Here is a 72,089-nt window from a genome sequence, read left to right on the forward strand (position 1 = left end):
CTAACCCTATATTGATGTTTTGTAAAACAATTTGGAGAATAACCTTGTGCAGCTAGGGTTTTGGACACAAAATCAAGATTTTGGAGAGATTTGATCTGATCTCACAAATGGCTTAGAATTTTTGCACCAAATTTTGTTTGCAAGTTGAAGACAATATTAAGAGATTTCAGTCCAAAATTCAAAATTTTTGGAGCACATTTGCATTTTCCATTATTTTTTTTTATTTTTCATAAAAAAAATTAATTTTGAGAGCAAATTAGCAAATTTTTTAGATTTTCTTATATTTTTGGAAAGATCTTTGATTTATACACATGATTTGTTCTTTGTGATTTTAATTTTGATGCAAAATATTTCCCTAAAAATCGGATCATTAAAAATTAGGGTTTTTCCTTATTTTGATGAGATCTCACAAACGGCTACGAATTTTGGCATCAAATTTTTTTTTCTGGTTAGGAAAATTATCAGAGGTGTTCAATAAAAATTTCAGATTTTTTGGATCAAGGTTTCATTTTATATGATTTTTTTATGATTTTTCATAAAAAAAATAATTTTGAGAGAAAATTAGCGATTTTTTCGGATTTTCTTACATTTTTGGAAATATCTCTGAATTATAGACAGGATCTATTCTTTTTTATTTTAAATTTGATGCAAAATAATTCCTAAAAAATTGGATCTTTGAAAATTAGGGTTTTGCATTATTTTGCTCATATCTCACAAACTGCTTGGAAATTTTGCAGGAAATTTTTTATGCAAGTTTTTAAGGTCATCAAGAGTTTCCAATAAAAATTTCAGATTTTTTGGATCCATTTTGCATTTTATATGAATTTTTTATGATTTTTCGTAAAAAATTAATTTTTGGAGCAAATTAGCAATTTTTTTGGATTTTCTTACATTTCTGGAAATGTCTTGAAATTTTACAGGTGTTCTTTTTTTTGTGATGAATCAAATCTTTGAATGTGTCAAAAAAAACACATTGTTGAAGGCCCCTATTTCACAAAGTCTTTTGGATCTAAAATTTACCTAACTCGTGTGCTTGCAGGAAGGGGTGATCATTTCAAATAATCCAAACTACTAATAGATCTTTGTTGCAGGATCTTGGCAAGGGTTTTTGATCTTTCATTATGTACCTTATTTTCATAGATTAGCAAACACTTCAATTGGTTCACTAAAATTGAACTAGTGTCCTTTGTGACTTGGGCAATAGGCTCTTTTTGTTTCATCTTTAGAGGGTCTATCTCCCTGTGTGGTCATTAGGACTACTAGTGAGGAGAGAACGACCCAAGTGGTAGCGAGGAAAACCCACCTCTTTCGAACCACTATAAACAATTGTATTCATGGTGAAAACTATGGATAACGTGTGATGATTAGTTCATATCGACACTATGTCTCCCCATAAACCCGTTTGATCAAATTTATTTGATCATTTGTAGGGCGTAACCCCTACCGGCTGGGAGCCTTCTGTATTTACAGAGCTGAAAGTGCCACATGTATGGCCACGCAAGCGGATGCCCTTACTAGCATCTTTTTGTTTTAGAAGCCAAAATCCTTCTAGTTGTTGGGGCAGGAGGTAGGATCTCTGCTAGCGGCCCACACACATACGGTTCTTAGTAGAGATACAAAGTTCACAACAGGGAGTTTTCATGGGGACTGATGCTTGGCTGCCCTGAGAAGTGAGTGTCAAGGGTGGAGTTAGTAGGGTCAAACATTTAAGTATCTACTCTGAATAGCGTAGCCTCGGGGGAAACTCCATGTGGGATCAACAACTATTGTCCTGGTCAGCCATAAGAATTGTGCTTGTCTTATTTTGAACAATCAAACATTCAAGACCAAACATTGAAACATTGTTTCTTTTGTGTCTTCAAGTGTATGCAAAACATTTTACATCAAACAACACACTTTTCTTTGAGTCATTTTGAGTCTAAACACTTGCAAACATTGAGTCCTCATCAACATTGTGTCCTCTTGTCACGGAAAAATAGTCAAAAATTTAGATTGGGTCACAACAAACAACTTCACAAATTGGAAAAATTTACAGTCCAACAAACAAGAGCAATCAATTTCAGAATTCTTGAGCTTCCTAAGTTATTTCTCTAGATTTTCATCTAGCATTCAACCTGTCTTTGGGTCTCACAAAGTCCATCATTGCTTTACACCTTACATTACATACACATTTGTCTAAACTTGAGTCAAAAGGTCACTTGCTTGTCCTCATCATACTTTGTCAACACACTACATACAACAACATTTTTCTAAGTGGTCCCTCATCAAGGTCTATCACCTTTGGGTCTCGTTTGGTCTTACTTAGAGTCAAGGTCAACTTACCTCATCAAGAGAAACTATCATCTCTTTGGAAGCCACACCTACTCTACTACATACATACTTGGTCTTACACTTTGGACATTGCAAGTAAACCTCGGATTCATTTACATTCCATCCAACTCTTGGTATTCCATACTCTTTCCATTTTCATCTAGTCTCACACATCTTGGTCAATACCTAGTTCATGGTTGAAACCCGTTCCCAAAAATCTAGGAGAGAAGCTAAAGAGGCTCAAGAGTCCGCAAACATGAGTGCCTATGAGTATGATAATGATGTCTTTTTCAATTCTGATCATACTACATTACCTACCATGGATGCTTATAGAAACATTCCAAATGTTGAGCACATGGACACTACAAACAACAATGATACACACAATGACAATATGGACAACATTTCAGTACATTCAGCAAAAGTGGAAGACTCCATTATGGATCCCCATTTCAATAGATTGGTTGAGGAAATAATGAGGAGAGATAGACAATACTTCTTACAAGTGATGGCACAAAGTGGAGCCAAGATCCCTCGTGATTTTGACATGTCTCAAATAATGGAAAATCGTCCTTTGCAACAACCTCACCTCAACATGGCTCAAAGGAGGCCTAATAGTGGAGGCAATAGAGGACCACATATGGTTCCTGAATCACCATCATCTTTGTTTCAAAAACCTGAGGTCCCACATACACATGGTCAAGCATATGATACTCACCTTTGTAGACCATTATGGAAGTCTTATGCAGAAAAATATACTCAATCACATGTTAATGCTAAAGACCTACCACCAAAGCAATTGGATATCCTAAGGCATGTTCAAAATTTGAACATAAGGAAACCCCGCGTCAAATTTGGGGGCAACACACTAGAACAAACTCATGACATGCCTGTAGAGTATGGTATACATGGACAAAACAGATATTCCATTCCTCATTATGACTCCATACCAGGTGGTCCTTATACGCAACATCATTATAGACCTCCTCCATATGAACATGTGTATGATCAATATCATCCATATATGCAACATGCTCCTCCTCCACCCGATGCTTCAGGCATGGGATATGGTCTAAGAAGTCGATCTCCACCTAAGAACAATTTGGAACAACAAATTAAGGACTTGCAAAAGAAAATGGATAACAACAATATTGAAAGACTAAATGAATTCAACCACAAAACCCTAGCCTAACAACAACAAAGATCCGCCATAACATATGAAGATTACCTAAGACAATGCAAATCAAATGAAATCAAAAAGATTATACCATCACATGTCCAATAGAGTTTGAATCTCCATTCTTCCTATCTCCATTGATCTTGCTTGATATATTTGCTCTCAGATTTTATGTGTGCACAAGAGCTCAACAAAGAACATAAATGTGGTTGCAAGTAGGATCGCATATGAAAGTTCGAATGCTAGGATGCTTGATTAGAATGTATATGTCTAGGGGGTTGATAATGAAGGAAGCATCTCCTTATATAGAAGACACTATAAGAAATGGAGGGATAAGATTGAGAGGTGTAAAAGATAAATGGTTGGCTATGACTAAAAGGTAGGTAGAAAAAATAAGAAAATAATGATAGGGTAGGTAGTGTAGGAATTAAGAGATGAATGACATGTGTCATGGGTAGAAAAAGCTAATGAATAAATTAAATAAATAAAGATTTATTTAATTAATAGAAGAAGTGAGATCAATTAAGTAAATAAGATATTTATTTAATTTAGGAAAAAAGATAATTTAAATAAATAAATGTATTTATTTAAATGAGAAATGAGGCTAGAAGAGGATAAATGAATTAATTAAATAAATAAAGATTTATTTAATTAATAGAAGAATTAGGTTAAAATAATTAAATAAATAAAATATTTATTTAATTAGACTGGACAATTTTAGGTGTCTACATTTTGCCCGTCTTTGAGATAATGCAGCTTGTTGCGTTGTTTCAAAGAAGATAATATGAACTGATACAACGTTGCCCCAAGATGGGAATGATATGCCCCCTTGAGAGATTGGATGAAAATGTCTGAAAAAATCACAGACAATCTCTCGATAAGAAATAAAGGCTAGAATGGACTGACCGGATATGATAGAGTGACAGAGTCACGGGATAATGAAGACTGACTCGGGAGACGAGGGCTAGGGATAGGGATAGGGCAGTCTATAAAATAGACCACGAGGGGAATACATCCTCATTGTCATCCACATATCTAAGAGATCAGAGTGTAGAGAGAGAATAGAGCAACAACAGTCAGCAGCGATGGCATTGGTGCATAGATTCGATCGCGTTCGCCGATTTCAGAGGCCAGCAGATACAGGAGAGCCTGTGAGTACCACAAAACCTCCTTGTACTTTGTTGCAATAAATGTTGTCATTAATGCATGCTAGGTAGTGCAATAAATGCACGTTTTAGAATATGTCAAACAAGGTCAAAAAATGCTAAGGCGCCTCTGCGCTGGTGCTAGGCGTGTCTGTGTTGGCTAGGCGTGTTTGTGTTTGTGTCGGGCACGTCTATGAATGAAAAGGCGTATATGCCAAATGCGAGCATGTTTGTGTTGTTCAGGTGCGTTTATGCAATATGTAAGTGCGTTTATGCAATGAAGGCACGTTTATGTCTTCTGGGTCGAATCAACAGTTCTATGATGAACATACGTTGTCGATTGGATAAGCTGCTGAGAGGATACACTCAAGCAGGTCCTCTAGGGAAGACTAGGATAGATCTAGGCACTTTGTGATGAACAGTGAGTACCAAGACATAGTACTTTGGGATGAACAGGGAGTACTAAAATGAGCAGCACTTTGTGATGAACAGGGAGTGCAAATGTGAGCAGCACTTTGTGATGAACAGTGAGTGTCACTAGGATAGAGCGCCATATGATAGATATAAGCACTAGGATAATAAGAAGCATTTTGTGATGAACAGTGAATGCCACTTTGACTGACAAAGCTAATTTGCTTGACTGCAGAAGTATCTACCTATGCTGGAGTCACGGGAGAGATTCCCATCGATTTAGAGTTTGCGAGCAGAGCTGACAGTTGAGGATAGAGTAGCGGTTGAGGCTATGGGCTTGCGCCACATTCTATGACTGCATTAGCTGAGAGATGGCACTCAGAGACTTGTAGTTTTCATTTGCCGATGGGTGAGATGACAGTCACCTTAGAGGATGTATATAGGATTTTGAGGATATCGATCGATGGGGAGTTAGTTCCTTATGATCGAGACGGAGACAAGGATGCACTGAGACGAGTGTTCTAGGATCTGGGATTGGAGATGAGGGTTGGACACATGGCTTGGGCTACCATGATACAGACAAGATTAGCACTACCAGTAGTACTAGCAGGAGTGATCAGTGGGTTCCTCTGTCAGGATGGGGCGACACGAGGGTTGGCTGTGGGCTAGGGGAGTACATTGGAGACACTGGTGACACAGCATACCAGATATGCCTGGGGACCATGCGTGCTAGCGCATTTGTATTATAAGCTTCATCAGTTTGTATACCATGGATCCGTAGGATTGGGCTGCGGAGTGACATTGTTACAGGTGTGGACTTATGAGCATCTGCCAGTGACACGACTGATTCATTTCAGAGGCAGGGGCCATGGACGCAGTTTTGTTCACTTGTATAATATGATTACATCACAGCCACAGATTGGCAGGTTGGAGTACTAGCGTCGAGTCATCGATGAGATTGACACTATGGTATGGAGGCCATACCGAGAGTGTGAGGAGTGGGAGGATGATGTAGTTGAGTTGCCATACACTTTCAGGAGCAGATATCTTATTGGGTGGACACCCTATGTATTGGAGAGGTAATTGGTAGACAGAGTGGGTAGGCAGTTTGGCAGGATTCAGCGGATGCCACGGGGTTCTGGGATGTATGCTCGGACAGTGAGAGATCAGACACACTTCGGGTCATTGTTATCATATGATTAGGCCATGATGTAGCTGGTAGAGATGATTCCCTTGCCTTGGTATATGTGGCCAAAGATAGAGGATGTAGGGATGGATGCAGAGTATATTGCATATTGGGCTGAGCATCCATTTCCATGGTTGACAGATCCAAGGGAGCTGATAGATGGAGATGGCGGGGGTGATGGGGATGATGATGGAGATGATGGAGGTAGAGGCTGATGGAGGAGGCGGGGTACAATAGGAGAGAGGAGAGTGGCTCCACGGAGAGAGGGTGGAGAGGAGAGAGATCAGGCTATCCAGCGTTATACTGAGGCTAAGACAACACTGAGGGTTGGGAGGCAGGCGACAGAGGACACAGAGGCCGGATACGCCTATGTTCTGCGGGCAAGGGAGGAGATAAGCTACTAGCGAGACCTATACTACGGGGCAGTGCCACCAAATCAGCAGGCTAGGAGCTTCCACAGACCATCGCGAACCACTAGAGGGAGTCAGCAGAGACAAGCGTCTAGTGGTGGGGATATGGGTCATCCACCACCACCAGATAGGGGGGGGCAGTCTTTTAATATTATTGTAACCCCTACCGGCTGGGAGCCTTCTATATTTACAGAGCTGAAAGTGTCGCATGTATGGCCACACGAGCGGATGCCTTTACTAGCACTTTTTTGTTTTAGAAGCCAAAATCCTTCTAGTTGTTGGGGTAGGAGGTCGGACCTCTGGTAGCGGCCCACACACATACAGTTCTTAGTAGAGATACAAAGTTCACCACATGGAGTTTTCGTGGGGACTGATGCTTGGTTGCCCTGAGAAGTGAGTGCCGAGGGTGGAGTCAGTGGGGTCAAGCATCTAAGTATCCGCTCTGAATAGCGTAGCCTCGGGGGAAACTCCATGTGGGATCAACAACTATTGTCCTGGCCAACCATAAGAACTGTGTTTGTCTTATTTTGAACAATCAAACATTCAAGACCAAACAACAAAACATTGTGTCTTTTGTGTCTTCAAGTGTATGCAAAACAATTTTACATCAAACAACACACTTTCTTTTGAGTCATTTTGAGTCTAAACACTTGCAAACATTGAGTCCTCATCAACATTGTGTCCTCTTGTCATGAAAAATAGTCAAAAAATTCAGATTTGGTCACAGCCAACAACTTCACAAATTGGAAAAATTTACAGTCCAACAAACAAGAGCAATTAGTTTCATAATTTTTGAGCTTCCTAAGTTATTTCTCCGGGTTTTCATCTAGCATTCAACCTATTTTTGGGTCTCACAAAGTCCATCATTGCTTTACACCTTACATTACATACACATTTGTCTAAACTTGAGTCAAAAGGTCACTTGCTTGTCTTCATCATACTTTGTCAACATATTACATACAACATTTTGCTAGGTGGTCCCTCATCAAGGTCTATCACCTTTGGGTCTCATTTGGTCTTACTTAGAGTCAAGGTCAACTTACCTCATCAAGAGAAACTATCATCTCTTTGGAAGCCACACCTACTCTACTACATACATACTTGGTCTTACACTTTGGACATTGCAAGTACACTTCAGATTCATTTACATTCCATCCAACTCTTGGTCTTCCATACTCTTTTCCATTTTCATCTAGTCTCAAACATCTTGGTCAATACCTAGTTCATGGTTGAAACCCGTTCCCAAAAATCTAGGAGAGAAGCTAAAGAAATTCAAGAGTCCGCAAACATGAGTTCCTATGAGTATGACAATGATATCTTTTTCAATTATGATCATACTACATTACCTAACATGGATGCTTATAGAAACATTCCAAATATTGAGCACATGGACACTACAAACAATAATGATACACATAATGACAATATGGACAACATTTCAGTACATTCAGCAGAAGTGGAAGACTCCATTATGGATCCCCATTTTAATCGATTGGTTGAGGAAATAATGAGGAGAGATAGACAATATTTCTTACAAGTGATGGCACAAAGTGGAGCCAAGATCCCTCATGATTTTGACATGTCTCAAATAATGAAAATCAACCTTTGCAACAACCTCACCTCAACATCGATCAAAGGAGGCCTAACAGTGGAGGAAATAGAGGACCACATCTTGTGCCTGAATCACCATCATCTTTGTTTCAAAAACCAGAGGTCCCATACACACATGGTCAAGCATATGATACTCACCTTCCCAGACCATTATGGAAGTCTTATGCAGAAAAATATGCTCAATCACATACCAATGCTAAGGACCAACCACCAAAGCACTTGGATATCCAAAGGCATGATCAAAATTTGGACACAAGGAAACCTCGCGTCAAATTTGGGGGCAACACACTAGAACAAACTCATGAAATGCCTATAGAGTATGGTATACATGGACAAAGAAGATATTCCATTCCTCACCATGACTCTATACCAAGTGGTCCTTATATGCATACACAACATCATTATAGACCTCCTCCATATGAACATGTGTATGATCAATATCATCCATATATGCAACATGCTCCTCCTCCACCCGGTGGTTCAGGAATGGGTTATGGTCCAAGAAGTCGATCTCCACCTAAAAACAATTTGGAGCAGCAAATCAAGGACTTACAAAAGAAAATGGAGGACATAAATACATCAAAGCCAACTTACACAATGGGAGATATATGTCCCTATCCATTTGACAAAAGCATTCCAATGCCTCTGTTTCCTAAACACTTTGTGACACCTAAGTTTGATAAGTACAAAGGAAAAGGGGATCCTAAGGCACACATAAGACAGTTTTTCACAGCTTGCATTGAGGTAGCAACAGAAGAGACATATTTGATGAGATTATTCCCACAAAGCTTAGGTGATCAAGCTATGGAATGGTTCTCCCAACTCCCACCTGGAATTAAGTCATGGGGTGACTTAGTAGAGGCATTTATCTAACATTTCTCATACAACATAGAGACAAACATATCAGTAACTACTTTGAGCAACACCAAGCAAAAAGATGGAGAGTCTTTTTCATCATTTTTACAAAGATGGAGGAATCTAGCCAGCAGATGCTCTTGTGAAATTCCACAAAAACAAATGGTAGAAATGTTCACCCAGAATGTTAACAAAGACATTGGTTATGACCTAAGAAAAGCTTGTTTGTCCACCTTCAAGGACGTCATTGAAAAAGGCTTAGCAACAGAGAAGGTCCCAATTGAACAAGGAGTAATTAAGATATTCAAAGAAAATAAAGAGGACTATAAAGGAAAAGATAAGCCAAGATTTTGGAATAAAAACAAGATCATAGTCAATGATGGTGTCGTTGGTGCCAATATAGTACGACCCAAAATCATTTTTTTGGGATCAAGCTCTACAAACAATCAAGTGAATACTCAAACAACTTCCAAATCACGAAGGAAGTACACACCATTGGGAGAACCACTAGAGTCAGTTTTCAAGAAGCTAGTGGCAAACAAAATAATAACAATTCCAGATTTGCCTCCATATGAGCCAAAGCTTAAACCAAATTGGTGGAATGATGATGAATATTGTGAATTTCATAAGACAAAAGGTCATAAAACAAGAAACTATCATCGACTGAAGAACATCATACAAGATCTTATTGATAGAGGTGACATTGAGATTGAAGGACACTCATCCAATCAAGAGCATGAAATGTTTAAGGAACCATTCCCAAAACATGACAAGGGAAAAGTTAAAGCCACAGATGACCAGACCAACTATACCAGAGCATCCTATAACTATGATTCAACTATCAATCACATTTCAATGGACAATTATGTCTCTGCCATTATCATCAAGGATAAAACACCTGAGAATTCTACCCAAAGACCCAAGATTGTCCTAAAAGGCATAAGATCTTCTTCCGAACCTACCTCTGAATGTAATGTCACAACTCATTGAGGTAAATTCACCTTGCAAGCTGCCCCAGCTAAAAACACTGCTTCGTCATCAACTAAACTTAAATATGACCTTGTAGAACAGTTGGGGAAGACACCCGCGCTCATATCCATTCTAGAGCTCTTACGCATATCCCCTGCACATAAAGCCATTCTTGACAAAATCTTAAGAGACACTGCCGTCCCTACTGATCTGAATGTGGACCAGTTTCAAGCCATGGTGGGATACCTTTCTGTTCCACACTCACTTACATTCACAGAAGCCAATGACGCCTCTGTAAGTTAGCCACATAATGCACCTTTACACATTGAAGCCTTCCTACACAAACATCGAATAAAAAGAGTCCTGATAGATGGAGGAGCAGGTTTGAACATTTGTACATTGAGCACTATTAAACAATTGAGATATTCTGACAAAGCTGTAAATTCTACAAACAAAATTACCATCAAGGCATATGATGATGAAGAGCGTTCATCCAAAGGCACAATCACCTTACCTCTCAAAGTTGGACCGGTTACAAAGGATGTGGTTTGTCATGTCCTTGATCTAGAGCTTACATACAACATATTGCTAGGATGTCCATGGATTCATGAGATGAGCACAGTCCCATCTATGTATCACCAATGCATTAAGTTTCCTCACAACGAAGTTGAAATAACAGTTAATGGTGATCCTAATCCATTCATATACTGCAACAAATTGAGACCAAAAACTGAGACAATCACTCCAAGTAATAGAGAAGCTATCCCTTCATCAGCATATGTGGATCCAGAATCATTGAAAGCTTCTACATCCAAACAATCAGAGCTGAAAGAAAAGTTCAAGATTAAAGACATGGGATGTGGTGAGTATATCTTTCATGTTGATCAACTCCCACTATCTCCTAAGGTATTCAGTCAACAGGAACAATCTATAAACAATTTGCAAGGAATTGGGTTTGAACCACCTAGTGTTGTGGCTACTAAGTCTAAATGCAAATCTCCTCTAGTGGTGCAAGCATCTCTTGATATCAATAGTCCTAAGAGTGGTTTCAGTGAAGAATCTATTGAGTGTATCGCCAACCCTCTTGAGAACTCACATAGACTTACTATTTCATCCACTCCTTCCATTTCCACTCCACTTCTAGACTTGGATCAACAATAATTACAAAAGCCCTTACTAATTGGGGATCAAGAATCAAGCTATGAAAAGAAAAATCTAAAAGTCAATAATAAAGAAAAGTTCTTTAGTCCAAATCAAAATCAAAAGCTATTGGACTCTGCAAAAATCAAAGTCAAGGATAAAACTCCTATGAAGCAAAAAGAACAAGAGTTTATCTCCCCTAATATCAAAATAACTGGGGGCAAAAGTTCTAAAATTTCAAGTAAAAAAGCATACTCGTTGATCCTGAGTCTCCATCATGCTATCCTACTTTCACTTCTTTTCACAATCATAAGCCTTCATCACTCATCTACTTATTCCACACATCCTTTCCCTTCTGGCGATACATCATGGACCTTTAATGGAGCTTCCTTGAAGGACTTTGTTGTCAGGGATGCCCAGACTTCTTTAGGTGACACGCATATGGGCAAACGTAGTCCACACATTAGTAATTCTATCTTAGTTCCTTTATCAAGGAAGACAGTCACTCGAGATACACATCATTCAGTCAAGCAACATTGCAGTTACAATCATAAGGTTAAGTCTCGCACATTTGAGGTGGGTGCCTTGGTTCTCAGAGAAAATCCTAAAAAACAGCAAGACAGAGAGAAGAAGGGCAAATTCGAACCAAACTGGCTTGGTCCTTACATCATCACAATAGCATATGGATCTGGTGCATATCAGCTCTCAACCATAGAGGGTGAACCTTTGGAGGATCCTATCAACAACATGCACCTTCATAGATTTTACACATAGCTCTTCTGAGTATCCCAATTCAAAAATACAAAAAAATAAAAAAATACAAAAAAATAAAAATAAAAATTCAAAAATGCAAAAAAATCATAAAAAAAAATACAATTTTTTTTTTGAAAAACAAAAAACATTTCGTCCAACGGTGAAAACCACTTCGACGGTGCCTTAGGCAAGTACTATGGCGAAAACTGGGTTACCAACGCCATGTGTAGAGACATTGCTCCTCCCTCCTTCAGGATTCCATTTCATCCTTTCACTTTGCACACACTCACAGCCTATCCATTCATAATAAACTTACCCATTCCCATCATGGCTTGTTATTGATCTACCCAAGATTGGTTCGTCATTCATAATAAACATTCCTTTTCATCCCTTTCCACCCATAATAAATCAGCTCCTATATGTGGCTAAGGCAAATCCTACGTCTAGTGATGGGTGTGGAACTGAGATCATCACACGTTCGAGGAGTACAATTTCTTCCACTTTTCTTCAGTCTATTCACGCACAATCCGCAATAAAGAAACACTTGCATTGCTAATCCGCAATAAAATTCTGTCTTCTCCACAATAAAGTATCAGTTTCATGGATTCAGTCAGTTTCAGATGACACAACAAGCAACAACAATGGGCTTCAACAAATCAAATCTTTCAACAGACTCAGACAACATTATGGTTCAGTGCTATCTATCCTTTTTGTGAAAGTAAACATTGTGACCACAATCAAATAAGACTTATACAAGTGACAAGAGACACTAAATTTGAGGACTGTAGTGGATGTTGGTGTCGAGTCTTGGTTTTCTTTTGATTTTATCTTTCTGGTGACATGTCTTTTAGCTTTTATGGGATGTCTCTGACTAGAGATTCTATCTCCAGGATGTCTTTGACTAGAAAGGCGAGGATGGGGTATCGTCACCTATTTTTCTTTGCTATCTGTGGATTGTCTCTTAGTAATGCTATGACTTGTCCAAGGATATGAGGACACTGTGATTCTAGTGTGAACTGGGGCATTCCTTGTTTGCGACTGTCTTATCTCCATGCAAATGGGTACAATGACTTTCTGGGTTGAACATATGCCTTGATTGTCATAACCTATTTTGCCATAATAAAGCTCAATGATGATAACGCACAAGAAGCTCTTTCACATCTTCTATCTTTCATCCCTCTTTCTTGATTGACTTCCATCATCCTTCTTGAGTCTATGTAGCCTGCTATCGCATGACTGAGTATAATGACACACCAAAAACATTTGCATTTCATGTAGTTTCACTTGCATTATCACATATTAGTATTTCATACATACGTATAGATATCACAATTGCATCACATCCTGCACACAACACATGTTAGCACATCTTACATTTTTATCATGTAAATAGTTATTTGCATTATCATATTCATCTGCATTTCATACATTCATATTTGCATTGGCATAATATATAAAAACATAAAAGAACAAAAATATTGCATTGCATCATGTACATATTTGCATCCATATCATAAGCATCACATAGAAACATATAGAGGCATCACATAGGTACACATGCATATAGCTGCTGCAAGGATGAATCTCATATATATATCAAACTCATAAGTGTCATGATACAATGATGTCAAAATACATATGGCTACAAAATCACCTAAAGGTGTCAACATCATCGTACAAAAATGGTACAAAACTGATACATAGGGAGCCCTCTAAGACTATGATGAACTCCCTCCCTTGGAGCTGCCTGGCCTCAATGGAGTCTGAGCCTTGGAAGGACCCGCCCCAAGATCATCTCTCTTGGCCCCTGTGTCCGCTGCAGCCAATCCTCGTGTTGCCCTATCCGGACAGAGGAACGCACTGATCACTCTTGCCAATACTGCTGATAGTGCCAATCCTATCGCGGTCATTGTGTCCCATGCCACGTGTCCAGCCCTCATCTTCAGTCCTGGATCCTGAAACACTCATCTCAGTGCATCCCTGTCTCCGTCTCGATCGTAAGGAACTAACTCCCCATCTATCAGTATCCTTAAAATCCTGTATACATCCTCTAAGGTGATTGTCATCTCACCCATCAACAAATGGAAAGTACAAGTCTTTGAGTGCCATCTCTCAGCCAACGCAGTCAGCAACCCCATGTTCGCCCGAAACTCAGGCACATAAAATATGTCGCAGGCCCATAGCTTGAACTGCTGCTCTTTCCTCAACTGTCAGCTCTGCTCGCAAACTCTGAGTCGATGGGAATCTCTCTCGTGACTCCAACATAGGTAAGTCCTCCTGCAGTCAAGCAAATCAACTACACCAATCCTAGTGCTACTCCCTGTTCATCACAAAGTACTGCTCCCTATCCTAGTAGTACTCCCTGTTCATCACAAAGTACTATGTTTTTGCACTCCATGTTCATCACAAAGTGCTGCTCATATTAATACTCCCTGTTCATCACAAAGTACTATGTCTTGGTACTCCCTGTTCATCACAAAGTGCCTCGATCTATCTTATCCTAGGGCCTCTGCTTGAGTGTATCCTCTTGAGTAGTTTCTTCATTGGCAACGTATGTTCTATCACAAAATTGTCAATCCTAGCCCTATCTGCTATTCTAGTCTTCCCTAGAGGACCTGCTTGAGTGTATCCTCTCAGCAGCTTATCCAATCAACAACATATGTTTATCACAGAACTACCGATTCGACCTAGAAGACATAAACGCATATTCATGACGCAGACGCACCTTCCCGTTTTTACCTTGCTTGACATTTTTTCTAGACATACCTAAACACACATTTATTGCTCTGCCTAGCATGCATTAATGACAACATTTATTGCGACAAAGTACAAGGAGGTTTTGTGGCACTCACTGACTCTCCTGTATCTGCTGGCCTCTAAAATCGGCGAACGCAATCAAATCTATGAACCAATGCCATCACTACTGACTACTGCTGCTCTATTCTCTCTCTGCACTCTGATCTCTTGACGGTGTGGATGACAATGAGGATGTATTCCCCTCGTGGTCTATTTTATAGACTGCCCTAGCCCTAGCCCTAGTCCTCGTTTCCTGAGTCAGTCTTCATTATCCCGTGACTCTGTCACTCTATCCTATCCGGTCAGTCCATTCTAGCCTTTTTTTCTTATCGAGAGATTGTCTGTGATCTTTTCAGACATTTTCATCCAATCTCTCGAGGGGGCATATCATTCCCATCTTGGGGCAACTTTGTATCAGTTCATATTATCTTCTTTGAAACAACGTGACAAGCTGCATTGTCTCAAAGAGGGGCAAAATGTAGACACCTAAAATTGTCATGTCTAATTAAATAATTACTTTAGCCTAATTCCTCTATTAATTAAATGAATCTTTATTTATTTAGTTAATTCATTTATCCTCTTCTAGCCTTATTTCTCATTTAAATAAATACCTTTATTTATTTAAATTATCCTTTTCCTAAATTAAATAAATATCTTATTTATTTAATTGATCCCACTTCTTCTATTAATTAAATAAATCTTTATTTATTTAATTAATTCATTAACCTTTTCTACCCATGACACATGTCATTCATCTCTTAATTCCTACACTACCTACCCTTTCATTATTTTATTATTTCTTCTACCTGCCCTCTAATCATAGTCGACCATTTATCTTTTACACCTCTTAATCTTATCCCTCCATTTCTTACAGTGTATTCTATATAAGAAGATGTTTCCTTCATTATCACCCCCTGGACATATACATTCTAATCAAGCATCCTATCATTCGAACTTTCATATGCGATCCTACTTGCAACCATATTTCCATTCTTTGTTGAGCTCTTGTGCACACATAAAATCTGAGAGCAAATATATCAAGCAAGATCAATGGAGATAGGAAGAATGGAGATTCAAACCTTATTGGACATGTGATGGTATAATCTTTGTGATTTCATTTGATTTGCATTGTCTTAGGTAATCTTCATATGTTATGGTGGATCTTTGTTGTTGTTGTGCTAGGGTTTTGTGGTTGAATTCATTTAGTCTTTCAATATTGTTGTTATCCATTTTCACCATAAATATTTTGGCATGCCCCATGGGACATGGATTTTTGCTAGATCTGTGTTTTTTTACTGAACACCTCTGATAATTTTCCTGACTTGCAAAAAAAATTTCATGCCAAAATTCGAAGCCGTTTGTGAGATCCGATCAAAATAAGGAAAAACCCTAATTTTTAAAGATCTGATTTTTATAGAAATATTTTGCATCAAAATTAAAATTACAAAGAACAGATCATGTGTATAAATCAAAGAGCTTTCAAAAAATATAAGAAAATCTGAAAAATTCGCTAATTTGCTCTCAAAATTATTTTTTTTATGAAAAATCATAAAAAAATCATGGAAAATGCAAATATGCTCCAAACATTTTAAAATTTGGACTGAAAGCTCTTAATATTGTCTTCATCCTGCAAAACAAATTTGGTACAAAAATTCTAAGCCGTTTGTGAGATCGGATCAAATCTCTCCAAGATCTTGATTTTGTGTCCAAAACCCTAGCTGCACAAGGTTATTCTCCAAATTGTTTTACAAAACAACAATATAGGGTTAGAAAAACCTGCAAAAAACACAGATCTAACAAAAATCCATGTCCCATGGGGCGTGCCAAAATATTTATGGTGAAAATGGATAATAACAATGTTGAAAGACTAAATGAATTCAACCACAAAACCCTAGCATAACAACAACAAAGATCCACCATAACATATGAAGATTACCTAAGACAATGCAAATCAAATGAAATCACAAAGATTATACCATCACATGTCCAATAGGGTTTGAATTTCCATTCTTCCTATCTCCATTGATCTTGCTTGATACATTTGCTCTCAGATTTTATGTGTGCACAAGAGCTCAACAAAGAACAGAAATGTGGTTGCAAGTAGGATCACATATGAAAGATCGAATGTTAAGATGCTTGATTAGAATGTATATGTCCAGGGGGCTTGACAATGAAGGAAGCATCTCCTTATATAGAAGACACTATAATAAATGGAGGGATAAGATTGAGGGGTGTAAAAGATAAATGGTCGGCTATGATTAAAGGGCAGGTAGAGAAAATAAGAAAATAATGAGAGGGTAGGTAGTGTAGGAATTAAGAGATGAATGACATGTGTCATGGGTAGAAAAGGTTAATGAATTAATTAAATAAATAAAGATTCATTTAATTAATAGAGAAAGTGAGATCAATTAAATAAATAAGATATTTATTTAATTTAGGAAAATGATTATTTAAATAAATAAATAAATTTATTTAAATGAGAAATAAGGCTAGAAGAGGATAAATGAATTAATTAAATAAATAAGGATTTACTCAATTAATAGAAGAATTAGGTTAAAAATAATTAAATAAATAAAGATATTTATTTAATTAGACTGGACAATTTTAGGTGTCTACAGGTGTCACTTGGGCACACTAAGGGCATGCACTAAGTATAGACTGCACAAGGAATCCAATATGAGAGCATTTATCAGTGGACAAGTCATTATGGTATAATTTAAGATTGTTTTTCAATATGTATCAGATCTTGTGGGATAGCTGGGATCACTATTATTTATGGTGGATGGCTCATTTTTTCAAAACTGCAAAATTTCAATTGTCGGCATAAGTAGTCCCGATGAAACAACATTGGCAAGCAAAAGAAGGATTATCGACATGACAATAACCGATAAATCAGAAGTCGGACTCATTGGATCACTTAAATGATATTCAACACGATGCACACTCTTAGGAAAGTTATACCATTGGGATAGCTTGTTTCGATGAGGCAGAAGGAGGGTGTTTTCTATTGACATGTATCAGCTTATCGGGAAAGTGTAAAAATTGTCATACCGATAGTCGATGAGGCTATCAGTGTAACTTGTAACGATGAAAAGGCAGTGCAGATCATGGACTTATAGCATCAGGAGATCAGAAATAATGAAAAAACTCTATCCCGAGACCCGATGACTGAAGGTAACTGAAGGCAGGTCCATTGGAGAAAAAGACCTTATCGGGATAGTGCAGAAATAGTTAGGCCGATCCCCGATGACATGGAGAATCGAAAGGTGGAACCATCGATATTACCTATACCGATAAAGCAGACTTGGAGGTATAAAGCAAAGAAGCATTAATCGTTTGGGGAATTAATCGACAAAACAAAAGTACAAGATTTTTTGAAAAAATCGGGAATTAATTGGGAAAAAATGGAGAAAAAATTGGCTTGAAAAAAAGGTAAAAAATTATAGAAAAAGAGACAAAATACTTTCTTTTTAAATTTAAGGGCATTTCCATAGCACAAAGACGTAGGTAGGTTGCCGAATTGGAATTAGAATTAAGGTAAGTGGGTACAATACATTGGTATGTCAAATTTTTTTGGAGGAACTCGGTACGTTTCGTACATCTATACAAAAAACATATTAACAAATAAATCTATTTTTAAAATTAAATAGAGTATAAATTAAATATATTAAAAATGATATAATATACATTATAAATTAAAAATAAATATTATTATATTTATATTTATTAATGGTCTATAAAGATACGAATTTATAATTTATAATTTACAATTTACAATTTAAAATTTACAATTTTATTAAATTATATAATTATTGTATATAGTTTAATAAATGACACTAATATAATATACAATAATTTTAATTAACAAATTACTTTATATATAATTAATATTAAAAATTAAATAATATACATTATAAATTAAAAATAAATATTATTATATTTACATTTATTAATGGTCTATAAAGATACAAATTATTAATTTATAATTTTAAAATTATTTATAATTCTAATTTATATTTTATTAAATTATATAATTATTCTATATAGTTTAATAAATGACACACTAATATAATATATAATAAATTTAATTTACAATTTATTATTTTTTTGATCAGTGAAGGTTAATATTTCAGCTGCTGTGCAACATTCCACTATCTAAGACTATGGGGTCTAGCCCCTACAATAATAATTGTTTTTTTATGACTGGAGCTATGAACCAGTGGGGTCACAAAGGGGGACCCCATCCCCATGGTGAACATGTCTGAAGCATTAACGCTTCCAATATTTGTCTCCTGCAGCTTATCAATCCGTCACACCATAATTCTCCTTATATCTCCCTTCTCCTTATCTCTCCACAAGACTCCTTATGCCTCCCTGCTTATCTCTCCATTCGCCTTATATCTCTCGCTCCTTATCACTCCACATCCATCTCCTTATCGCTCCACTTTGTCTCCTTATCGCTCCACTGCAACTCCTTATCGCTCCATATCATTGGCCTCCCTTATCACTCCGCTACCCGCAATCTCGTGTGCATGGCGCCTGACATCATTGCCTGTGTGCTCCTGTGTGTCCTTCGTCCGCCAACTTCGCAAATGCCTGCCGAGTGAGTCAAACCTTCAACCTTCCCATTCCGGGGCTCATGACATTACCGCATGTTGCGGGGTGAACCCCAATTTACAAATTATTTTATATATATTAATTATATATTAAAAATTAAATAATAGACATTATAAATTAAAAATAAATATTATTATATTTACATTTATTAATGGTCTATAAAGATACTAATTTATAATTTTTAAATTATTTATATTTCTAATTTACAATTTTATTAAATTATATAATTATTCTATATAATTTAATAAATGACACACTAATATAATATACAATAATTTTAATTTACAAATTATTTTATAATGTTAATTATTAAATTATTTTTAATTATATATTAAACATATAATAAATAATAATAATATAAATGATTGTAAGGATTGTTGCTTATGTCATAGTTTTTATTTTAGAGTTCAGATTTTAATTTAAAGTTCTCGATAATATAAAGTTACAAAAAATAAGGAAACCACGGAAAGCTTATTTCTCGTATTTTTCAAGCTTTATCAGTTGCAGAAACGTTATTTCCGAGTTTTTTATTTATAATTCCCACGTGAAACAACGAGACAAGGTGAGGCTCTTATTCAGAATGCAAACAAAAATATTTGAGGTTTCAATTTTCAGCGATACAGAAAGTCATTAAGGTTTTGTAGAGATCAAAATGTCCGGCAAAAAATCAAGGACAAAAATTTCGAACCCTAACTGATTCCATGCAAACTATACCCAGAATCGGTCTATTTTCACAGGTGATTTTTAGGGTTTATGTCATTTTTTTAGCCGAGCAGATATTTCGCAATTTTTAAACACGATTTAAACACGATTTTGCAGAGTTCTACAAAAACATAGCATAGAATCACAACTTTGTTAAGTTGTCTGTGATAGATAAATAGGTATCCGAAGAAACGGCTCCAAGAACTTAACTTTTTTATCAGTGAGGGTGCAAAGCTATTTTAATGGCAGAGTTAAAGGTATCGGAAAGCAGGGACTTGACACGCATTGAGCGCATAGGTGCGCATTCGCACATAAGAGGACTGGGCTTGGATGACACTCTCGAAGCCCGCAGCGTTTCGCAGGGCATGGTAGGTCAGAAATCCGCTAGAAAAGCCGCAGGGGTCATTCTGGAGATGATCAAGGAAGGGAAAATTGCAGGCCGCGCGGTTCTGCTGGCCGGCCAGCCTGGCACCGGGAAAACTGCTATCGCTATGGGCATGGCTAAAGCCCTAGGCGAAGAAACTCCCTTCGCAATGATGTCCGGTAGTGAGGTATTTTCGCTAGAGATGAACAAGACCGAGGCCTTGACGCAGGCTTTCAGGTTAGGCTATTTCTAAGGCAGTTTATGTCTTTGCAAGTTTAGAAGTCCCAGTGAATCCTTTTTAACATCGAATTCTGAATTTCTAATGGTTGAAGGTTTGAAATTATGGCAAATATTTTTCAATATCTAGTTTTGAATTTCTCATGGTTGAAGTTTTAGAAATACTGGCAAATTTTCTTCAATAATTAATTTTGAAGTTCTTATCGTTGCAGTATATAAATACTGGCAAATCTTTTTTAACATTCAAATTTAAATTTTATATCATTAAATTTTAAAATTCTGACAAATATTTTTTTTTTCGGTAAATAAATAGCTGGGTAAGGCCAGCACCCCTTATATCGATAAAGCAAAAAGTATTACAACCTGTGTTTCTTTTTAGCAGAAAATACCAGAAATAGTATACCAACCCCAACCACTACTAGCCGCCTGATCCATTCAAAAAGTTCTTACTACCAAAACCCTTGCAAAAACGGAGGACTCCTTGTATACCTATCCCATCCACATATATGCCACGCATCCGATATTACTAACTTAAAACAAAAATTACAAAAATGTATCATTTTCAGACCAGAAACACCCTTCCACCAGAGAACCGCATCACCCGCCATCATGGTTCCGCTCCATCATGCTCCTGCTCCGCTGCAGGTCCCTGAAGTTCTGCCCTCTTCCTTACGTTCTGGATGTCCCCAGCCCGCTTGATGAACAGACATTCTTGATTGCAATCGGCATGGGCCTCAGACCTTGCCATCTCCACATCACGCTCATCGTCCACCATCCATTCCTCTCCATGCCCCAGAAATAGCACATCCATTATCTCAATAACATCCTCCTCATCAATTTCTTCTTCTTACATCAGACCCTCTGTAGTAAGGTAGTCCCATTTCCAGTCTGGACTTGTGGGCTTCTTGATTTTTGCTACATAGAGTAGAAAATTGATACTTCGATCAATCTCCCCCCAACAACCCATCAATATATCCAGCTCCAAAGTTCTCACAATTGGGAATTTACGGACCTCAACTCCACCATCCTCGCCCATATAATATTTCTAGGGGAGAGGAATTAGAATATTCCTGTCCACATTATCAATAGCAGCACCGATCTCTCCGAGAAATGCATGCTTGAACACCATCTGAGTCATCTTTTTCGCCCATTCCTTCTAGATGCCCATATATATCAACATAGCCAAGAAAAATGCTGGTATGTCTAAACTAACTCTGTATCTATGGTGCGCTAGTATAAATTCTGGACCCAGCTCCACCTTGATGGCTTGTATGACATATGGGTGATGATTCACCAAAACTGCCCCCAGCCGCTTGTCAGTTATCTCTCCCAGAAACACCATTAGTGGCTTGGTAGCCTCTAGAAGAATAGGCGTGCCCATCTCTTAATCTCCAAATGGCAAAGCAAGCCTTCGAAATTAGTTATATAGCCCTCTTACCGCCTTACTAAATGCATCTGCAAAAATTAAATACATGTCGTCACATTCTCACGCCATCATCCTTATATTCCCTAAAAGCATGTGCAATATATCGTTCTTCACCCTTGAAATTAAATGCTTTGTCCTCCGATGACAACAAATACACCACTCGCTCAGCTCAACACCTAAGCTTTTCATATCTCTTTATATGGACATACCTATCCTTTAACAAATAGCACTACGATCACCTGTGATCTAATCTCAAATTTGATCCACCTATACTACTTCTCTCTCTCCTAAGCATTATTCCATAAGTTCTCATGCTTTGATTATGCGACTTAAATTCTCCCGCCACCCTTCAAATCTCTTTCTCCGTGGTGTGCCAACCTACCTGTCCATTCCATGCTATGCAGTTATATTTTTCCATTGTATTTGCCAAGTCATCCATTGCCATCCTCTTTTGCTGCTTTCTTGGCCAATACATTGGCAACTGCATTCCCTTCTCTGAATATATGGCTAATCTTGAAGTCCTCCAAAGATTCAATTAAATTTCTGATAGGTGAGAGCCGATTATTTAACGTCCAATTTGGTGTGTCATTTTGTCAAATAGCATTAATTGTAATCATCGAGTCTCCTTCTAAGTGAATCTTCTTTGCTCCTATTTCCTTCCCCAACTCTAACCCATCAAAGCAGCTTGAAATTCTGCAATGTTATTTGAAGAAGTGCCTATATATTCCGTATGCTCAGCAATTATCACCACCACCTCATCTCGGATGACATAACCGATTCCACTAGGGCTAGGATTTCCTCTCAAAGTGACATCGAAGTTCACTTTGACCCAGCCATTCTCAGGGGCACACCATCTCACTTCATTTCGTGGACTGATATTCTGCTTTTTATCATTACCTCCCAACATTTTGCGGATCACTAATCCACTGAAAACACTAGCCATTTTGTCATCCCAACACGAAAAGCTATTATTCCTGATAGACTTCATTTTGGCGGTAGAATTCACCAATTCTGTTATTGAACCTTCATTTTTTTTTGATGAGGCAGTCCCTTGGCATTGCTTGCTCCTTGAAGACCCTCCTATTCCATTCTTTCCAGACCTCCCATACCACTGTTGAAGGAATAACCTGCCATAAGCTTGCGAACAGACTTTTCTTGTTTTGTCTGGGCCACATACAAAACCAATCTCTCAAACTCTGTGGTAATGGTCCCTGCAAATCTAACTTATTTAATAAGTATTTCCAGCAGCTTTCTGTGTATGGGCATGTCAATAGGAGATGATCTGCATTTTCATCATGGTTTTTACACAGTGAACATCTACCCGATCCCACAATTCCAATTCTCGTCACTCTATCTTGAGTTAGGATCCTGCTCTGAATTGACAGCCATGAAAAAGTCCCTGCCTTTGGAAGGCAACAATTCCTTCGGCCATTGTTGATCTTCTACGATAGCCTCCTTAATTCTATATCTTAACTTGACCTTATACCCACCATTTGTCGAGGCACACCATCTGATTATATCTTGCTTATTCGACCATACCACACATCTATTTTTCGGTATTTCTCTTAATGCAGCCTTCTGATCTTGGGGCACATTGATGTTATCCAATGGTTTCCACTCCCATCTTATTGAATCATTATTTCTGATCACATTACCATAATTGCATACCTTCTATCCCCATATTCTGATTATCTTCCTTCATTGCATCTAGCCATGGAATAGAATTGAGTGCCAGATGGCCCTCCCAAGAGTCCTCCCAAAAGGAAGCACTCCTACCATCCTTGACTTCCCATGTAATATGCTTGGTAATGACCTCCCTACATTCAAGAATAAAATTTGCACCCATCTCCAATCTCCATTGCAATACATGCTCCAAACTAATTTTGCTCCCATTGCAATGTTCATAATGTTGAGCTGCCTCACTCCTGCTCCTTTAGCTCCTTGTGGTTTAGAAATTTTGTCTCAAGATAGTTATGGTATCTTATGTGTCTCCTCTGGTCCATTCCAAAAGAATCGTCTCATGTGTTGGATGACGATATCTTCCCCTGATTTGGGGATCTTCATACAAGACATCGAGTGCATTGGTATAGCTGTCAAAACGGCATTCAGCATCAAAATCCTTTCGGCTGAGGTCAACCACTTCCCGTTCCACATCTAAATTTTCCTTTTGCAGCTGTTGATTAGATTTTCCTAGTAGCATTTTTTGTTAGCGCCACCAAACAAAGGCGTCCCCTAAAAACCTTCCTTTGAGGCTGGCAATCCTCAATCCCAAAATTCTCGTGATCTCCCTTTCCAGGCTTGGTTGTACATTTAGGAAAAATACTTCAAACTTTTTCCAATTGATACTTTAACCGAAGGCCTTACTGTAGTCATTCAATAAGTTCCTAATGTTTTTGGCTTCCACTCTAGTCGCTTTCCCAAATAAAATAGTGTCATCAGCAAACTGCTGATGAGTTGCTGCATCTATACTAGGCGTAATTTCAATCCCCTTCCACAAACCTTCCTATCTGAGGTGTGAAATACGCCTCCCCAAGGCTTCGGCCATAATAATAAAGAGGAAAGGGCACAGTGGCTCCCCCTGCCGAATGTCTCTGGAAGATCCTAAAAACCCTTGGGCCACTCCATTTACTAATATCGAAAACTTTGGTGTGTTTATGCAGCTCCCAATCCACTCAATCCATTTGCTTTCAAACCCAAATTTACTCAGAACACTTAATAAGAATTGCCTATCCGCAAGATCAAAGGCTTTCTGTATATCCAATTTGACCACCATATTAGGGGTTCTAGTTTTTCTTGCAGTGTGTAGCCTCATGAGCTATAATAATCCCTTCAACAGTTGATCTACAAATAGAGAATCCACTTTTCTCATTTGATATAACCTTCTTTAGTACCTTCTTCAATCGATTCACAATGATCTTGGTTGTAGCTTTATATGTTATGCTATATAGTGCAATGGGCCAAAAATCCCGAAAATTTAGTGCCTCTTTTTTCTTTGGGACTAATGCTATGAAAGTATGATGGAGAAAGCCAAGCATTGCAGTTTTTCTTCTAGATTCCTCAACAGCTTAATGCAGATCATCACAAATGACATCCCAGAAAACATGGTAAAACTTTGTGGGGAAACCATTTGTTCTTGGGACTTTATCCGGACCGAGTTGAAAGGTGGCCATCTTTACTTCTTCCATACTGATTGGCTTATAGAGTTCCATGCTATCTTCTTCACTAATTAAGGCTGGGATATGATTCAGGAAATCCTCCCGTTCCCTGTTGTGATTTGCAGTAGCACGATTTAGTGTAGATTGGAAATATTGCACTGCCTCTTGATTGACTTCCTCCATAGACTGTGTTTTCGAACCATCTTCCCATTCTATCTCTGTTATCCTTTTTCTGCTCCTATTCGCCACTGCTTTTCTATGAAAATACTGTGTTTCTCTAGACTTTTGGCACCAATGCGTTTCTTCCTTAACCGAGATCTCAGATAGCTTTGATTTAAGGCGTTGTTCTGTCTCAAAGTCCTCCTTATCCATTCCTCTTGCAATAATTTTCGCATTCTGTTTGATGAACTCCTCTACCTGAGCCTTTTCAGCAAATATGTTTTTGAAGTGATCCTTATTCCGAATCTTTAATTTGTTTTTGATGTGTAACAGCTTTTGACTAAATAAATACATCTTTGGAATTATGGCCAATTATGACTTCATCATAGGTTGATTAATCCATTTAGCTCAGTATCTGTAAGCCAAATATTTTCAAATATGAATGGACTCCCACCTTTATGCCCATCCACACTGATGATTAATTGGACTGGATAATGATTAGAACCAGTGAATGGTAATATAGTAGCTTCAAGGGTGTCTGATTGATCCTCCCATTCGCCATACAAAAGAAAACGATCAAATCTCTCTGCTATATAAGTGAAACCTTTCGTTTTGTTCGTCCATGTAAATTTCCCATTCCTAGTTGAGATATCCCTTAGATTATTCTCATCTATGAAAGCCTGGAAATCTTGTTGTACCCTGCTAATTCTTTGCAGCCCTCGTTGCTTTTCTGTATTGTTCAATGTGGCATTGAAATCTCCTCTAATAACAACTTTCTCCCTATTCTGAGTCCCTAGCCATTGTTTTAGATCATGCCATAAATTTCTCTTATCCAATGTTGAAATCGGCCCATAAACATTAATTACTAGCAATTCTTTGTTCTGACTTAAGGTTCTACTTTTAACCGCCATCCAATTTTGGTTCTCCTTAACTAATGAACACCTGACTGTTAACGGATTCCAAATCACCCCAAGTCCACCAGAAGCCCCATTTGATTCTACAAAGTACCCTTCCCACTGCCTCCAAATTCTTATTTTATTTTGATATTCCTTCTAATTCCACTTTGTTTCTTGCAACAACACCATATCAGCTTTACTTAGGTCTATTTGACACTTCACCAAGTGCCATTTGCTAGGAGCATTTATGCCCCTAACATTCCATTTTTTTATCTTCATGCCTCCTTAAGAAGGATGATCTCCTTCCCGTTTCTCAATTTTCTTTGTCCCTTAGCGTTGGCTGCAATTGCCAACTTGGCTTTGTTCGATTTGGCACCCCTCTTCTTTATAACTGCAATGTATGGTTTTTTTTAATCTTGGATTGGGTCTGTGCAATGCTTTGTTCTGCCATAATATTTATTCACTCATCCTCAAAACCTCCATCCTGATCCGAGTCAAAGTAAGAATCTTCTTCCACTATTATCATTATCATCCTTCGCCTCCCTATCCATTAGTTCATCTTCCTTATTGCTGGCCCTCTTTGGCATGCTTTGTCCTTCTGTTTTGGATTCTAGCCTCAACATACCTTCATTCTCCTCATTCAGAGCTTTATCTTTCCCTTGGCCTTCCTCTAATTTTAACTCTTCAGAACCCGACTCATTAGACCCATTTCCATCAATGGAGTTGGCCATGTCCAAGACAATGTCCAAGGCAAGATGAACCTCGCCTTGACACTTAGAAGAAATTGGCTAGCCAAAGCTAAACTCTGCCCTAGCATGAAAGAAAATGGCACAAGACAGTCAAGTCCGCCTAGGAGAGATGAAGAAAGATGTCATGCCAAGGTCAAAGTCCGCCCAACCTTGGCATGCTGATTGTGAAGTCCACCTTGAAGGAATGAAGGAAGTGGCCTTCTGATCCTAAAGTTTGCCACACACAATGTCCAGCTAGCTAGCAAGTCCGCCCAAGGTAAAAAGTGAAGGTTGGCTTGCCAAGCATGAAGTCTGCCCAACCTTGGCTCATGACCTCTCCTCCCTCCATGTTCATGCTATTTACTTTAGACACTTTGTATCATTATTTTCCCCCTTCTTCTCTGCTTCCTCTGCACAGTTCCCCTCCCAATGCTGGGTTTCAATGTTGTTAGGTCCTTGCCCTTCTTGATATTTAGTTGTGCTAGTGTCACACATTTTTGCCTCCATAGTAGCTTGTCCTGCCTTCATTACTTCTCAACTCCTCAATACTGCCATGACCGATGCATCTGCTAAACCTTGCCCCATGTCTGATGTCGGATTGTCCTGATCTCTAGGATCTTGTCCTGCCTTCTTCCTTTTCATAGTTTTATCATTCTCATTTTCTCTATTAGCCTATACAGTCCCAATGTAGTCCAGATTCCCATGCTCCTTGGATCTACAATTAGGGCATAGTAGCATTTGATCTCTCTCAATTCGCACAGTCCTAAATCCATCTTCTGTACTCACCTCAATTTCCTATGGTAGCATTTGTTGTGGAGCCAACCCTAAGCAAATCTTTATATAGGCCCCTTGACTTCTATTAACCACAATTTCATCCATTGAGATGAAGGTACCCAGCTTACTACCAATTTCCTTTAATATACTTTCCTCCTAGTATTTGGATAGAATTTCATACATATGAATCCATACCACCCTTCCTTTATCACATGTTTTCATGGGTTGAAGTTTGGGTACCAATCTATTAAATGAACTCCTGTATATTATATGGAGTATGGACCGTTATTTAGGGCATTCTGTTTTTCTTGGATTGAGGGAAATATTACCAGATAGAAATCATTTGGTAGGGCACCAACTTGAATTTATTCCCCCCAATTATCATAACACCAATTCTCCATCATCCCACCCTCTTTTGCGGAGCCACCCCATTTAACAAATAATCCCCGCTCTCTTAATCTATCAATTTCATTCTTCAATTTATCCAAATCAATTGAAATAAATGTTTTCATTGAAGCCGGATGAGGTTGCTTTCCGGTATCATTCAGCAACTTGTTGGATGGGTCTTCATCATTCTCCGCTTTCTCTTTCCCTTTCCATGACTTGTTTGTTCAATCCCATCGACCAGTGCCTCCTGAGGATTGTTCTTGCTCCACCAGAAGTCCACTTTATCGGCTCTTGAAGTGACCTTATACCAGTACCCCCCATTCCTATGCTTCTGGTATCCATTTCTTCTAATAATGTTGGAAACCTCCTTGGAATTGGAATTTGTTTGTCACTCCTGCCTGCCTTTTATCGGAGGAATTAACCCCTGACACCTTCCATGCGGTTGTATCTAGGGTAACCGTTGTCTTCTTTCCTGACTATTGTTTTGCCACTGATTCCTTGGTATAACCCTAGGCATCGATCTACCCAACAACCGTCCATGTATACCCATTGCGGAGTATGAGCCTTGAATCCGCCCTGATTCTCCGCTTATTTCTGCCTGTCTTTTTGAAACTCATCTCCAATGCCTCCACCTAAGCCTCCCAGCATTTCCTGCCGTCTGTCTCCAAATTTTGCATTGAAGTGCTATTGTGTGCATCTTGCCCTCAATTCATCGATCAGAAGAGCCTCCGCTGCATCTATTGCCCAATCTCCAAAAACTTCTCCTCGTGCCTCCTGTTGCTCTCTTCGCTCCTGTCATTCCCCTCGCTCCTGCTGCTCAATTTTTTTTTTCCCAATACATAATTAAAATCCTGACAAATACATTTCAATATTCAATTTTGGATTTCTAATGGTTGAAGGTTTGAAATTCTGGCAAATATTTTTCAATATCTGGTTTTGAATTTCTCATGGTTGAAGTTTTATAAATACTGGCAAATTTTCTTCAATATTTAATTTTAAAGTTATTATCGTTTGCAGTATCTAAATACTGGCAAATCTTTTTTAACATTCAAATTTGAATCTTATAATATTAAATTTTGAAATCCTGACAAATATATTTCAATAGTCAATTTTTAATTTCTAATGGTTGAAGGTTTGAAATTCTGGCAAATATATTTTAATATCTAGTTATGAATTTCTCATGGTTGAACTTTTAGAAATACTGGCAAATTTTCTTCAATATTTAATTTTGAAGTTCTTATTGTTGCAGTATCTAAATACTGGCAAATCTTTTTTAACATTCAAATTTTAATTTTTTATCATTAAATTTCAAAATTCTGACAAATATATTTCATCTTTCAGGAAGGCAATAGGTGTCAGAATTAAGGAAGAAACAGAGATTATTGAAGGAGAAGTTGTTGAGATTCAGATAGATCGGCCAGCTGCTGCAGGTGCTGCTTCAAAGACTGGGAAATTAACACTGAAAACGACGGAGATGGAGACTGTGTATGAATTGGGAAGCAAGATGATTGAGGGTTTGAACAAGGAGAAAGTCCAGAGTGGGGATGTTGTAGCAATTGATAAGGCTTCTGGGAAGATCACTAAGCTGGGGCGGTCTTTTGCCAGGTCTAGGGATTATGATGCCATGGGTCCGCAGACCAAGTTTGTACAGTGTCCTGATGGGGAGCTGCAGAAGCGCAAGGAGGTCGTACATTCTGTTACACTGCATGAAATTGATGTCATCAATAGCAGGTTAGCAAAAATTCAGCCACAAAAAGGATAATTTTAAAAAGCACTCCATCTCAAAACTTAGAAATCCTAGCAAACTTTTTGCAATTTTTAAACCCTCAATTCTATTATGCTCACCTTTAATGAGCTTCTTGGGGTTCTACCCTTTGTGCAAAAATTTGTCGGGTTCTTAAAGAAAAATGAATTTTGTTTAGTTGAAGTGGAGGATTCAGATCTTCATTTGAAATAAAAATTGTTTTTGGAATTTTTTTTTAACAAAATTAGCCAGTTGAGATATTTTAGCCACTAAAATTCTCTCATTGTCTTTTAGTATATTAATTTGTGTATCTGTACATATTTAATGGGGATGAAAATTTGTTTTATAATAATTCAATATTACAAGATTTCAGTTCCTTGAAAGTCCTAACAAGAATGTACTTCCAGGCCCAAGGAAAAGATTCTTATATCATGGAGGCTCAAAAAAGATTGTCTATCCCTTGATTGAGCCACAATTTACAATTTTACATCTATACTACTGCTAACTGGTAAAAATACCAGATTTGCATTGTGATTCTTCTTGATTAAAAGCATCTGATAACAACCATACGTTTCTATATAAAAGAGGAAGCAAACAAATAAATGCTACTGTATTGCAAAAAAAATGATGCAAAGCAGCTGATGCCAGTTTATACAGTTCTATTTAAAAGAATCGAGCTAATAATCATTAATATTATAGAAGAAAACTAGATATAAAATAGCCACAAGACAAACTTTATTGAAGTGGTTAAAACTGGAGAGGCATCATTTAGCTACAATCCAAACTTACTATTCAAGTGCCATAGACAGAAGATTCATCTACTGAGGACATGAAGGTATTCTAGCCATAGAAAATTCTCTCATTTTCATGAACTTTAATATCTGGTTCATTGATGCAAAACCAGGAATGTACCTTAGTTAACTGCAGCCCAGGCTTGGGGTCATGCTGATCTGAGCTGGCTGGTTGGGTTTTGATGAGAACTTGACAAACACTGAAAAACCTGCAGTTTGTTGGAAAAACTAGCAAAAAACCGTGGTTTGTTCAATAAATCATGACTAAAATTCCAGGGTGGAAGCAAAATTGCATCCTTTTTAAACTGGCAATTTTTTCCTAACTCCAGAATATTTCATTTTTTCCATCTGCTCCCCTGTTTTCATACTTCCTAGTTGCATTCCCGACCACCCCAAGGGCATCTTCATCATTGAGAACTGGCTGTTACCTTCGAAACTGAGAATTAGCAAGAAAAACGAGTATTTGCAATTTCTTGATTGAGCAAAACTTTTGTGGGTCTTGCAACATTGTCAATCCATTTGATGGATCACACCTCCACCCCAATACAGAGGTGTTTGGTCCGCAAATGCTCAGGAGCTTAATAAGTGGGGAAACCTTTTCCTCATATTTTCAATGGTATACCATTCTGCTTGCCTTGGTAGTTGCCCCTTGAGTCCAACCAACCAAGTATTGTCCACTTGCCTTCTAGTCTGCCACTCTTTTCTTTTTAAGCACCGCATCCCTCCCTACTTGTCTTGTCCACTTTGCAACTGGAGGTAACAGTCCATCTTCCTCATCAAGCATATATGGCTTGAACAAAATGTATGTCCCCTTTTTATCAAATGCTCTAGTCTGCCTAAAAGTCAAATTATCAAGGAAGTAGGAGATGGAGTAGGGTTATGTACCAACTTAGATCACCCAAATTGAGGTCCTGCAAACATGTTAGATAATCTATGAAATATAATTAAACAAAACATTGTTAGATATACTAAGTAAAACATATATCTCATTACTAGGATTTAGGAACATTAACTTGATTATAAGATAAACAAAACTTAATGGTGGATCTCAACCATAGGGAGACTAAGACAAAGGGGTAGGTTAGGGTGCTTGAATGTTCCTCTACCCTAGGCCCAAGAGTGGATCTCTTGTCCCTCTTGGCCCCATGGGGCCATTTGGTCACTACCATGGGGTGGCGTACCTAGTGAGGAATCCCGCAGCCGTTCCCCTCACCATACTACCTTTATCTTCTGCCCTATAATATGAATTCCTTAACTCCCATAGCCAATCATGATAGGGAAGTTCGGATGACTGCAGTAGGGTTTCCTGAGGATCCTTCCCTCCTAAGCCCAAGGGCAACACTCCTTGTGCCCCCTTGGCCTCATGGGACCATTCAGTCACCACCATGAGGTGGCGTACTTCGGAGAGGACCTCACCACTGTTTCCCCTCCTTGTATCTTTATTTCTTAATTATGGTTGACAGTATTAAACAACATATACAGATTATGCATTATTGCCTTAATTCGGTATAAGAGATTATGTGATCACATATAAAGATTATGCATAGTTGCCCCTATTAATACGCTCAAAATTATATGAACATATGATTTCTTAACTAACCCATATGCTGTTCAAAGAGTAATTCAAGTAGTCATTATCGTATCGTTAACTGATATTCTTTCCAAACCAAATCGCAGATAGATTATTAATATATGCTGGCTCTCGGAATCTGAATTTGTCTGGCTTTTTCCGATGGTGATCTGAATCTGATTTCTTTTATCCCCTGTTTTGAATTGCTAAGACGATCTTTTTATATCCTTCGTCCATGCTAGAGAGTCATGCCCTTTGACCGCTGCCTATTCATATTTGACTTTTGCTAAGAGATGCCTTGTTTGATTGAACTGTTTCTCTTAATTAACTAATAGTTTGTGAATAGGATCGTTGCACCATAGGAAAGGAAAGGTGGATCCCTTAAGGCTGATGATAATTAACAAACCCTACTGTATGTTATAGGCGATCAAAGCACATTGTTCGATTTTATAAAATTGTTAAGTCTTACTTTGTAAGACAATTTTATATTCAGATTTGCTGATAAGGGATGTCAGATCGGGGGGCAGGCATGACAGTCTACCCCTCCCAAAATTGCTTGTCCTCAAGCAATAGTAGAATGATCATGAATCCTAACCCACCTTGTACTTCTCAAATATCATCATAAGTTGTAGATTTGAATTAAGACCCACGAGTTTCCTCCTTTAATTGAAATAGTTCCAAACTAGCAAGATTTAACTTAAGACAAGTTTTCTCTCTTCTAGAGGAAAAGGATCAAGGCCATCCAATTGTACTTGGAAAAACTAATTAGGTTGGCAACATGTTTGCACGTTGGTTATCTTGGTGAGTCTTTTTCTCTTGCTATTCTCATATTCTAGATTTTATGGTAATCATCAAGCTTGCAAAACTCGGCGAGCAATTCAAAAACTCGCGAGTAATCGCGATACATAATGTCGCGCGAGTTAATCGCGGAAATACTCGGCGCGATTTTTTCATATACTCGCCGCGATTTTTTTGGCAAATACTCGCTGTTAATGGCCAAAACCCGCCCGAAACGCGGCACAAAATGCGAGAAAAACGCGACTTAAGTCGCAGGCAAAAAAAAAACCGAAGTCTTTATTCCATTTCGCGGCTCGCGCGACTCCGGAAGGCAAAAAACGCCACGCGATTTCCAGTAGGGTTTGCATTTGCACGCGCGACCAGGTTTTTACTTGTTTATTCGTGATCTTTTTGTATTGTTTTATTTCGAATTCATAGTCATTTTAAATTTTAATCGAATGACTGTGTAATACACAGTCATTTGAAATGACTGTGTATTACACAGTCAAAATGACTGTGTATTGTTTGCATTTGCACGCACGACCAGGTATCTTTTTGTATTGTTTTATTTCGAATACTAAGACTGTGTAATACACAGTCATTTTCTGTGTAATACACAGTCATTTGAAAATGACTGTGTATTACACAGTCATCATTAGATTCATTACACAGTCACAGTCATTTGAAAATGACTGTGTATTACACAGTCACAGTCATTTCAAATGACTGTGTAATACACAATCATTAGTAATTACAGTCATTTCAAATGACTGTGTATTACACAGTCATCAGTCATTTGAAATGACTGTGTATTACACAGTCACAGTCATTTCAAATGACTGTGTAATACACAGTCATTTCAAATTTTCAAATGACTGTGTATTACACAGTCATCATTACACAATCACAGTCATTTCAATTTTCAAATGACTGTGTAATACACAGTCATTACACAGTCATTTCAAATTTTCAAATGACTGTGTATTACACAGTCATCATTACACAGTCACAGTCATTTCAAATGACTGTGTATTACACAGTCACAGTCATTTCAAATGACGTGAGGAGGAGCAGGAGGTTGATCATGCAGCAGAGGCACCTGTTAGTGTTGAGGATGTTGCCACTACTTCAGCACCACCCACCCAACGGCCACAATCTGTTTTGAGCTTTACCCAGCGGCCACAATCTGTTTTGAGCTTTAGTCGTAGACGCAATTTATGATTTCTTATTTTCATTGATACCAAACTTTGAACTTGATATGTAATCAGAATTTCAGAGGTTCTTGTTTTGTGGTCTATGACTCTATAACTCTATGAGACTGCCACTATGATACGTTGATATGTATTGAACTCTTATACATATGTTGCACTTGGTTTTTGGTTTATGCTATGATACTTGCATTTGTTGCTATGTATTACCAAAAAAATTTGATTTATATATCATGGAAATCATATATGTTATACAAATTTGGTGTAAATGTGTGTTTTTGAATTATATATAAAAAAAAAATGTATTTTCAAATGTTCGATAAAGTTGCCGAGTTTTGCCGAGTTTTTTGCCGAGTTTTGGCGAGTCCCGAGTTTTTAAAATTTTTTGGCCTTGCCGAGTTATTGCAAAATCCGAGTTTTTCATCTATGGTAATCATAGATACTCATGGAGTAGACATACATCGAACATGGAGTATGCACATGATCCATATTTACTTGACAAGGAAGCTTTGGCATCTTATGAGTTGACATATTACAATTTTTATTGGGGAAATCTTAGGAATATGAGGGCATTGGGATTGCTAGATTGGTTCCTCCACAAAGCTCCATTTGTTAATTATCCCCTTTTCTTCTGATGGGCTGCTCTTAAGATCTCCTTCGTCGTATCTTATTTTCTTGTTCAAGCTACCCTCTACTTCTTCATCCGATGTTGTCCCTATTATATGTAGTTGGCTTTTCTTCCCGCATTTGTGTCCTAGTTCCCACTTCTATTTGCACTTGTAGCTCAAGTGTTTACTTTTAAGGCCCCTTCAAGTGCATTTATGTCCAGGCCCCCATACCTCTTTACATTTAAAGCATAACTTTTCTTCTTGGGTTTCATCTTGTTTACAAGTGTGTCCTTGTTCCCATTTCTTCTTGCAATCAAAACATAGGCCTTTCTTCCTTAGTTCTTCTTGTTCGTCATGGGAGAGGTAAATATTCTCGTTCTTGTCCTTTTCATAGAAGTGATTATCTCTTGATGTTGTCTTTTTAGAATGATCCCACCCCTTGGTTTGAGCAGCCTCCAACCAAGTAGCTTTAAGGATTGCTTCTTGGAGAGTAGATGGATCAAAAGCACTCACTAGTCCTCGGGTTGCATCGGTTAGTCCTTCTATGAATAGATAGATGAGTCTTTCTTCAGATATTCTAGGGACCATAAGTGCTAATCTTTGAAATTCTGAGATATATTCCTCAAGAGTTCCTCTTTGTCTTATCCTCATGAATTCCTTGTAATATTTTTAGGGATGGGTGTGGTCAAATCTCTCAATAAGTCTTCTCTTGAAGGAATCATAGGTCCTAACATTCTTGTGATCTTGTGTAATTAGGCCATGATGCCACCATTCATGTGCTATTCCTTTTAGGTGTAGTATGGCAAATGTGATAGCATCCCTTTTGGTCAAAGGACAAAGGGTGAGGTGAGTCGCTAATTTTTTAATCCATGAATGAGCTGAGATTTTCCCGGATCCATCGAAGTTGGGAATGGTCATTTTCCCCACTTTGTTTTGTATCTCCAAGTTAGGTTGTGTCCTCCTTTTCCTATAGTTTCTCCTTGCATCAGCTGTAATGTCCCTTTGTCATGTCCCCTCCTTGAGCATTATATATAACCTAAATGAAGTAATTATTATTAATTAATATAATAATTACCAACAAATGATTACTTGGAATCAGAGAAACGAGACTCCCCTGAAATCGCCCAAACTCGGCGAGTCCGAGTCCGAGTCAGGCCAAACGAGTCCCAGGGGCTCGGACTCGGACTCGGCCGAGTCTGGAGAGTAAACTCGCCAGGCTCGCCGAGTTGGCGATTTTGGCTCAAAATCGCCAGACTCGGCGAGTCCTGAGCCCCAGACTCGGCTACTGGCTAGGTTAATAAAATGACAAAAAAAAAAACATTTTAAAAAGTTTTTTTAAAAAGTAGTAAGTTTTTTTGAAAGGGCGAAATTTGACATTTTGGTCTCTCCGTCAGGATTATTTTATGGAATATCTTATACTTTAAGTTATATTCCATATATACTGTCAGGATGTTTGAGAGTGGTTTCGGGCCTCTAGGAGTTATATTGCAAAATCTAGTTTTTGGAGGATTCTTCAATTTTCCAGACTTAGTCAAATTTCAGGATCAGGACATTCCAGACTTAGCCAAATTTCAGGGCATTTGAAGATCAGGATGACATTCCAGACTTTATCACTCACCAACTTGACCTAGCTTGGACCTTCAAGAATGATACTCACTCACCAAGCAAGACCCAATTAGCAACAAGAGCAAAACCAGGCCCTAAGGAAGACTCTCAAAGAAACCCTAATTCAGACTTGTAATAAGTTTTTTTGGCCTCGCGGGGCGCTGCCCCTCGACCTCGCCCTGTATCGCGACAGGGAGCGCGCAAGGGGCGCTGCCCCTTGACCCCACCTTGGGGGCGCTGCCCCCAAACCCCCTTCGAAAAATATGGGGGAAACTGCGTCGATAGAAGTAGAGAAAATTTAACCTACTAGTCTGACATTGATTGGATCGACCAGGTAGATATAGAGGTTGAGACTGTAGCCATGGCAGAGGAGGAGCGGAGAGCACGAGCACAGACAGGAGATTCAGAGGCAGATAGTGACACGGATGTTCCTGATGTTGGTGAGCATGGCATGGTGTCACGGGGAGCGGCTATGGCAGTCGAATCATCCAGGACCTACCTTAGACACCTTCGTAGGGGGCTGGAGCCGGAGGGTGCAGGCTCCTCTGAGCCATAGACTTGTAGTTGTATTTACCTTTGGTATTTGTATGAAACATTTGATGATGATCATATGATGACATGGATTTTTTATTCCATGAGTTTTGTAATATTGTATACATTTGACAATATTTATATATCTATGTTTGTTATTTTCTTCAGCTACAATTTGCGTTTATGCTTATGTGATTGATGTATACTTGTGTATGTAATCAAATGAACCGAGTTTGATGATGTTATTGTGTCTTTAAGGTGTATTCAATAAAGGGTGTCTGAAACAAGTTTTAAATATTTAAAAATCTCTAAATTTCTTGAGTTTTTCACTATCCCGAGTCCAGACGAGTCTGGAGCCAAGTCTGACGCCGAGTCCCGAGTCCGAGTCCGAGCCGAGTCCGAGTCCCGTTTCTTTGCTTGGAATAATTAAATATTTATTTATTGAATATTATTATTTAATTAATATTTATTAATTAATATTCTTGAAATATTTAATTAAAATGAATCAATATTATAAATAAATATTACATATTAATAAATAACAGTCTGTAACTGTAATTGATCAATAATGAATTATTAAGTAAACATTCATTATCATTTCTAACAAATATAATAATAAATAAATTCAGAGAACAGATAAAAACAATATATAATAGATGAATCCTGATCAATAAATAGGATTAATTATTAAATCATATGCTAAGCAGACTACTGGTGTCAGAGATTGTCCCCTCAACAATGGACAGTGATAAGTCTAATATTGCAGTGATTAATATAAGGAGTTACAATTTAAAGATAATATCTTGCCATTACCCATAATGCCAAGGCTGCGATTTGTATTGATGAAGTGAATGATTAATAAGTTGTTATGAAGAATGACGAATTTGAAGGGACATTACATAATAAAGACTATCGTAACTCAGTGGCACCGAATGGAGTATCCAATTAATAAAGAAGATTAATTAGTCATAAGCAAACACTAATTAGAGAACAGATTAGAGAACAGTGTGATTAAATTAAAGAGGCATGATAAGTAAACAACGATCATTTTGGAAAGGTGCGATTAACATATGAGAAGAAGAATTAATGAATAGTTGTATCTTTTGGTAACGCCACCTGTTGTATTCACAATCAAGATATAAAAAGGCAATTCAACCATCGAAGGTGGGGAGGATATATGTTTGTGTTTCATTGTCCAGTACGGGCTTGCTCATAAGAGCAGAAAAGATATCGGATATACTGACAAATGCTGGGCTATATATATATATTATTATTATTATTCCAGTTGGATCGCTCTTCTAAGAGCAATTGCCTTTGGCACACCAAACGATTGCAAAGAAATATACAACAGTTCGAATTGTACTTACAGGTTATTGTTGTGACTACAGACTGTATTAGGGAAGGAATAGAACATTAAGTTACTAGTAGATTATTACATCACGAGCAACATGCTGCAACTACTCATTAACTAATAACTGTTGAATATTAAGTTATGTCTGCGTTCTAATTAAGAATAAAGATTAGATCAGAACTAGTAAGTTACAGGCAGTAACATCCTTGACCTTGATGGTATGCATGGGAATGTATTTTACTATATGAAGTATGATAATGTTTCTATGCAGAATTTAATATTAATAGGTATATTAACATAGAGTGCAATATGTATTTAATAAGGATACCAAGTATCATGACAGTGGCAGACCAGATCTGACATGCATCAAATCTGTCTGCCAGCCAATAAATATATTACTAACTAGGATTGTTTAAGTTGGTAGTAGTATTATATAAATTATATAGAAGGATATCAGCTAATACATGGTACTATTACTCTCTCTCTCTCTCTATATATATATCCAAGTTAGAGTAAGGAATAATCTAAGGATTGTAAATATAGATATTGATAATAATAAAATATAATAATTATAATTAATATAATACCTTTAGAAATTAGTAATAATTCATATAATTAGTAATTAATAAATACATAAAGGATTTATAATGGATGAGAATAAGATTAATTATTTAGTATGGTAAAACAACAAGTACTTCATAGATTAAAGAAAGGATAAAACATCCCAGATTTGATTCATGTTAAGATAGTCTTGACTTTTAATCAAGTTAGTTCAAGTCATAAGTACTTTGAAAATAGATTAATTATGGTTAAAATTGACCAAATCCTAGTAGGGGACATTACAAATGGTATCAGAGCTTATGATTTTGCCATCCTGTGGGTAGTTAGTCAATGCTTAGAAAAGGAAACAAATTGAGTAAACAATTGGGCAATGAATTGCCATGCAAGGCTATCTGAGGGACGCTTCGACAACAAGTCCAATTGCAATAAATAAATAACGAAATAAATAAATAATTGATAAACAAAATATCTTTAAACTGTCCTAAAACTATAATCAGTTCCGTATTTCTCCACATCCCCAAGGGAGATGGGGGCCGCTAGGGAGGGGCGGAGTAATTCCATCCGATAGGATGCCCCAAGGGTGAAAGACTCCTCCTGAAATCTGGGCTGTATGCCCCAAGGGTGAATGGACCGAGTTCAGTAATCTAGGCTAACTTGAGAGTTGGTTTCAACCGCCCTAGATTGCCAAACGATCTTCTGGGAAAAGGGACGGATTGGTTTAAGTTTAGGCATGGTTTTAATGGCATCACTAGTTATATTATGATATTTGTATATTAAAATGCTGATTTATGATTATGTATTTACTATTTGCCTGATATGTCTTCAACCGATTGCTCCATTGTATATGTATGTTTAGTATAAGTGCTTCTGAGATTGCTTAATGCTGTCATGTTTTCAGCATGATTACATTATGCACCTTTATAATGTATGTTTCTTGTATTCTTTGTATATATAGTATGCTTATTCACAGATTGCTTCATGTCTAATGTTTTTTTTCCAGCATTCATGCCTTGTGTCTTTATGTGTTGTTTCATAATTGATATGTTTTCAGCACGTCCACTCCAAGTGTGTCTTTCTCATATGTGCTTTATACCCTATGTATGCTTCTTTATGTCTAATGTTTTTTTTCCAACATGCATTCCTTGTGTCTTTATATGTTGCTTCATAATTGATATGTTTTCAGCATGTCCAGTCCAAGTGTGTCTTTCTCATATGTGCTTTATACCCTATGTATGCTTGTGTGTTGTTTCTTATCTTGTGTGTATACTTCATGCCTCAATGTATTGGTATGGTACTTTGTATTTTATGTGAATTCTCTATCTATGCTCCATGCCTTATGTATATTACCTCTTGTTTACTTGTGTACCATTTCATACTTCATGTATATACTTATGGATTTGTGCTGCATGTCTGATATGTTTTTAAGTGAATTGCGTGCCTTATGTATTCTTCTCTTAAATATATATACTCTTCATAATTTATTGATAATGATGTGTCCACTGTGCCTTCAATATGTTTGCTCCATTGTATGTGTACATGTATAATTGTATTGTACAATTATGTGATCACTCCATGATTGTCTTTCTTATGAATGCCTTGTACCTTAGATGCATTTGTGTATTGCATCAGATCTTACATATCTTAAAGTGCATATTTCATGCCTTAACTAGTGCATATTACTTTGTGCTTTACGTGAATCCTCCATGCCATGCATATGTGCTCCATGTTATAGGTGCACTCATTTGGGTACCTTATACTTCACGTGTATTCATTGTGCTTCAAGCATATTCGTTTGTATGCTTTGTACTTCAAGTACATGTTTCTTTCCTCAGGGTATATTCATTTGTATGCTATGCTCAGGTGCTATGTACATGTTTCTTCATGCTTTGTGGATTCATGAACACTTCATACTCCATGTGTTGCTTAGCGAATATGTGCTACATGTATGCTTCATAACTTATGTAAACCCCTGCTTATGCACTACACGATTCATGTGTTACTTGTATTTCACTTGTATATTGCATACCTTAATTGTATTCACCATGCTTCACACCTTGTGTATATTCATGTGTATACTCCATGTTTGATAGAGATTCTCCTTGCCTTACATGCTTTGGATTTACACCTTGTGTGTAATCGTGTGTATGACTGAGGCCTTATGTATTCATGTGTATGCTGATGTATTGGGTTTGTGTATAGAGTGTTTACTCGGTATATGTATATATGCTTTACACTTCAAATCTAACATGTATTTACGACTATTGCTATATGCATTACTTATGTTTATGCTTCAAGACTTCCATGTATACTTGCATGTATTTGCATGACTTTGTTTGTATTACCTCATACCCTATGTAGATGCCTCATGTCTTACATACTTTTAATGCCTCATGCTTCATTGCTTGCATGTATTCATGTGTACTAAATATATCCAGGCTTCATGCCTCATGACCTTACGTATATTGTGTGTTTACATTATGTCTGTTTCATATCTTCATATATACATATGCATACCTTGTATTAGGAAGTGGCTCAGTTTGAGAAACTTGTCAATTGCTTGAGGACAAGCAATTTCGGGAAGGGCGAACTGTCATGTCCCCTCCTTGATCATTATATATAACCTAAATGAAGTAATTATTATTAATTAATATAATAATTACAAACAAATGATTACATGGAATAATTAAATATTTATTTATTGAATATTATTATTTAATTAATATTTATTAATTAATATTCTTGAAATATTTATTTAAAATGAATCAATATTATAAATAAATATTACATATTAATAAATAACAGTCTGTAATTGTAATTGTTCAATAATGAATTATTAAGTAAACATTCATTATCATTTCTAACAAATATAATAATAAATAAATTCAGTGTAATTTTGTGCCCTAGATTAGTAATTAGATTTATATCCTTTAATTATGCCCTAGATTGTAATCAGATTTATAACATTTTAGTAAACTCAGAAATGGAGGAAGTAAACAAGAGACAAACGCAAATACCCTGGAAAACCTCCAAGGAGGAAAAACCCAGCATTAAAGACCCACAGGTCAGATTATATATTCTCCCTTAATAACACAAGTACAATACTTAGCTTCCTTGACAAATCTGAATCCTTCTTGAATGATAGATCTGCACTTCTAAGCTCTTCAAGTCTGCACCAAAGATTGCCTTTGTCCTCTAGAACAAGTTCGCATAAGTCTAGACAATTTCGCACCCTCCAAGTGTAAGTTCGCACTTTTCATGCAGAGCTAATCCGCTTAATGAATGAATGATATTGTCTTTGCAAAGTATCTTTATTTATATGCATCTTAACCTTTATTATTACAAGTCGGCCTCCTTTTTTGGCGCCAATATTGTTATTGTGGCGTGGGGTTTTATGATGGCGTGCAGGCATAGGGCTGGGCTTAATCTTGGGGGCACATTACCCTTTAGGATAGGGCCCAGTCCTAAATGGGTTCGGATGTTGCCTTAAGGCAATCCGAACCCATATATTACCCTAGTTACAAACAACACTCCCTCTTAACTAGGGAAGAAGAGAATACATAATTTGAACCTTTAGAGTTCCATCTAGCACACAAGCATAGAATGGATCTAGCACACAAGCATAGAATTACATCTTCCACCTAGCACACAAGCATAGGATGGTTCTAGCACACAAGCATAGAAAGTGTAATACACAAGTGGGTCTTTACATAATTACAATTATCCATCTAGCACACAAGCATAGATTGGACACAATTCATTCTTGCACACAAGCAAAGAATGATTCAAAGTACTGCAGATAGAGTCACTGAGATTGGAGCTCCCTCTCAATCAGGGTTCCGTTTTCCACAACACCAAGTCTATCTCTGAAGTATTCGAACTTCACTTTGGATAAAGGTTTGGTAAGGATGTCCGCAATCTGTTCATCCGTGCTAATGTACTTTAGATGTTTGGCGCCTCTTTGCACCATGTCCTGAATGAAATGATAGTGTGTTTCCACATGTTTGGATCGGTCATGGAATACGGGATTTACTGACATCTTTATACAGCTTTTATTATCACAATGAATGGTGGTAGGACCACTAGCTTGACCAAATAATCCAACAAGGAGCTTGCGAAGCCACATTGCTTCTCTGGATGCAACAGATGCAGAATGCTACCGAAGATTGCTTTCTACATGCCCAAGAGATCACTGCAGAGCCCAAGTTGAAGCAGACACCTGAAGTACTTTTCCTGTCCTTGACACTGCCTACCCAATCTGAATCTGAGTAGCCTTCCAAGAGGATTGAGGTATTAAGTGAATACTTCAGCCCATAACCAATCGTGCCACGCAGGTATCTTAGAATGTGCTTGGCAGCAACCAGGTGAACAAGTTTAGGTAAGCTCATGAACTGACTGAGGGCATTCACAACATAACAGATATCTGGCCTAGTATTGACTAGGTACATCAAGGAACCAATCAACTGCCTGTACTCAGATGGATCTGCAAAATCAGAGTTAGCTGCAGAAACACTTAACTTCTTTAAGTTAGATTCCATAGGAGTATGCATAGGTTTACAATCCATCATTTTAAATCTTTTCAAAATATCAATAGTATATTTTCCTTGACTTAGAAAAATTTCATTGGATTTTTGCCATACTTCTAACCCTAGGAAGTAATGCATTAGACCTAAATACTTCATTTCAAATTCTGAGGCTAATTCCTTCTTACATCTTATGATTAATTTATTTTCACCAGTGAGAAATAAATCATCCACATACAAAACTAAAATAAGCATCTCATCATTATAAACTTTCAAGTAAATGCATCATTCTTGCAAAATCCTAAGCTTAGTAAGTACTTATCAATTCTTTCATACCAAGCATGAGGAGCCTGTTTGAGCCCATATAAGGCTTTCTTCAACCTGCAAACATGAGAATCTCTTTTATTGATTACATAACCTTTTGGTTGCTCAATATAGACTTCCTCTTCAATGACACCATTGAGGAAGGCTGTCTTAATGTCCATTTGATGCAGCTCCCAACCTTTGGCTGCAGCAATAGCTATTATAGATCTAATAGAAGTATATCTAGCAACAGGGGCAAAAGTTTCTTCATAATCTATTCCTTCCTTTTGAGAAAAACCATGAGCTACAAACCTAGCTTTATATTTTTCAATACTACATCAGCATTATGTTTCATTTTAAACAACCATTTAGAGGAAACAACAAACTTACCTTTGGGTCTGGGTACAATATCCCAGACATCATTTTTGATGATAGACCCATACTCTTCATCCATGGCTAATTTCCAAGCATGATGGATACATTGTGAGGTTCAGACTCAATGATATTACACATCACAGAAATGTAGTTGGTGTGATTTTGGGATCTCTTGCTATCTCTAAAGGTTCCTCTGGGAGCAGCAAATCCTTCAGCATCTTGAATCGTGTTTCTAACCCAAAGTGGTCTCTTCTTGTAGACCACAATATCCTGAGGTATAGCGGTAGAGTGCATAGGTTCTGTTGGGTCATCCTGAACTTCCTGATTTGGAAGGTCAGTAGACTCCTCCTGTATCTTAGGGTTAGCATCAACTATTGAATCTTGATTTTCAATCACCATATCATTATTGTTGGATAATGAACCTTTAGATCTTTTGAAAGCAATATCTTCTTCAAAAGTTACATCTCTACTTACCTCAACATACCTTGGACCTGAAATGTAGATCCTGAAGGCTTTGGAAGATTTGCTGTATCCCACTAAGATGCCTTTCTTTCCATATGGATCCGACTTGGTTCGTTTTTCTTTAGGCACATGAACATACACCGGGCTCCCGAATATCCTTAGGTGGCTGATGTCAGGTTTGATTCCTGTAAAGGCTTCTTCAGGAGTCACATCCTTTAGGGCACAATGAGGACATCTATTCTGAATATAAACTGCTGTTTTGGATGCTTCCGCCCATAGAAAAGGTTGTAGGTCTTGATCATGGATCATGGCTCTTGCAGCTTCAACAATGGTCCTATTCTTTCTTTCAGCAACTCCATTTTGCTGAGGATTGTAGGGAATGCAGAACTCCCTCTTAATTCCTGCTTTAACACAAAAGTCATAGAAACTACTTGAGGTGTATTCACCTCCATTGTCAGACCTCAAACATTTAATTCGATTTCCTGTAGTATTTTCAACCAAGGCTTTGAATTCTTTAAATCTGTTTAGGACTTCTTCAGACTCTTTAGATTTAAGAAAGTAGATCTATGTTTTCCTAGAGAAATCATCTATGAAGATAACATAACATAGGAAACCGCTAGGAGATGCTACAGACATAGGACCACATAAATCTAAATGAATAAGTTCTAACTTTTTTTTAGCCCTACTATCACTTTTATGAAAAGGATTCTTTACATTCTTACCCATTGCACAACCTTTACAAGCATCATCATGAGATAAACTGAGTTTAGGCATACCTTTAAACATTATACCGAGAGTGGGAAGAGCTTTAAAGTGTAGATGTCCAAGTCTTCTATGCCATATCTCACATGATTCAGGGGGCCTCATGAATGAGAGCTTGAATTGGATTAGCTGCAAGCTTATATAAACTATCACATCTATTTCCAATAATACGAGCAGTTTTGAAATTAGATTTCTTAGACCAAGCGAGTACTTTCCCTTCAGAAAATGCTATTTGCAAACCCTTATCTTCTAAGGTAGTAATGGAAATAAGATTTCTATTAATACCAAGTATAAAGAGAATATCACAGAGTTGTAAGGAAATACCAGAATCTAGTTTTAAAGAGGTAGTACCAGAACCTTTTACCGAGTATCGAGCATCGTCACCGATTACCACATGAACGTTGGTGTCCTTTTCAATAAGATCCGAGAGATGCTCACGAAAACCTGAGATGTGTCTGGAGGCACCACTGTCAAGTATCCACGTATTGCTGTCCGTAGGAACATTGCTGGATAGAGCAGAGATAAGAAGATAATCGTCACTTTGTTCGGCAACTTCATTTCAATTGACTTCCCTTTCCTTTGGATCATTCTGACAATCTCTGGCATAGTGACCATACTTATCACATCTGAAGCAACGAATGTGAGAGGAATCTCTTGACTTCTTCCTTGGATCATAGGAGGAGGATCTAAAATCTTTGCTTCTCTTTTCTTTCTTCCAATGTCCACCTTTCCTAGATTTAGCTAAGAGAACATGATTATCTTTGTGAGAGTTCTTGAGTTTTCCTCTTACCTCAATTCGAGATTCCTCTTCGATGCAATCAGATTGAAGACGCTCAAAGTTGGGACGATCGGCTCTTCCACCAATGCTACGAATGAATGGTTCCCATTCATCAAGTAGACCATTTAATGCAATCATAACAAGATCTTTATCCGAGATTTGGCAATCAAGAGTACTTAGCTTGTCCTTTAGTTCATTGATCTTCATGAAGTAGGCTATGATTGAGTCTTCTTTCATTTTCACGTGAAGAAGCTGTTGTCTTAGAGCAAGAGCCCTGCTGAGGTTGTTGACTTCATACATCCCTTCCAAGTGTTTGATCATTTCCTTGGCAGACACAAACTTTGATATGACAGTGCCAAGATGATTCTTGACGGACTCAATTATGATCTTCCTAGCCTTGAGGGAATCTTTCTTGAACTGTTTCAGCTTTTCAGCATCTTCTGGAGGAGACAACCTTTCTTCTTCTACAAATTTCAGCAGATCATTCTCTTCAAGGATCAATAGAATACGGACTTTCCAAGCAGCAAAATCAAGGGCTCCATCAAGTCTATCTTCAGCCCTCAAACCTGACATTTTAATCTGAAAACAAACAGTAGCTATATGCAACAAATGATTTACTAAAATCAGAAGTTAGTGACACCTTAGCTCTGATACCATGTAATTTTGTGCCCTAGATTAGTAATCAGATTTATATCCTTTAATTATGCCCTAGATTGTAATCAGATTTATAACATTTTAGTAAATCATAATTCAGTAAACTCAGAAATGGAGGAAGTAAACAAGAGACAAACGTAAATACCTTGGAAAACCTCCAAGGAGGAAAAACCCAGCATTAAAGACCCACAGGTCAGATTATATATTCTCCCTTAATAACACAAGTACAATACTTAGCTTCCTTGACAAATCTGAATCCTTTTTGAATGTCAGATCTGCACTTCTAAGCTCTTCAAGTCTGCACCAAAGATTGCCTTTGTCCTCTAGAACATGTTCGCATAAGTCTAGACAATTTCGCACCCTCCAAGTGTAAGTTCGCACTTTTCATGCAGAGCTAATTCGTTTAATGAATGAATGATATTGTCTTTGCAAAGTATCTTTATTTATATGCATCTTAACCTTTATTATTGCAAGTCGGCCTCCTTCCTTTTTGGCGCCAATATTGTTATTGTGGCGTGGGGTTTTAGGATGGCGTGCAAGCATAGGGCTGGGCTTAATCTTGGGGGCACGTTACCCTTTAGGATAGGGCCCAGTCCTAAATGGGTTCGGATGTTGCCTTAAGGCAATCCGAACCCATATATTACCCTAGTTACAAACAACACAGAGAACAGATAAAAACAATATATAATAGATGAATCCTGATCAATAAATAGGATTAATTATTAAATCATATGCTAAGCAGACTGCTGGTGTCAGAGATTGTCCCCTCAACAATGGACAGTGATAAGTCTAATATTGCAGTGATTAATATAAGGAGTTACAATTTAAAGATAATATCTTGCCATTACCCATAATGCCAAGGCTGCGATTTGTATTGATGAAGTGAAGGATTAATAAGTTGTTATGAAGAATGACGAATTTGAAGGGACATTACACAATAAAGACTATCGTAACTCAGTGGCACCAAATGGAGTATCCAATTAATAAAGAAGATTAATTAGTCATAAGCAAACACTAATTAGAGAACAGATTAGAGAACAGTGTGATTAAATTAAAGAGGCATGATAAGTAAACAACGATCATTTTGGAAAGGTGCGATTAACATATGAGAAGAAGAATTAATGAATAGTTGCATCTTTTGGTAACGCCACCTGTTGTATTCACAATCAAGATATAAAAAGGCAATTCAACCATCGAAGGAGGGGAGGATATATGTTTCTGTTTCATTGTCTAGTACGGGCTTGCTCATAAGAGCAGAAAAGATATCGTATATACTGACAAATGCTGGGCTATATATATATATATATATTATTATTCCAGTTGGATCGCTCTTCTAAGAGCAATTGCCTTTGGCACACCAAACGATTGCAAAGAAATATAAAACAGTTCGATTATAGGTTATTGTTGTGACTACAAACCGTGTTAGGGAAGGAATAGAACATTAAGTTACTAGTAGATTATTACATCACGAGCAACATGCTGCAACTACTCATTAACCAATAACTGTTGAATATTAAGTTATGTCTGCGTTCTAATTAAGAATAAAGATTAGATCAGAACTATTAAGTTACAGGCAGTAACATCCTTGACCTTGATGGTATGCATGGGAATGTATTTTACTATATGAAGTATGATAATGTTTCTATGCAGAATTTAATATTAATAGGTATATTAACATAGAGTGCAATATGTATTTGATAAGGATACCAAGTATCATGACAGTGGCAGACCAGATCTGACATGCATCAGATCTGTCTGCCAGCCAGTAAACATATTACTAACTAGGATTGTTTAAGTTGGTAGTAGTGTTATATAAATTATATAGAAGGATATTAGCTAATACATGGTACTATTACTCTCTCTCTCTCTATATATATATATCCAAGTTAGAGTAAGGAATAATCTAAGGATTGTAAATATAGATATTGATAATAATAAAATATAATAATTATAATTAATATAATACCTTTAGAAATTAGTAATAATTCATATAATTAGTAATTAATAAATACATAAAGGATTTATAATGGATGAGAATAAGATTAATTATTTAGTATGGTAAAACAACAAGTACTTCATAGATTAAAGAAAGGATAAAACATCCCAGATTTGATTCATGTTAAGATAGTCTTGACTCTTAATCAAGTTAGTTCAAGTCATAAGTACTTTGAAAATAGATTAATTATGGTTAAATCAGATGGTCCAATATCTCTTCATTAACGTCTCCATCAAATGGTTTCCTTGATTTTTACTTACACCATGAACAAAGGTATTTCTACTTGAATAGAGCTGCTCTATCTCAGTATTTTTTGCTTATGGGTTCTTTTTTGTTCCCAAACTCAAGTAAGTCCCAATTTCCTAGATGATGCAAGAATGAATCTCCAGCCTTTTCAACTCAGCCACTGAAAGTGAAATTTCAGTAACATCTTCCAACCTGTGGAACCTTGTCTTATTCTCGTCCATTTCTTTGTCCATATCTTTGGTCATGACTGTAGAAACTGTTCTCACTCTCCTATTCCCATTCCACTTACCAATTTTGTGTTCAAATGGTTTTAGATTGCCGCTATCACTTGCTACACTTATAGGCATTACCTGTAGTCACCCTAACTTCTTGAATACTCACAACTGATTTATTTTAAGGATTTCAAACCTTCTTTTATACCAATTTATATGTAAACAGCTGAGCATGGTCATTATAGATATCTATTCTAGCACAATAAATTTAAAAAATTAGAGCCACACATCTATTTCATACATGGAACTTTGAAGGCAACATACACAATGCAAAGGAATAATAAAACAATGAAAACAAGCTTATAAGACAGGAAATGGGATTTATCCTGGGGAAATTGAAGTTGGGTGAGAATTCCAGCAAGAGTGAGCTGCTTCAGCTCCTCAATTGCTAATATTTGGTTAAATGTAAGTATGCAATTTCCTCTAGGACATGAAAAATGCTTCATGAACACGAAGAATGCACTAATGCCAGCCTGTACAATGGTTTTCCAATTTGTTTTTATCATCCATGTCTTTAATGGGCTGGGCTGTTTTACAACAAAATGATGCAAGGAAAAGGAAGATCATCTTTTCCAGTCATTACTCTGCCTGAAAACCCCAAAATTGCTGAGGCGAAGTGAATTGCATCCTGTTGGAAATCATCAGTTTTGTTGCCAACTCCATAATACTGACTGTTTGGCTTCAAAACAGATTATTAGGAAGAAAAACAAGATTTTGTAGCTTCTTGACTGAAAGTGACAACTTTTGTTGCTCCTGCAACATCTTTGATCCGTTTTAGGGATTGTGTTTTCAGGCTGCAATGTGGAAAAGGTTTTGGCCATCTTGAGTAGTTAAACTGATGTACACTGTTAGTTTAGTGTGTGAATGTTGTGTAAATGGAATGCTGCTACGATCCTCTTGAATTTCACTTCTTGCTTTAAATAACATGGAAAACTTCTCTTCACCATTACTGCGTTCATGAGCATCTCTATAATCAGATTGGCGATAGCCTTTTGTTCAGCATCAATAGTAATACCCATTACCCTTATTTTAACCTAAACACCCAATTTTGTTTTTGTAGGCCCTCCATTTTCATGCTGTGAATTATTGTTACTTTCCCTCTGTCCACTTGCTTGGGCTTTGAAAACTGTTTTGCATCTCCATCTTAAGCATGATAATTATTATAGCCACAATCAGGCGAGTTCTGCTGACATATCTGCAGAAGGCTCCTCCATCATGACTTTCAGGCTTTAGGTCCTAGGGCCTATTATTAGTTCCTGCCGTGCCAGCAGGATACTAATGCATCCATTAGATGCATTTCTTATATTTAGTTGACCAATCACTTTCTAGTTATTTTTTCACTTTTTATTTTTTTCAAATGTTTTGATATTTAAAATATTTATTCTTATTTTCATTGGTTCCTGCCATTAAATTTTGTTATAAAAAATAAATCTTAATTTGATTTAAGCTTCGGGAAACTTCTCAACTTCTCCACTGCCTGCTCCACCCCTCTTCCATAAATAATTATTATTACTCAATTTTTGCCCTAATTCTTGTCTGCCTCATAGAAGCTCGGTTTCAAAGCTAGGGTTTGAGGCTTAAAATCTTCTGGTTATAGTTTGATGCGGCCTTGCTGCTAAACCCTTAGGAGTTCCAATCATGGCGGTCGGGTAAGTTTCTCTTTTTCTCTTATCGTCACTGTATCCCCAGATTTCTTCATTACATTCCTGTTAACAGCAAACGATTTCCTGGGTAAATGCTAACACTGCAGCAAATGATTTGCTTTCATATTGGGTAAAGGCTAACACTGCAACTCGACTGCTCCAGGAACCTGCCTGGTAAGCAAAAATCACTGTTAATTAAAAGCTATTTGGAATCAATAGCCAAACGCTTTATATAGAATGCAGTCAGAATAAAAAACTAAAAAACCAAAACAATGCAGGGAGATTAAAGAATCAAAACCATGCCCTTATAGACCGACTTGTATGAATCTATCTCATACCACGTAGCTGTTATGTTTGTCAACCTGCTTGCCACGTCCCGTTTCATGGTGACACTAGGTTCTCAGCAGTGGCAACAACTTCGAAGGATGGAGCATGGATGCCTGCGGCGAAGAGAACGAAGAAACCCTACATGCCTGCGGCGGACGTGAAAAACAATTAGGTTTTCCGTGAATATGTTAGAAAATATTAGGGTTAGTAATAGGTCATTTTAAAATAGTTTATCGTCACTGAATCCCCAGATTTCTTCATTGCATGCGAAGTCATTATTTTTAGTTCTTGCCGACAGACAGAAACTAACGCAATCGTTGAATGCATTTGATTTTTTGTGCTTTTAGACTTTGACAAATGTTTAAATATATAAATAAAATTTATAATTATTAATAAGAAATTATTTATAGTGAACATGATTGGTTCATGCGGTTCAAATTTCTCAAAATAATCAAATTTAAAGAATAATCAATCTGTCCTCAAATCTTTATCGCTTGGTACAGATATCCAGGTAATTGTATTTATTGTATCTATATAGAGCAGTTGTATATCAGTCAATGCATTAATGCATATCTGTGTGCAACATTTAGTTCTCTTGGTAGATTCGCTATTTATAAAATCTACTGATCTAAGGAACTGTTCTGCAAATCTTGTGCAAATATATCTAGACATAAAAGCTTAGCAGCGGCTTATTGAAGGCAGCCAAGAGAAGCTGATGCTTTTATTTCAATAGCAAATAGTTATGTTTAGAAAACCCTTGTTTCTGCGGAAACAGTGCAAAGAAATTTAGCAAGGACTAAATCTTCTGTTTTGTAGCTGTTTTTTAAGGTTTATTGCTCTTTTCCTAAATCTGTTTCTTCAATTTAGAGCAGAGGTGTCAAGTTGTGTTGGGTGTTAGGCTCAGCCGTTGTATGCAATGTAATGGTTAGTGCCTTCCAAAAAAAACTCTGCAAGGCATGTTGCAATAAAGAAAATGAATTAAGTGAAAAATCTGAAATATAAAAAGATTGACCTCTCTGTTTGTAACCATTGTCTACAATATACAAAAATAAATGCCACACGTGGAAATCAACTGATCCTTGTATGCCACGTTCCCACCTATGTGTTGTCCAATGCTCTCAACATGTCATTCCTTTTCTTTTCCATCTCCTAATTCGTTCCTATTAATCAGCTATGCTTGCAATTAGCTTTCTGTTAATTGATTTTAATTATTGTTGCCTAATTCATCACACTATACTTGTACCTCGCTCCTTTTTATTATTTTAGTTTCTTTACTTTTTCTTTTCATCATCAAAATGCATCTTTCGCTAGCGTTAGAGCAAACTTGGCCCACCCAACAGGTTACTCTAATCTAGAAATTGCATGCGAGCTTGTCATTATCATGCGTTAATTGATGAACATAAACCTTGGTTAAATTTGAACCATCAACAATTCAAATAGATGACTACAGATCACCTTCTAAATGTTCTTTTAATCTTAGCCATGGTATTGTATCTTAAAGAGTTCAAAGATACAATATCAAAGAGTGGGTATACATGGCATTGTCAATGTATATTGTCAAGTAGCCTGGCTGACATTAGTTTCAATATACTTGCAAAAATAATTTAAATCTTTCACTATTGTACTTTGTGATATCAGTAGTACTCTTTTGATAGTGAAGAGAAGCATTTTTAATTTTATAACAAAACATTATTGTGACCTTCCGTCATATCATTAAAGATTTTACTAAGCAATGGTCAATGCAATTATAATTTTTCAATACATAGGATTAATCAATGCTATCAGATTTCTACAATCCATGTAAAACTCATTAGTAGCTTCTGGATTGCTTTCAAGAGTAAATTGCATCCTCCATTTCTACTGCATTCATGGCAGGGCTTTAATTGCTCTGAATGGAGTGAAGTAGAATGTAGCTCCTACACCTCAAATGTAATCAAACTTCATCTTGCCAATCACACGCAAAATGTATATGATTTCTGGTCTAGCGAGAGAAATGGCAGACTTGCTAAAGATTTGTTCCAACTAAAACAGCTGCAGCATTTAGATTTAAGCTTCAATTATTTGACTGGTGTTCTGCCCAAAGGTACCTTTTTAAAGCAATATTTCATGTTTTTTGATTTAAGCTTTTCATTGCAAGAATTTGAATAGTTTTTATTCTTTTGTTTAACCTGTAGGTCTATTTGCCCTGCAAGAATTGAGACATCTAGATTTGAGCTTCAACTTTTTTGAAGGTGAAATACCAGAGAATTTTGCCTCTTTGCACAACTTAGTTTATCTCAACTTGTCCAAGGCTAGGTTCGATGGTACAATTCCACAACAATTGGGGACTCTTTCTCAGTTGGAATTTTGGACCTATCTGTGGGACATATGTTTAAGTATGAATTTAAATATGAATTTGAAAGTTATGTTTATTTTGAGGAAATGCAGAGTCCTAGTTTAGCGTGGACAGAAAAGCTGTGGAAATTAGAATACTTGTCTCTCAGTGGAGTAGTGCTGAATATGTCAGGAAAGCAATTGAAGGAGACCCCTTTCTCATCTCCACAATCTCCAACGCCTCCACCTTGCAGCCTGCATGCTTTCAGGCCACATTCCCAATGCTAGCATATTAAAAAACTTATATTTTGACTCCTAATTGCTGTATTTCCCACTAATTTGTCATTTGACAAACATATTAAAAAACATAAATTCTATTTGATGTCAAATTTGAGTGCTGATTACCCAAATGAACTCTTCTTTTACAGCTGGGAAGGGCTGCGCCCTAATCCTATACCCAGATACCTATGCACCTTGGCGTCTATAGCACCCAGCCACGACACAGCTCTCCTATCAATCTGACATCCACCCAAAACATGCACAACATGCATGAATATAGTTACAAAATGGCGGCAAGCCAATGAGGACTATATGTACACACTTTATAAGAAACAAAGACTGTTAACATGACCCCTATTTGTTTCTGGTGCATTTATATCTGTAAACTGTACAGCCTTCAATTGCGTCAATAAGATGAATCTTTGATGATGATGTCCTTTAATTGAGCATGGGATATACAGAAATACAACGGTTTTTGCAAATGTTATTGTGCTCGGAGAATTTGGTCTGCATTTCGTCAATTCATTATGCTTAATTACGCACATATTGTAAATCTTAAATACTAACAATGTTTAATTCTGTATAAAATATGCAGAAATTGAATAATTGTCTCTATTATAATATGTTTTTTAATCAAATTCACTTTACTAGAAATCTCTGGATCCAATGTCTTCTAGCAGTCGTAATTCTTCATATTTACAAAAACCTTAGACAGTATTGATGTTTTATTAGGTATATAATATAGATGAATAGATCAACATCATGTACAATTGTGCACTTGATAACATCAATGCCAATATTATTTACTAGTGCCTCATCTACTGGTTGTCCACCACTAATATCCACTGCATGGTATTTTCCATAGAAATAATATGCTTGCATGTAATGGATGCGTTTTATATTTGAAGGACATTCGTAGCATTTGTAAACAAATTTCATGTTTAAATGTACCCATACACATATTGTACCTTATGCACCTTGTGATTTACACAAAGATTATGCGCCACCTTATTCTTGCAGGGGTTTTACTCTGAGTAATCCATATGTCGAAGAAAACATTAGACAAATTTTCTATAAAGACTACATAAACTTCAAGTAAAATTACCATTATGCCATTGACCTACGAATACAATGCATATGTTTTTCATTTTAAATAGAAAATTCACCAATCAGTAAGACTTCACAAAAAATTCTACTCCGATCTGCTGCTAAATTGAAGTCAATTGGCTTGAAATAAGTTACACAACCTACATCTCCTATCGCACGTTCAAATTGACTCCATCAAAGTTTTGTCCTCTCTTCTATTGCATTTCTTTACATCATAAATAAAATACAAATAGGAATTTTATCTGTGTATGTATCAATATTATACAAAATTATCAAAACCTTCCACAATCATTACAATTATCATTATTACTTTCTTTATCACTAAATTGATTTTCAATACTATTATCCATTACCTTTTGTTTCACTCAAACAATCTCATATATCTAGCATCAACATAAACCTTTTCTAACTCCTCTCTACTATTCATACATTCCTTTTTCTCCTTAACTATCCTCATTTTTAACTCTCGGCAGGAACATGATGCTTTGCGTCTCTTGTTATTAGAGTAGGTATCAATAACTGCTTCAGAAACATCAAGCTCGTGAGCATTCTCATCAAAATTTCCAGAAAAATGGGTCTTACAGTTAATGTGATTAATCTACTTGCAAGTCACACACAGCGAAAGCTCTCATTCACTGAAACAAACGGTTTATTTTAGTGCATAACCATTGTAACAATCATGTATTCCTTTTTTTGTCAGGACACAAGGGTTTCTAGCCCTCTTTACAGGGGATACAGGAGAAATCCGTGCTGAAGTTAGAGAACAGATTGATGGCAAAGTAGCTGAATGGAGGGAAGAAGGCAAAGCTGAAATTGTACCCGGTGTTCTTTTTATTGATGAAGTTCATATGCTTGACATTGAATGTTTCTCATTTTTGAATCGTGCTTTGGAGAATGAGATGGCACCAATATTGGTTGTTGCAACAAATCGGGGTATCACAAAAATTCGTGGGACAAATTACAAGTCCCCACATGGTATCCCCATTGATCTATTGGATCGCTTGCTGATCATTTCAACACAACCATATGAAGAAGATGAGCTGCGGAAAATTATTGATATAAGGTGTGAAGAGGAAGATGTTGAGATGACAGATGATGCCAAGGAACTTCTAACAAAGATAGCAGTTGAGACATCTCTGCGTTATGGTATTCATTTAATTACAGCAGCTTCTCTAGCTTGCCTTAAGCGGAAAGGAAAATATGTTGAGCTTGATGATGTCAGCCGGGTGTACTCTTTATTTATGGATGTTAAGAGGTCAACACAATTTCTCATGGAATATCAGGAGCAATTTATGTTTAATGAGGTTCCCGGTGAGGTTTATGAAGAGGATCCAATGGCTGAATAATTGTTTTCCTGTGCCATCAACATTTTGAAGAAAGTGCACGATTTTGTAGTAATGAGGATGAGAAGCAGAAGAGTTTGTAAAGCAGGCCACATTGTTAACAAATGCATAGGTTTTTTTTAATCATTGCATATATTTGTTACATATTATTGGCTTGTTTTGTAATAATAGTTTTTGAGATCTGATAGACCTCAGCACCATGCAAGTGACTGAAATACATTGAATTGAATGTTTGAATGAAAACTGTGTTGATATGAATGCTTTTTATGTACAGAGAAATCCATGGTAAAGAAATATTGAACGTGAACTGTGTTTTATGTGAAAATAGTATATTTTGTTTTCCTTTTCTGATAAGGCGTTAACCGCTTTTTTTTTGTTTATTAGGTCCTGCCGGCTCATGTATTTTTTTGAGTGACAAACCAATCGCAATACAAATACTGTTACAATTTTATAGTTGGAAATTATTTTTCTGATTTAATAATTTTAAAAATATTATTTGTTCCTTTCTCTAGTGGCTTATTCCGGGAATGGTCATTGTGAAATTAGTTTTTTTTTTTTTCTCATTCAATGACACTAATATTTTTGAAAGTCGTTGCATTTATTTCATGCAACATTAAATGTAGTTTGAAATGTGGGAACTAATAGTATATAAATATTCCTTTCACATACATGTTTGTGATTTAATGAAAAAAAAAACAATAATAAACAAGAGACGCATAGCGTCAAGTTCCTGCACACAGTGGAGCAGGGGAAAGCAAAAATAATCTGTAAACAGTAATGCTGAAATGTGATTTGTGGTTTTAAATTCAGAGTCATTGTTGTTGAATTCAATGAACTATTTGTATCATAGCATCATTTTGTTAGCATGGTGAACAATTTAAATTGGTGGGGGATATAAATTCCTGTTAACACTAGTTTATGAGAGATACAAAAAGAAGATTCAAAACACAAAACAATGAAGATATTAAGCAACGATATGTATTATTAACTATATTGCATGATGTTTAAAATGAATTGGTGCATGAACAGTAGTGATGGCGCATGCAGGCATTGCCTTTATATAATGTATTATTCCATGATTTGAATTGTTCTGAAAATCTTTTAAAAATTGTATACCCCAGTTTCATTAGTGGTTGGCAAAATATTGGAACAAATGATTTGCTCTTATTGTATCCATGTTGTTGATGTCCTAAAATTCCACATTAAAGTGTCAAATAACTTCATTATTTCATGAAAGGTGACAAAGTTCACTTGCAGCATTAGCATACTATAAAACTAAAATAGTCTTTATAGAATCTATCAACAGAAGGATAGAATGTAACAATTTAATGATCACTGGCTTGAACAATGTTTAATGAAAATCTCAAATGCATGAAGAGATTTTAAGTTAAACAAGAAATACTTGAACAATCATACTCAACAATAACATGATGAATAAGTAGTAGAAAGGTTCCCAAAGTAATCAACTGTTTTAACAATGTGCTCTATAAAAGTATCAGCAGTAGGTGTAGGAATGTGAGAAGAGATAGCAGCTGCTACTAATTATCACAAATGCTGAGAAAATGCAAGGAATAAGATGGTGTAAGTAGATCTTAAGACTTAAGTAATTGGCAGATGAAATAGAATAGCAAATAATTTAGGCAGTTCAAACAATTCAGGTATTGAAATCAGAAAACATAGAATGGAAATAATGGCTTTCATTTTATTTTCTTTCATATGGTTTGAAGATTCCAGTGGCATGATGCAAGAGAGCGTGGATTCCAGAGAACTCATTTAGTGGAGTCAACAGTTTTCTGTTTTATGAGTTTTACAAATATCATACATATATCAAACTCCTTGTCTCGTTGTACATTTGTTTGCAAGTGTATTACAAAGTTAGTTTGGAATGTATAATTGATGTTGTAAAGTAATTTCATTAATAAGAAAGCAAGAGATCATAGAACATGATGAAGTTAGGAAGGAGAAGCTGTTAATTTTAGCACTTTCAGATTGATATAACTTGGAATTTAGACATGGTTTCTAATTAGTTAGTTTAATTGAAAGAAAATGACAATATAGAAATGAACAAATTGAGAGCAAGACACAGTTACCCTGGGAAAACCTCCTAGGAGGAAAAACCCAGCCAGAAAAGATCCTTGGATCTGATTATGGATTATAGTTATGTAATCATTACAACACTTATCTCTTGTATTTGCAGATTCAGATGTTGTTGTCTAGGAGGTGCCTTCAACATTCACTTGCTGTCATATGCAGAATAGATACTGCTGCTCCCTTCTCCAGATTGTAGGCTTCTAAGAATTATGCTGAGTATGACCTTAAGTTGACAGTCCTTCAATTAGTACTTCGCTGGATATGGATCGCTGGTAGACCTCCAATCAGATTGCTGTGCATACCCTGAATGTTGCCAAGTGCCCTAAGGTGAATTTCGTGTCTTCAAATGGTGAATGAGGTTGCTGCTTGAGGTTGACTGAAGTTCGCACTATGTAGACATATGAATTTTCGCATAGGATGAGAGAGCTTGTGTTTGCTTGATTGAATAACAGATGAATCTTGATCTTTATTTATATGGAGCGAACCCCTTAACTAGGCCGGCTTCCCAAATAATTAATCTTTTAATTATTTCCCATTTAACTGCCTTTGTTAATAGGGTCGGCCCTATTGGACAACACGTTGAATGTTTATTTGATGTAGCGTGGAGCATAAGGCCATGTTGGAGGGAAAAGGCACCAGCCCCTTTTTGGGCGGATTCCAATGTTGCCCAAGGCAATATGAATCCGCCCTTCCCTAATTAATATCAACAGAAGCTACTTACCAATGATTCAGTTAAGTGTGGAATGTGGAACGTAACAATATTAAAAATATTAAAACAATATTGTTACAAAATTTTAAGTAATTAAAAACTGTAGCGTAATTGCAATGGTAGTGTTTGGCATTATGCAAAAGAAGGCAAGTATAAATTCTTGTAACAATGGATCAATGTTATTAAGTATGAATTATAGACATGAAATGTGTAACTCCATTATTGAATAATTTCAGTCTTTGCATATAAAGTTTAGAGTTTAAGTCAGATGAAAATAGGCCATTACAGTTATCGAATGTAAAGTACAGATATAAGACCTTAAAATCCTTGTAACTTTTGATCCTCAGGAAATAAAATCAATTCTCAGAAGCAATTTGCTTATAACAACAAATATATTATAGTCTTCTAGGAGAACTGGACACAAGTAATTCAGTGGCACTATTATCTATTTATAAGAAACAACGAGATTATATAGTAAAAGTGAGATTAGCTTTGATAAAATGCAAGTACAAAAGATATATACAGGTATCAGTAGTAACAGTATTTGAAACATAATACTTTAAAGTGGTTAAGCATACATGTTTCTTGCATTCTCAAAAAATAGACGAGTTTTGCTTGTTATTCTGTAGAGTAGTATTCAAAAATACAATATTGCAAATGAAAGTCTGAGCATTGTATGATTGTAGCGAGAGGGATGCACTGGTCTTCTTTTTCAGATAATGTTGTGCCTGCAAATTTTGTATTAGCATTGTTGGTACACGATTAGTATTGTATAAAACATGGTAATGTATAGAAATAGGTGAACTATATATGAAGGGTTTGCAAAAGTACTGCATTTACCTTTTTTGTTGCATTTGTTGACTATTCATCAAGCCTTGTAGCATGGGTGATTGTACTGTTTTGGTTTAATGTGAAGCGGCCCATGACTGTAAAGTCTCGCAACATGAATATTATTGCTGACTTGTCTTTGATGTAGTCATCATAGGTTAGGTTCTGGAGAGTGGGCAGTAGTTGTATGATGGACTCTTCCGTAGAACAATGTATTGTCTCTTTGTCCTCAGATGTGATAATCATGTTCAGATGGAGAGAGTATTTATAACTGACATCTTCGTTACATATAGTACAATGGGTAGTTTGCTCTTCAAGCATTCCGTAGTCATCAAATTTATAGTTGCATTTGGGGCAGTAGGCATGAAATGGATTGGAAAAGGGATTTGTCACCTTTAAGATGCCATGAACCTGCAAGACATGTGCAAGTGTTAGTTTTGGGAAGGAAAATTGCCATAAATTTAAGAGTAAAATAGACTGAAAATAAGTACCTGAAAAGTTGATTGTAGCAGTGAAGTGAGTCTTTCCATTGTTCTTCTGTCATTGAGTTTGCATATAATTGTGGAAGGACTTGTGTGGAGTGTGTTTTTTTGATCTGTCTTTTTTACGACTGTTCTAAATAATAGTGTTGGGATTTCATTTCTTTTTAGCTGCTCTTCAATTCTTAAGTAGTGTTGTTCAGAACTTGGATGCAATAGCAACTGTGTGCAAATAACAAATTTAGTTTTTCTTCAAAGAAGACTAGAAAATTGAAAGAATGATGCAAGTAAGAGAGGTGGAAGATGTTTGTACCTGTGCCTTGTCCATGTCAGTAGAGCCATCTTTGACATCAATTGTGTATTGAGAAATTTTTTTCTTGGTCGCAACAACCAAGGCACCTATTGTTCCAGTAGGATATTCATTTGTGCTCGTAAGCAATTGTTTGATAGTGGTACCTGGAATGAAGTTGTATTGCTGACAAATACTTGGCATTGTTTCTACCACAGATGATTCTTTTAATATCAATATGCAATCACAATCTCCATGATCGTAATCTGTTCTTGGAGCAATCTGAAATCCTGTTACTGAAACTCCATATCCTGGGATAATCTTGTCTTCATATTGCTGGACCAGATTAGTAGGTACATTTAATGTGATGGTCATTTCTGCTTTAGAATCTGTGAGATCTGCCCATAGAACCTCACGTGTTTTGTTCGCCTTGTCTAGTGTTGCTTTATAGACTACGAGAACCTTGCCTTCGAAAATGTTTCCAGCTTTTCTTGCATTTAGGTCTTCAATTGATATAGAGTTTGGGGTTTTTAGTTTTGATCTACAACAAATATAATTAGATGTTATTAATATTGGAGAATTGGGTACATATGTTTTTTCAATGGTTACCTTTTTGGTGTTTGTTCTTGCTTTGGCTGTTCTTGCTTTGGCTGTGTTTGTTTTGCAAGCCTTTTGGTTTGGTTCATTGCTTTGCTGCAAAAAAAGTGTACAGTGTTGAACTTGTGTGTTATCAGATCAATATAATTGTTTTGGTTTTGAGAAAGCAGTATTAAACTGTATGTTTGTGATATGTTTTCTGATTGCTGTTATGTGATTGTTGTTATGTGATTATGGTTGTTGCTTAGGTTAACCCTTGCCTCTTTTTTGTAGTCTATAGTTTTGTTCTGTATTGCTCATAAAACTGCAAACATTTTAGTATACATGATTACTTAGATGAATCAAAAGGGGAAATGAAACCTTCTACATATTTTAGCTAAACTATAGAAAGTAGAGCATTTCGATAACTTGTAACTTAGTAGAAATTTAGCTATTAGAAAAGTAAAAAGTAAATTGCGTTGCTCTTGGAGACGAGCACATCACTGTAAGTAACAAATATATGAAACTACCTGCAATGTTCTGGGAGTAGTAGTATTTGTTTTCTAGAGGTCAGCTTCTGCAAAAGCACTTGCGATGATAGCCTAAGTAAAAACCAAGAAAATGATTAGAACATAAAAATTCTTATTATTTAGTAGTAATGCATACAAACTATAAAAATATTAGTATGTTGTGACTGTTTGCCAGAATGCCAGCAAGGAATTTGAAGGCAAACCTCAATTTCGATCACGACAAATCAGATGTTGTGATTACAAATACCTTGGCAATAATGTATACAAAAAAAAATATTAGTATGTTGTGACTGTTTGCCAGAATGCCAGCAAGGAATTTGAAGGCAAACCTCAATTTCGATCACGACAAATCAGATGTTGTGATTACAAATACCTTGGCAATAATGTATACAAAAAACTATAGAAATATTAGGATGCTGTGGATGTTTGACAAAATGCCAGCAAGGAAGTTGAGGGCAAAACTGAATTTCAATGAATCAAAAGGGGAAATGAAACATTCTACATATTTTAGCTAAACTATTGACAGTAGAGCATTCTGATAACTTGTAACTTAGTAGAATTGTAGCTACTAGAAAAGTAAAAAGTAAATTGTGTTGCTCTTGGAGACAAGCACATTGCTGTAAGTAAAAAGAATATTTGCAAAAGCACTTGTGATGATAGCCTAAGAAAAAACCAAAAAAATGATTAGAACGTAAAAATTCCTATTATTTAGTAGTAATGCATACAAACTATAGAAATATTAGGATGTTGTGAACTGTTTGACAGAATGCCAGCGAGGAATTTGAAGGCAAACCTAAATTTAGAAACCAGATGTTGTGACTACAAATACCCTGGCAGTATTGTATACAAACTATATCAATATGAGGATGTTGTGGACTGTTTGACAGAATGCCAACAAGGAAGTTGAAGGCAGAACTGAATTTCAATCAAGTTCAATTTCATCCCATGGTTCTTACGGCAAAAATTCAAGCAATTCAAACAACAGTGAGAACTTTAACAATTTAAATAACAATGAGAACTTTAATAATCTATTCCCAAATGAGACCATTGAACCAAATTTCAAAGGCTAACATCCTTAACAGACTGCTAACAATTATTAAAAAAATGGATATAAGAATGTTACATAAAACATCAAAACCATAATGTATTAGTTAAAAAAAAAACTATTAAAATTTGTAATACACGTTATTTTAATCTTGTTGTCATTGAAATGTATTAAATGATTTGTATTGGACAACTATTTATTTGGATTTAGAACTTGATGACCAAAAACCAGACGTTGTGATTCCAAATACCTTGTCAGTAATGTGTACAGACTATAGCAATATTAGGATTCTGTGGACTGTTTGACAGAATGCCAACAAGGAATTTGAAGGCAAACCTAAATTTCAATCAAGTTTAATTTCATCCCATGGTTCTTATGGAAAAGATTCAAGCAATTCAAACAACAGTGAGAACTTTAACAATCTAAATAACAGTGAGAACTTTAATAATTTGTTCAATATTACATAAAACGTCAAAGTCAAAATCATAATGTGTTGGTAATTTTTTTTTTTAAATTTATAATAAACGTTATTTTAGTCTTGTTTTCATTGAAATGTATTAAATGATATGTATTGGACAACTATTTATTTGTGTTTTAAATCTTTTGGCTTCCAAAACCCCAATTCAACACGTGGAAATTAAACTGTAAATGGAAAAATTCATGCTCAAATCCTTAATATTCTTAAGTCATTTAGAACAAAGTTGCAGTAAATTGTTATCCAACTATCATCTAAATAATAAAAGGCACCTCCTTTTTAAATTAAAAAAATTAAACTAACTTTATGATGGAAATTAAGCCATGAACGGAAAAATTCATGATTAAATTCTTACTACTCTTAAGTCATTTAGAATAAAGTTGCAGTAAATTGTTCACTTACGAAAATTAGCCTGCAAACAAAAACAATTCATATCATAGAAATGAATTGGGCACTCAGTTTTAATAACTAAAAGGAATAGGGTATTCAGTTTTTGTACTTAAAATGAATTGGGCACTCTAATATTATAAAATTATAAGGAATAGAGTTCCCAATTTATATATTTCAAATGGATTGGCTAATCTGATGTTACATTCAAAAACAAGATATATTAATAATATTAAATTAAATTTGGTATTTAATTTTTGAAATACAGAAAGATATTAATCTTCTGAAATCTACATTCAAAATATGAAAAACAGGGGAAAGAAAATGCCGAGATGAATAAAAACCTGAACAAATTTAGTTGCTCGGATTTTACTCATTTAAAGTCGGAATTAAAAAAAAAGAGGGTATTGATATATTAATATTAAATTAAACTTGGTATTAAATGCAGAGATAATAAAAACCTGAATAGATTTATTCGCTTCAATTATACTCATATAAATTCAATAACATTGCTATATTCAATTATGTCTGCCGTATTGCATTTAATTATTTGTCCTGCAATGCATTTGCCAGCTATTTAATTGTAAATGACAATGAAAATAACATTTTTGAAAGCGAAAAATCAATTGAAGTTCGCATTCAATAACATAGCCATATTCAATTACATCTGCCATATTGCATTTAATTATTTAGCCTGCAACGCATTTGCCCGCTATTTCATTGTAAATGACAATGAAAATAACATTTTTGAAAGCTAAAAATCAATTGAAGTTTGCTTTCAATAACATAGCCATATTCAATTACATCTGCGTATTGCATTTAATTATTTATCCTGCAACGCATTTGTCATCTATTTCATTGTAAATGATGTACAAAAAATTAAATCGATGCACTATACAATATTGGCCAATTCATTTAATTTTTAGAATAAAACTAATTATTTAAATATGTATAATTATCTAAACTATACAACTGTATCCAAATTTTTTAAATTCTGAAATATGATTGGTCAATAAAAAACAACAAATGTATCTAGTGGATGCATAAATATCCTCCTATGGGCAGGAACTAATAAATAGGGTAATATGTAGTCCGTATAAGATATGTTATTATAAAAATATGTCAAAATGGAATGCAATGTAGTAAATCTTAAGGGAACCATAAATATCTGTATAAGCAAAATATTTTTATTTTTTTACATATAGTACAAGAAATTCTATTGAGGGAAATGTTATATGTATGATGTTTCAAATATAGGAAAAATTGTAAGTAATAAATGAATAACAGTGTTGGAAATTTCAATTGAGATATACACAATAAACTAGGGGAAGGAGCTTTCTATGGTGATAAGCTATTCTAGAAAATATAGGAATTATATTTAGATCACAAATTAAATATATCTAAGTTAGTCATATAATAAAACTTGCATATATTTGCTCACATCATTATGTTTCAGATGTAAATGTTTGAATTTATGAGCAATTTTTGTGTTGATGTGTAACAGTCTATGTCTATACATTTTTTTCTTTTTGCTATGTTTTGAAAAGAAAAATGGCAATTCTTATCTTATTCTCTTTCTTTTTATGTTGTGTGGTAATCAACATTTACTCCTTTTCAATTGTAATTTTTTCCTTAAGTCATATAAAATTTCTATGTTGATAGAGTAGCAAAGGCTTTCATAAAATTAAAAGAGTTATTTTGCATTGTCTCATGAATACAAATAAAAAATGTTTTACTTTAAAAGAGAAAACCGAAATGTTGGGATGTGAGGTGCACATGAAAAATTATGTTATGTTAATTACCTAAAACCGTTGTTTCAAAAAGGGTAGTATCATGTATGCATCTATAAAAATACAAACACAAATTTATACAACTATAGATATAATGCATATACACAGTCACAAAAAACCTCAATAAGTGAGCTTTGCTTTTCAGGCATTTCCTTTTCACTATTTTATGCTTGTGCATGCCAAATTTTTGGTTTCTTTTCTCAACAGATATATCATTTTAGTGTAACAGGTTTGAAAGAACTTCCACCAGATATTTTGTAAATAAGAAAACCAAAACCAATCTACATAGGTACTGAAGAGGGGAAAATAGATTTGAAGGTCAAATGATCAAAACATAACGAAATAAATATGCAGAATGCTAAAATATCATTAAAAGACCATTTTACCTTGCTATTTTACCTTCTCCTTCGGATTGAGCTTGATGAAGTGAAGGTGCCCCTTGATAATGCTCCACTTGATGTGCTCCTTTGATTGCTGGATGTGGATGACTCTCCAATGTTGTGCACAAATGGAATGGATTTGAAAAATGATAAGGATGAGATGATCAAGTTGTCAAGATGATTTCTTGGGTTCAAAAGGGCAGCATAAACTTACTGGATTTCAAGATGTTTAAAATGAAGGAATGGAGCCCTATTTATAGGAAGAGGAAAGAAAAATGGATGGCTAGGATGGATTCGAGATGAAAGGTTAAGATTTACTTGTGAGCTCACACAAGCTCCAAGAGAGGGTGTGGAGACCAAGAAATATGCCTTAAAGACATTTCGTATCTCCACACTCCACAAGATGCATTGGAGGAATTAAAAATTCTCCAAAAAATGATATCATGGGGATTGGAGGAATAAAAAGGAATTAAAAATTCCTTGGGAGAGGGGATGCCTAGAGGAATGTATGATTTCGAAAATCTTACATTCACCTAGGAAAAGAGCATTTAAAGCTAGTGGCTGGATGAAAAAGACAAAGAGTTGACTTTGTGGCTAATCATGATGTTTAACCATTAATGACTCATTAGGAGAGGGATTATAAGAAATGTTAGGTGGGATTAATAGTTGTAGGAGAATTTGACTAGGAGAGAGAATGAGTGGAGGGAATAAAAAATTAGAAGAATAATATTAAATGAGTTTAGGGAGTTTCTAGAAGAATTTATTAGGTTAATGATGAATTAAGAAGATGATTTGAAATTAATTAGCTAAGAGGAAGATTCGTGAAGATTTGTTTTTTTTAGAAGAATAAAGAAAGGGATTGATTTATTAAATAAATCAATCATATGCTATAGTGACAATATTAATTATATTTAATTAATATTGAGAGGAATTTGAATTAATATAATTAATTAATTAATTATGCGAGGAATTAAAAATAATTAAAATAATTTTTTTAAGTGTCTATATTTTGCCCCTCTTTGAAGCGAGGTGTGATGACACATTGATTCAAAGAATAATCTTGTTTTGATGCTGATATTGGTTTGATAAGATACCTCGGCTCTTGATTGATAGATTATGGTATGGTGATGCCCCCTCGAGAGATTAATTGAGGTATTTGATCTTTGGAGTTTTGCGAAATTGATATCCCGATAGATTTGATTTGATTCGATTGATAAGATCTAGATTCAGTCTGGTTTCAAGAAGAATTCATCCTGTATAAGACAAAGATGATCAAAGTGTCTGGTTTCAGGAAGGATTCATCCTATATAAGACATGATTGATCACAATATCTGGTTTCAGGAAGAATTCATCCTGTATAAGACATGATCAAAGTGTCTGGTTTCAGGAAGGATACATCCTGTATAAGACATGATTGATCACAACGTCTGGTTTCAGGAAGGATTCATCCTGTATAAGACATGATCAGAGTGTCTGGTTTCAGGAAGGATACATCCTGTATAAGACATGACTGATCACAACGTCTGGTTTTAGGAAGGATTCATCCTGTATAAGACATGATCGGAGTGTCTGGTTTCAGGAAGGATACTCCCTGTATAAGACATGACTGATTACAACGTCTGGTTTTAGGAAGGATTCATCTTGTATAAAACATGATCAGATCACAACGTCTGGTTTCAAGAAGGATTCATCCTGTATAAGACATGATTGATCACAACGTCTGGTTTCAGGAAGGATTCATCTTGTATAAGACATGATCAGATCACAACGTTTGGTTTCAGGAAGGATTCATCCTGTATAAGACATGATTGATCACAACGTCTGGTTTCAGGAAGGATTCATCTTGTATAAGACATGATCAGATCACAACGTCTAGTTTCAGGAAGGATTCATCCTGTATAAGACATGATTGATCACAATGTTTGGTTTCAGGAAGGATTTATCCAGTATAAGACATGATCAGAGTGTTTGGTTTCAGGAAGGATTCATCCTGTATAAGACATGAATCAGAATCATAATTGATTATGTGAGGAAAAAAAAATAGAGGAAGAAAAATTAAGGTGGAAGGGATAGATGAGGAACAAATATGAAGCAGTCGTGAGGTATTTGGAAAGAAGAATACGAGATGTGAGACCATGGAGGAAAATGGGGGCAATTGAGAACTCCATGGGATTATTGAGTTTAGGATTTGATGGAATGATGGTGAGATTTTGGGCACACCAAAGGTGGAGAGCCAACCTAGTTTGATGTTGCCCTGAGTGACTTGCACCATTGATTATAGAAATCAAGATGCCATGAGAAACGCAGGGCGTGGACTGACTCTGTAGACAAACGAGAATTTCTTGCACACAACAATGAAAGTGTTAAGAAACACTAATACAGAGTTGTGGGTTCGTGCAAGGAAACCCTCAAACACACCGATACCTCTTATACACGAGAAGGTAAGTGTTGATAAACACTAGTACCAGGTTGCCAATTTATACAAGAAGGATCCAAAACATGCCATACTATGAAATATGCCCCAGTATGCACCTATCATAACATACCTGGATATGGAAGAACCCAAGCAGTCATAAATAGTGGTAGTCGTAGGGCAAAAGATGCAAGCCTATATGAAAAGATCTAACAAAATCTATCAAGTCTCTTCCTTGTGACCACATGATACCTCTTGCCAAGAGTAGAACTAGGATGGACTTGGGATTGTTTCTCAAGACTTCTTGAAGCTTACACATAGAGGCATAAAATCTTAGTTTCAATGGGACATTCCCTGTTCATGACTAGGGTGAAGACTCATCATCATACACATGTTTTATTGGGAGGCGGAAAAGAAGGAATGTTGCGCATGGGTGGGTTGGATGGCAGATGATTTGTAGTATCGACATGATAGATAGTGGATCCGATTATTTACCTTGGCGTCTGCACAAAGGTTTTCACCAAGGTACTTGTCCATAGCACCACCAAGTGGTTTTTACTAATGGACGAATTGTTTTTTCTTTCTTTTTCTGATTTTTTTAATTTTTTTGTGTCATAAGGTGCCTGTTTGCTAGGTTTTCACCAAAGTGACGATTTTTTCAGGATCTTTTTCTCATTTTAAAAAAAAAAAAAAAAATTTCTTGATTTTTTTTTTTGTTGTTGTTGATAATTTAAGACTTTCTGAGGACTAAGCATAAAATCTTTTGAGGTGCATGATATTGATTGGATCATCCAAAGGATCGCCTTCAGGAGTAACCAACTGATAAGCTCCTGATCCATATTTCGCTGTGATTACATATGGTCCAAGCCAATTAGGCTCAAACTTGCCTTTCTTTTCTCTTTCTTGTAGATTTTTCTGATTTTCCATGAGGACAAGATCACCAACTTGGAATTCTCGGGTTCTGACTTTTTTATGATAACTCATGCGTAGACTGTTTTGATATACCCAGAGATGATTCAAGGCCTTGAGGCGCCTTTCATCTAACAATTCTAGCTCTTGTAAGCGGGCAATTTTGTATTCTTCCTCTGGTGGGATGTTTTGCAGCGATACCCTTAGAGAGGGGATCTCGATCTCAGGGGGAAGGATGGCTTCGAAACCAAATACTAGGGAATAAGGAGTGGCACCTGTGGGGGTGTGGATGGAGGTACAGTAGGGAAAGAGTTTATCATCTTTTGTCTGGTATTCATCATTGACTTGTTTTACGATGAGTTGGGAATCGCCATAGACTTGTAATTCCTTTTTTTTTCCCAATGGATAGCCAAGCGTAAACCTGTGATGAGGGCCTCGTATTCTGCTATGTTATTGGTACATGCAAAGGCTATCTTGTATGATTTGGGGATTCCATCTCCTTGAGGTGTGACCAATAATATTCCTACCCCCGATCCATTTTGAGTGTAGGAGCCATCAAAATACAATTTCCATGTGGAGGATGTGGTAACAGTCATAATGAACTCATCTGGTAATTTTGTGAGAAGAGGATGGTCGCTTGGAAGTGGAGCTTCAGCCAACAGATCTGCAATGACTTGTCCCTTGATTGCCTTTCTGTCCACATATTCAATGTCAAACTCGCTTAAGAGCATGACCCATTTAGCCATTCGGCTAGTGAGAGCAGCCTTGGACAAGAGATAATTAAGTGGATCGAATTTAGCAATTAGTTTTTTTTTTTGTTTAGCATATAATGTCAGAGTTTTTGTGTGCTAAACACCAATGCCAAACATGCTCTTTCAATAGGGGTGTAATTGAGTTCATATCCTACCAACGTCCGACTGATATAATAAATGGCATGTTCCTTCCTTTGATCATCTGTTTGCGCCAATAATGCCCTCAATGCCACTGCAGTAGCACATATATACAAAATAAGGGCTTTTCCAGGAGCAGGAGGCATCAATACGGGAGGTGATGCTAGATATTCTTTTAATTTCTCAAAGACCTTTTGACATAGGCAATCCCATTTAAATTTTGTGTCTTTATGCAATAGGTGTGCAAATGGATGGCACTTGTCTGCTAGCTGTGAAATGAAACACCTGATAGACTGGAGTTTTCCTTGGAGACTGCGCAGTTGTTTGAGAGTTTTTGGCGGAGGCATTTCCATAATAGCTTTTACCTTTGCGGGATCAACCTCGATGCCTCTGCGGGAAACAATGAATCCTAGTAGTTTTCCTGATGTGACGCCAAACACACACTTTTTGGGATTTAGGCGCAGCTTGTATTTTTCCAATCTTTCAAAGATCTGTTTTAGAATGGGGATGTGTTCTTGTCTTGTCTTGGATTTTCCTAGCAGATCATCCACGTAGTCCTCCATAATTTTGTGCAAGAGGTCATGAAAAATTGTTGTCATTGCCCGTTGATACGTAGCTCCAGCATTTTTAAGGCCAAAAGGCATGACCCGGTAATAGAAGGTACCCCATGGTGTTGTGAATGCAGTTTTATGCTAATCCTCATCTGCTATCCTGATTTGATTGTATCTAGAAAACCCATCCATTAGCGATAACATTTCATGTCCTGCTGTAAGGTCCACAATCATGTCTATATTGGGGAGCGGGAAATCATCTTTAGGACAAACTATATTTAGATCTCAGAAATCTGTGCAGATACGGATGCCCCCAGCAGGTTTGCCGATAGGTACAATGTTGGAGACCCATTCAACATAATCTATTGGTTTGATAAATTCTGCGTCTAACAACTTTTGGAGTTCCACCTTGACCAAGAGTGCAATATGTGGGTGCATTTTGCGCAATTTCTGTTTTACAGGTTTTGCATCTAGGCGGACAGCGAGATTGTGAACCACCAAGGCAGGGTCCAACCCTGGCATATCGGAATAGGACCATGCAAAATTGATTTTTACCTCTGTAAGGAAGTTGATGAAGTCTTGTTTCTCGATTTCTGTGAGGGATTTGGCAATGAGCACATTTTTTGGAATGACCTTGGTGCCCATGTTGATGCTGTCTGTTTCTTCTATCAACAAATTTGATTTGTCCTGTGGAAGGTAACCAATGGCAGGGAGGTCAAATCCCTCATCGTAAAGTGCCTTTTCCAGGTTTTCACTTTCAGATATGCCCTTTGTTTTTATTTCTTGTTCATCCAAAGGTGTCTCAGGGAGGTTTTCACCTAGGGAATCATATCTTTTTCTTTTATTATCATTTTTGTGGCTAAGGGCATTGACTTGACTACCAAAGTATCCCTTTTCGTGTAGTTGAATACCCTCAATTTTGCTATAATCTTCCATATTTTGCGTTGTTAGGAGAGCAATGAGAGCATTATCGTCGGCGCAGAAATCTAAAGTGGGTTTGTCTTGTTGGCTTCAGTCAATGAGTTCAGGATGGACAAGATGTAGCTTATGTGAAGTGGGAGGGGTTACGGGGGTGATGGTATTGATGTAAGCATCTAAGAAGATATATTTCTCATATTCATAAGGCATTTCGTGGAATTCCTCTTCGTCAGTGCTTTCGATATCCGAACAAGGGCTAGAAGGGGCACTAGCGATAGTAATCTTAGGCACCGGGGTGTACCCCAAGCCTCTGTTGTATCTGTAGGAGATAAGATTTATGGGTGTTTTTCTTCCTTTCTCCTCTGGTCCCAAGCCGTGTCCTTTGTAACCCATTTTTTCAACTATGGCAGATGCTTTTGGGTACATTTCTTTGGATATTCTTGTTGGATCTTCATCTTCTTCCCAGTACAGCCATGAAGAGATATTTGCTTCGAG

At 36.5% G+C, this 72,089-nt stretch overlaps 1 protein-coding gene across 2 annotated transcripts; it reads left to right on the plus strand.

The window, feature by feature from the left end:
* Positions 1-19,830: 19,830 nt before the first annotated feature.
* On the plus strand, positions 19,831-56,641 carry LOC131079981 (uncharacterized). Of its 2 annotated transcripts, none has more exons than XM_058018037.2 (4): positions 19,831-20,117; positions 20,200-20,683; positions 29,550-29,939; positions 55,692-56,641. In XM_058018037.2, the coding sequence occupies exons 2-4, from the start codon at positions 20,325-20,327 to the stop codon at positions 56,335-56,337; spliced, it is 1,395 nt and encodes a 464-aa protein (XP_057874020.1). In that variant the 5' UTR covers positions 19,831-20,117; positions 20,200-20,324; the 3' UTR covers positions 56,338-56,641. The 2 variants fall into 2 exon arrangements, with proteins under 2 accessions (XP_057874020.1, XP_057874021.1); XM_058018038.2 differs by having other exon boundaries at positions 20,254-20,683.
* Positions 56,642-72,089: the final 15,448 nt, after the last annotated feature.

This window comes from Cryptomeria japonica, chromosome 10 (genome assembly GCF_030272615.1).
Source record: "Cryptomeria japonica chromosome 10, Sugi_1.0, whole genome shotgun sequence".
NCBI classification, from domain to species: domain Eukaryota; kingdom Viridiplantae; phylum Streptophyta; class Pinopsida; order Cupressales; family Cupressaceae; genus Cryptomeria; species Cryptomeria japonica.

Bases quoted from the DNA above. Each gene is read 5' to 3' on its own strand.
- LOC131079981 (XM_058018037.2), top strand. From the start codon at position 20,325: ATGGCAGAGTTAAAGGTATCGGAAAGCAGGGACTTGACACGCATTGAG. The intron at 20,684-29,549 runs GTTAGGCTATTT...TTCATCTTTCAG, and splicing joins GCCTTGACGCAGGCTTTCAG to GAAGGCAATAGGTGTCAGAA. The intron at 29,940-55,691 runs GTTAGCAAAAAT...TTTTTTTGTCAG, and splicing joins ATTGATGTCATCAATAGCAG to GACACAAGGGTTTCTAGCCC.